At 47.4% G+C, this 72089-nt stretch overlaps 3 protein-coding genes across 3 annotated transcripts in view; all 3 read left to right on the forward strand.

Annotated features, from left to right (window-relative positions):
- Positions 1-27602: 27602 nt before the first annotated feature.
- Positions 27603-30403, forward strand: LOC147118990 (uncharacterized). The gene has a single exon (XM_085984734.1). The coding sequence runs from the start codon at positions 29393-29395 to the stop codon at positions 30224-30226; it is 834 nt and encodes a 277-aa protein (XP_085840860.1). The 5' UTR covers positions 27603-29392; the 3' UTR covers positions 30227-30403.
- A 13580-nt stretch (positions 30404-43983) lies between these two features.
- Positions 43984-53517, forward strand: LOC147118991 (uncharacterized). Its single transcript, XM_085984732.1, has one exon. The coding sequence runs from the start codon at positions 51214-51216 to the stop codon at positions 52981-52983; it is 1770 nt and encodes a 589-aa protein (XP_085840858.1). The 5' UTR covers positions 43984-51213; the 3' UTR covers positions 52984-53517.
- A 12013-nt stretch (positions 53518-65530) lies between these two features.
- The window catches only part of LOC147118992 (uncharacterized), a 32159-nt gene continuing 25600 nt past the window's right edge, over positions 65531-72089 (forward strand). Inside the window, exon 1 of the mRNA XM_085984737.1 lies at positions 65531-65789. The gene's annotated coding sequence lies outside the window, so the exon portion shown is untranslated. The remainder of the gene's footprint in view (positions 65790-72089) is intronic.

A 72089-nucleotide genomic window follows, 5' to 3' on the forward strand; every position in this document is an offset into this window, starting at 1 on the left:
TCTCTCTCTCACACTCCCAATCTCTCTCTCTCTCTCACACTCCCAATCTCTCTCTCTCACACACTCCCAATCTCTCTCTCTCACACACTCCCAATCTCTCTCTCTCTCTCACACTCCCAATCTCTCTCTCTCACACTCCCAATCTCTCTCTCTCTCACACTCCCAATCTCTCTCTCTCACACACTCCCAATCTCTCTCTCTCACACTCCCCATCTCTCTCTCTCTCTCACACTCCTAATCTCTCTCTCTCTCTCACACTCCCAATCTCTCTCTCTCTCACTCCCAATCTCTCTCTGTCTCTCACACTCCCAATCTCTCTCTCTCTCTCACACTCCCAATCTCTCTCTTTCTCACTCCCAATCTCTTTCTCTCTCACACACTCCCAATCACTCTCTCTCTCACACACTCCCAATCTCTCTCTCTCTCACACTCCCAATCTCTCTCTCTCACACTCCCAATCTCTCTCTCACACTCCCAATCTCTCTCTCTCTCTCTCACTCCCAATCTCTCTCTCACACTCCCAATCTCTCTCTCACACTCCCAATCTCTCCCTCTCACACTCCCAATCTCTCTCTCTCACACTCCCAGTCTCTCTCTCTGACACTCCCTGTCTCTCTCTCTCACACTCCCAATCTCTCTCTCTCTCACACTCCCAATCTCTCTCTCTCTCACACTCCCAATCTTTATCTCTCTCAGACTCCCAATCTCTCTCTCTCTCTCACTCCCAATCTCTCTCTCTCTCTCACACTCCCTGTCTCTCTCTCTATCTCTCTCACTCCCAGTCTCTCTCTGTCTCTCACTCCCAGTCTCTCTCTCTCACACTCCCGGTCTCTCTCTCTCTCTCACATTCCCAGTCTCTCTCTCTCTCTCTCACTCCCAATCTCTCGCGCTCTCTCTCACTCCCAGTCACTCTCTCTATCTCTCTCACTCCCAGTCTCTCTCTCTCTCTCGCACACTCCCACTCTCTCTCACACTCCCACTCTCTCTCTCTCCCACTCCCACTCTCTCTCTCTTTCACACTCCCTCTCTCTCTCACACTCCCACTCTCTCTCTCTCTCACACTCCCTCTCTCTCTCTCTCTCTCACTCCCAGTCTCTCTCTCTCACACACTCCCAGTCTCTCTCTCACACACTCCCACTCTCTCTCACAATCCCAGACTCTCTCTCTTCCCCCCAATCTCTCTCTCTCTTCTCCCCATCTCTCTCTCTCTTCTCCCCCAGTGTCTCTCTCTCTCTCCTTCCCTCTCTGTCTCTCCTTCCCTCTCTCTCTCCTTCCCTCACTCTCTCTCTCTCCTTCCCTCTCTCTCTCTCTCCTTCCCTCTCTCTTGTTCTCTCTCCTCCCCTCTCTCTCTCTCTCCTTCCATCTCTATCTCTCTCTCTCTCTCTCTCCTTCCCTCCCTCTCTCCTTCCCTCACTCTCCTTCCCTCTCTCTCCTTCCCTCTCTCTCTCTCTCTCCTTCCCTCTCTCTCTCCTTCCCTCTCTCTCTCCTCCCCAGTCGCTCCCTCTCTCTCTTCCAACAACAACATGCCCTCAAAAAAGCCTCGGCACCGCCGGGCACCCCCAGCTTGTTAGTAATAAGTAGGCGGTCTAATAAAATGTATAACTATGCTGTATTTTCACATTTTCTTTTGAGAACGACGTCTCCAGCTGAGGTTAGCTGAGATTGTTCTCCCGTGTGCACACGTAATAAAACTATTGGTCTGGGTAATGCCTGAGTCTGTTTTACCTTCCAGATTTTTCCTCGTTTACACACCCTATCCCCATATCCCTTGCTTTCCCTCGAGTCCAAAAATCTCTCTATCTCAGCCTTGAATATACTCAAAGACTCAGCATCCACAGCCCTCTGGGGCAGAGAATTCCAATGATTCACAACCCTCTGAGTGAAGAAATTCCTCCTCATCTCAGTCCTAAATGGCCGACCCCTTATCCTGAGACTATGCCCCTAGTTCTGGACTCTCCAGCCAGGGAAACAACCTCTCAGCATCTACCCTGTCAATCCCCCTCAGAATCTTGTATGTTTCAATGAGATCACCTCTCATTCTTCTAAACTCCAGAGAGTATCGGCCCATTTTACACAATCTCTCATCATAGGACAGCCCTCTCATCCCAGGAATCAATCTAGTGAACCTACGTTGCACCGCCTCCAAGGCAAGTATATCCTTCCTTAGATAAGGAGACCAAAACTGTGCACAGTACTCCAGGTGTGGTCTCACCAAGGCCCTGTACAATTGGAGCAAGACTTCCTTACTCTTATACTCCAACCCCCTTGCAATAAAGGCCAATATGCCATTTGCCTTTCTAATTGCTTGCTGTATCTGCATGCTAACTCTTGTTGGTGGGTGAACCCGCACCTCCCGTCTTATAATTCCTGAATCCGACTTGAACCCCTTCCGGGTGGAGCAAAATGGTCAAGGCTCACAAACTCAGTACAACTCAGTCTGTCTTTAACTATTTATTGTACTACCAATAACATACAAACATCAATGCACTATTCCCTTATAACTCCAAACAATACCAACATACACCGTTCCCTTTAACTATTTAATTTCAAACACCACTCACCTCGGCGATCAAGTGGGGGAGTCTGTTTCCATCTGTACGGGTGATCAAACCCTCCGCAGTTTTCCTCACAAGTTGCCCTGTTCCCTTTCTAAACACCCTTTTATAATACAAAAGATCAAAGCCCGTGACAATAGATCGACACAAACCCTTCCCCTTTTGATTGTACCATCTTAATCTCGTTTTTCTGCCATTCTGTTCGATTTCAAACCATACAATAAAAAAAGAAATGTCTTCATCCTGTTGGATGTTCGACCATTATCACACAAAGAAATGTCTTGATTAGACACTTCCTTGCTTATCATCAGTTTGAAAGGTTCTTCTTCTTCTTAGGCAGTCCCTCGGAACCGAGGATGACTTGCTTCCACACTAAAGGTTAGTGAATGGGTTTCAATCCAGCGACAATCCTGAAATTAACATTTCCAAAAGATGTTCCAGACTCGGTGGAGCCAATTGTAAGTCTGGTTAACAGCTGGAGCGAGGAGTTTCGCTGGACAGGACCGTCAGTTGAATTTACACAAACACAGGCCATTGTGTGGTTCGATTGTTCCAGCCACTTCCTTGATTAGCATATTCATGAAGAAAAAGGAGTCGTGTCTGTGGTTCTTATGCTGTTTAATCCAGAGCGTGTATTACACATTCCCTTTAAAAGTCTTGCTGGTCCCTCAGGTGATGCTGGGATACGAAGTTTGGTCAGGTTCTTATGATTGGTCAATTTCACAAAACTGCCTTTACAGACCAGCCGTTTGACCCTTTAATGTTGGTATCATTTGAGTTGAATGCGTTCTTGCTGCAGGAACTGGCTACACTCTCTGAGTATCTTGTACAAGGACACCTAAATCTCTCTAAACACCAACATTTAATACAATAGCAAAATACTGCGAATGCTGGGAATCTGAAATAACAACAGAAAATGCTGGAAAAACTCAGCAGGCCAGGCAGCATCTGTGGAGAGAGAAACAGAGTTAACGTTTCAGGTCCAACATTTAATAGTTTCTCACCTTAACAATATTCTGTTTTCCTATTCTCCCTACCAAAGTGAATAACCTCACATTTCCCTACATTACACTCCATCTGCCACCTTACTGCCCACTCACTAGTCTATCTATATCCCTTTGCAGACTTTGTGTTCTCCTCACAGCTTACTGTCCCACCTAGCTTTGTATCGTCAGCAAACTTGGATACATTACACTCGGTCCCTTCATCTAGGTCATTAATATAGATTGTAAATAGCTGAGGCCCCAACACTGATCCTTGCGGCACCCCACTAGTTACAGCCTGCCAACTGGAAAATGACCCATTTCTCCCTACTCTCAGTTTTCTGTCCGTTAGCCATTCCTCGCTCCATGATAACACATTACCCCCAACCCCATGTGTAACAACCTTTTATGTAGTACCTTACCGAATGCCTTTTGGAAATCCAACTACATCCACCGGTTCCCCTTTATCTACCCTGCTAGTTACATTCTCAAAAAACTCTAATAATTTTTTCAAATACGATTTCCCTTTCATAAAACCATGCTGACTTTGCCTAAATCATATAATCATTTTCTAAGTGCCCTGTTCCACTTCCTTAATAATGGATTGCAGCATTTTCCCCAGGAATGATGTCAGGCTAACTGGCCTGTAGATCCCTGTTTTCTCTCTCCCTCCTTTCTTGAATAGCAGTGTTACATTTGCGACCTTCCAATCCATGAGGACCTTTCCAGAATCTAGTGAATTTTGGAAGATCACGACCAATGCATCCACTATCTCCGCAGCCACATCTTTTAGAACCCGAGGATGTAGCCATCAGGTCCAGGGGATTTGTCGGCTTTTAGTCCCGTTAGTTTCTCAAGTACTTTTTCTGGTCTGATATGAATTACTTTAAGTTCCTCACTCTCATTAGCCCCTTGGTTCCCCACTATTTCTGGAATCTCAACCTTCTCCAGTGTAGCTCACGCGGCTCCAGCTCGCACAGCCTTAGCCCGGGCTGTTCGCAGTGCGGCCGCAACATGCCCGTAGACTTGCACGAGTGGTCGGGACCTCTCGCCCTGACCGAGGTGGACAAGAAGCCTGCGCAGCCCCTCCATGTCAAGTATGACAACGTGGACATAGATGTGCTGGGTAAAGGGCTGAGCCTGGCCCAGGTACTGACTGCAGCTGAGAGCTAAACACACAGGAACCGCTCCAGTGCCTGGAGCCAGCAACAAGAGGCAACAAAAGCAAGGAAGCCACAGAGTCCAAAAGCAAGGAAGTTATGATGAACATTCCTAAAACACTGCTCCGGCCTCAACTGGAGTATTGTGTCCAATTCTGGGCACCGCACTTTAGGAATGATGTGAAGGCCTTAGAGAGGGTGCAGAAAAGATTTATGAGAATGATTCCAGTGATGAGGGGCTTCAGTTACGTGGATAGACTGGAGAAGCTGGGGTGGTTCTCCTTAGAGCAGAGAAGGTTGAGAGGAGATTTGATAGAGGTGTTCAAAATCATGAGGGTTCTGGACAGAGTAGATAGAGAGAAACTGTTCCCATTGGCGGAAGGGCCGAGAACCAGAGGACACAGATTTAAGGTGATGGGCAAAAGAACCAAAGGCGACATGAGGAAAAACTTTTTTACGCAGCGAGTGGTTAGGATCTGGAATGCACTGCCTGAAGGGTGGTGGAAGCAGATTGAATCACTGCTTTCAAAAGGGAATTGGATAAGTACCTGAAGTAAAGAAATTTGCAAGTTTACGGGGAAAGGGCGGGGAGTGGGACTCACTGAAGTGATCTTGCAGAGAGCTGGCACGGGCTTGACGGGCTGAATGGCCTCCTCCTGTGCTGTAACCATTCTATGATTCTAAGCTTATATTGTGGTTAATAACAGACAAAACCTGTTCTTTCCCCTGATCTGATTACAGATTCCAACCAGTCAATTCAGTGAATGGAATGTCTTATCAGTGTTGCCATGGCGACCTGTCTGCAGTGAAATGCCTGTTTGAGTTTCTAACTCAGACTAAACTTCTCTTTCCCAAAATACACATTATATCAGACATTTGATGTCAATGTATTTTAACCATGTTATGGTAATATCTCTAAAATCTACAGGGAGATCAGATACACAAATCTGTAAAAGTTGGAGGGCAAGTTTATAAAGTGGTTTAAAAATGTTACCCGAGGTTTTTAATAAATGGGGCGTAGAAAACAAAATCATCGGTTCAGCTGCAGTTAGTATAAGTTTTGGGCATCTTACACTCGGAAGGATGTCGGGGCCACAGAGAGGCTGCAAAGTAAATTCACTGAGGTTATACCACGGATGAGAGGCTTTCGTTATCAGAGAATCAGAGAATGAAACAGCACAAAAGGCGGCCATTCGGCCCATCATGCTTGTGCCAGCTCTTTGGGAGAGCTATCCAATTAGTCCCACTCCCATGCTCTTTCCCCATATCCCAGTAAATGTTTTCCCTTCAAATATTTATCCAATTGCCTTTTGAAAGTTACTCTTGAATCTGCTTCCTCCACCCTTTCAGGCAGTGCATTTCAGGTCGTAATAACTCGCTGGGTAAAGAAATGTTTCCTCATGATGACCTGTCTGCAGTGAAGTGCCTGTTTGAGTTTCTAACTGAGGCGAACTTCTCTTTCCCAGGAGGAGAGACGAGAGAAACTGGGGCACTTCTCATTAGAACAAAGCAGGGTGAGAGATGTGAGCGAGGTGTTTAAACTTGATCAACGACACCAACCAAAATATCAGAGACACTCCCTGTCCTTCAGGACCTTTGTCCAGGGGAGAAGCTGATGGGTTTATCAGATCATCTTTGAGGTAAATGTGCTCGTGGTACTGAGCCCCGAGTGTCAGCATCAAACACTCTCCAGTCGGGTACAGCACGGGTTAGATACAGAGTAAACCCATCAGCCGCTCCCCGACACAGATACCGAGGGACAGGGAGTGTCCGGGACAATAACATTTCTCACTCAATAAGGTATAAATTGATCCTGTGCCTCTCCCCATTAATCCTGGGCTCCACACGGGGCGAATCCTGCTCCTGTTTCCCTTCCTGTAACAGCACTGAGCTAAACCCAGCCCATAATGAGCAGGGCTCAGGGAGGCTGGTTGCTAGGCACTGCAGTGATGTCATAAAGCAGGGCCATTCAGCCCAGCTGGTCGTCTCCTTGTTCCTTTAAAGGCGGAGAGCCGGGACACCCTGTCTCCAAACACATCCCACCTGTTCATACTGAGAATCCCCGGGGAAGGCCCAAGGCCCAGAGTGTGGAACACAACCAAGGGGGAAAGAGGAGGAGAGAAGGGGAGGTAAATCAGGGAGTCGGGACTGAGGGACACCAAGCTTCAGTTTTAGAGCCTGTAGACTTCAGGAGGGGAAGAGTGAGTTCAGTAGTTTTAGGATCCAGGGAGAGAACAAGGAGCAGATGAGGAGACTGGTGTGGATTCCAGCACAGTGAGGATGTAGGGGGAGGGAGATTGTGTCGGGCCGTGTATTAGGGGTGTAGGAGGGACAAGAGAGGAAAGGTCAGAGGAGCAATTACTGCAGCAGTGCCCATAAATAGTGAGAGAGAGAAGGTGGGGTTCGAGTGGACCAGGGACAGTCTGTTAAACTCTCTGTTTGCTGTGACCAGTTTTCCTTTGGTTAAAAATGGCCTCCTGTAGCCCAGTGACACAAACAGCCCATTAAACTCCACCAATGGCCTTTGGTCTGGTGAGGTCTCCCTTTGTGAAACATCGGCTGTTGTTAAAGCTTTTCATTCTGACACGCTCACACTGGGAAATGAGCTGCAGAACTGCCGACACCATCAGCTTTAAGGAGACGTTTCCTTTTGGAGATCGGATTGTCCATTGAGTTTGATTAAACTGATGTTAAAGTAACAAGGCTGCTTTGCTCCGTGACAATAACAGATTATCAGAATATTTCCCATAGGTTAAAATCCAATGTTACAGGGGCTCACTGGCCTGGAGGGTTGAAGTGGACCCTGTGATATAATAGAATTTTCTGTCCTGTCAGACTTGGACATCTTGTAGATCCATCTTTTAACAAGTTGTGGGATCTCAGTTCTCAGATGGATTCCACTCAGTTTGTAACAAGTCCTCAATCAGCTCGTCTTATTGTCGAGATATCAAGGACCTGACACACTGTGTGTGTGTGAAACAAAGCTCATTTTTTTGACATTGATACAGATTAAACTCCAGCCCAGTTATAGGGGTTACTAACATCAGCTGAAACAAACCCCAACTGTCAGAATGAACAAGGTTCAATCCTGGATGTGATTAACAGCAGCAAGAACAGTAGAATCCAACCCCTGCAGTCACTTGTGAACTCGCTGGTGTCTCAGCAGGTTGGATGAACGAGTGAATCCCTTCCCACACACGGAGCAGGTGAATGGCCTCGCCCCAGTGTGAATTCACTGGTGTGTCAGCAGGTTGGATGAATCAATGAATCCCTTCCCACACACGGGGCAGGTGAACGCCCTCTCCCCAGTGCGAGTACGTCGATGAGTTTCCAGCTGGGGTGGGTAATTGAATCCCTTCCCGCATTTCCACGGTTTCTCCATGGTGCGGGTGTCCTTGTGTCCCTCCAGGTTGGACGATCAGTTGAAGCCTTGTCCACACACTGAACACGTGTACGGTTTCTCCCCGCTGTGAATGGTGCGATGTTTTTTCAGGCTGTGTAACTGGTTAAAGCTCTTTCCACAGTCAGTGCACTGGAACACTCTCACTCGGGTGTGTGTATCTCTGTGCTTTTCCAGTCACACTGATGTTTGAAATCTTTTCCCACAGACAGAACAGACAAACATTCCTCCTTCCACATTCAAAGGCCGATGATATTCAGGTCCTGGTGAATCCAGTGACTCGCTCAGATCTTGACGTGATGTTTGGTTTGAGTTTCCCATCTGCAAATCCTCCCCTTCTAATACCCTGTAAAAGGAGTTTACAAAAGTCATCACTGTAAGTACGATAGAAATTCAGAACAGACAATTCCAGTTTCTATGGAACATTTTTTCCTCTTTTGTTCCCTGAAAGCTTTAAATCCCCATCCCACACACTCTCCCTCCTCCCTGTGCTGAAATTCAAACCCATCGCACCATCGCCATCATTTTTCCTTTCGGTCGACTTTTCTCCCTCTCCTGAAGGTGCTGACTGTGGCTGGGTTCGGTTCCACATTCACTGGATCCCCTCCCTCTCCTCCCCTGAAGGTGCTGACTCTGGCTGGGTTCAGTTCTACACCCACTGGTGTAATGACCAATAACATGTCATTCTGGAGTGGTACACTAGATGGAGCCGTAGAGCTGTATATTTAGTTGTATGTGTTTAAGACTACACTACCCACGATGCACTAGGCTACCCAGAAGGCAGTAGTCAAGATGGCTGCCTGCACACATGCTGAATCTCTACAGATGCTGTACCTAGAGAATGTGTACTGAATAAATACTAGCTAGAAGCTAGCTGTGTTCATAATAAGAATGTCTAGTTATTAATGAACATAACATGGTACCAGGATTGGTGAAGATCTGCTCAAAATTGTGAAACGCGACATGGAGAATTTGAAGCCACCGGAGTTTTTGAATCTCACGGGAAATGTCGACTACAATTGGCGGACTTTCAAACAACAATTCGAACTCTACATTGCTGCCATCGGGTTCAGTACGAAGCCAGACGCAAGGAAAATAGCGTTGCTGCTCACGGTTGCAGGCCCACAGGCGATAGAGGTATTTAATACATTTGTATTTAATCCAGAGGAGAACAGAGAAAAATTAGACGATGTGCTAAAGAAATTTGATACACATTGTTCTCCCAAAACGAACGAAACCTATGAGAGGTATGTTTTCTGTTCTCGGACACAGCAGCAAAATGAGGCTTTTGATAGCTTTTTGACTGATCTGAAACTGAAAGCACAGACATGTAATTTCTCTGAGCTGAAATCATCCATGATTCATGACCAGATTGTGTTTGGTATTCAGGATAAAAAGGTCAGGGAACGTCTGTTGAGAGAAACCGAACTGACATTGGAAAATGCTGTGAAAATATGCCAAGCCAGTGAACTAGCTCGACAGCACGCGAAGACTTTCAGTGAAATCAATAATGATGCGATTGTAGTAAGTGCTGCTGTCGGTGCTGTGTCCTATAAGGGGAAGAAACATGGGCAGAACAGAAATGAAAAGCAATCGGAGGAAGGAAATTTTAATTGTAAACGCTGTGGTTACAAACACCAGTTAAGACACAATGCCCAGCGTTTGGAAAAATGTGCACAAAATGTCATGGAAAGAATCACTTTGCCAAACAATGCTTTTCAAAAGTAACAACAAAGAAAGGGCAACAAGTCAATATGATTGAGGACACGGATTTAAGTGAGACATTTTTTGTACGAATGGTGTCATGTGACAATGTCAAAAATGATACAGAAAATGTGCAGCCCTCAGATTTGGACAATGCTGAACATAAAATTAATGCAGTAAAAGAGGACAAATGGATGATCCCACTGCAGGTAAATGGAGCATTAGTTACATTGAAACTAGACACTGGGGCAAAAGCAAACTTAATCAGTATGAGTGACATTAAAAATATGAAAGAAAAGCCCAAAATACAGAAAAAGTCAGTACTACTGAAGGACTATAATGGACAGAAAATAGATAGCTTAGGTGTATGCACATTTAAAGTGACAGTCAAAGACAAAGTGCATCATCTCATGTTTTCTGTTGTGGCTGAAGGACTTGATTCACTACTGGGTGACAAAGCTTGTGAAGACTTAGAACTGGTCAAGAGAGTATACCGTATAAACTGTGCCATAAACAGACCAGATGACTCAGTGGATTCTGTAGTAAATAATTTCCAGGATGTGTTCAAAGGATTTGGAGTTCTACCATTCACATACAAGATCCAGCTAAAGGAGGATGCTCAGCCAGTGGTACATGCTCCACGAAGAGTTCCAGCACCCCTGCGTGACCGGCTCAAGAAAGAACCGGACAGAATGACCACACTAGGAGTCATCAGGAAAGTCGAAGAGCCAACAGACTGGGTTAACTCCATGGTATGTGTAAAGAAAAAGAACAATGATCTAAGAATATGCATGGAGCCAAAGGACTTAAATGCAAACATAAAACGTGAACACTACCAGATTCCCAAGCGAGAAGAAATCACCAGTGAAATGTCAGGTGCCAGACACTTTACAAAGCTCGATGCCTCACAAGGATTTTGGCAACTAAAACTGGATGAAGAGAGCGCCAAATACTGTACCTTCATTTGGCAGGTATTGTTTCCTCAGAATGCCTTTCGGGATAATATCTGCATCTGAAATCTTTCATAGAGCGATGGAACACATAATTGAAGGAGTCCGGGTCTATGTTGATGACATCATCATCTGGGGCTCCACACTGAAAGAACACAATGAGAGACTGACTAAAGTGCTACAGAGCATATGCCAGAATGGACTGAAGCTCAACAAAGCCAAGTGTCAGTTTGGCGTCCAGGAAGTCACTTTCCTAGGAGATAATCTATCTGGTAAAGGAATAGAGCCAGATATGGAAAAAGTAAACGCCATACTCAAAATGCCCCGACCCACTGACAAAAAAGGAGTGCTACGCATCATGGGGATGATAAACTTCATTGGAAAGTTCATTCCTAACTTGTCAGCCAAGACAACCTGTCTGCGAGACCTGCTACATAAAACAAATGAGTTCGCATGGACAGAAAGACATGAACAAGAGTGGATGAACCTCAAAACAGTGCTGACAACCACACCTGTACTCACTTTCTTTGACCCAACAAAGAGAATCAAAGTGTCAACGGATGCATCAAAAGATGGCCTAGGCGCAGTCTTGCTACAAGCAGAGGGTGAAGATTGGAAGCCTGTTGCCTATGCCTCCAGGTCTATGACTGATACTGAGTGTCGATACGCCCATATTGAAAAGGAATGTCTAGGCTTGGTAGTTGGATTAGAAAAGTTCCATGGCTACATATATGGACTTCCCACCTTCACAGTTGAGACAGACCACAGCCCACTGGTTGCCATCATAAAAAAGAACCTGAATGAGATGTCTCCAAGGATTCAACGACTCATGATGAAGCTGCAAAGATATGACTTTGAACTGATCTACACACCAGGCAAATACATAGTGTTAGCAGATGCACTATCCCGAGCACCCACAATGAGTCATGTGAGCTCTACTGAAGAAGATGTGGATGTTCATGTGAGTATGGTCACTGCTGCACTGCCCGTGTCAGACACAAAATCAAAGCAAATAGCAGAAGAAACAGTAAAAGATACAGTGTTACAAACAGTAATAGAAAACATTCATCATGATTGGCCAAAAGGTTCCTGTCCAAAATACTTTCACATAAGGTCAGAATTGAGTGTCGCAAGTGGACTATTACTAAAACAGAACAGAATAGTCATTCCACAGGCTCTACGTCAAGACATGCTCAAAAGGATTCATGAGGGACACCTCAGAATTGAAAAATGCAAAAGGAGAGCAAGAGACACTGTTTAGAAACGTGGCATAAATAAGGACATTGAGAACATGATAGGCAAATGTGAGACATGTCAGAAACACCAAAACAAACAAACAAAGGAACCAATGATAGTAGCTGACTTACCAACAGCAGCATGGCAAAAGGTTGGTATGGACCTCTTTCATTTAAATGGTAAATGTAGTGTCCGCGTATCAATAACACACGGACTGCAGGAGAATGATAATAACAGGTGTTTACTGAACAGAGGTTACGCTGGAACTGAAAGTACAGAAGCCTGCCACGGCTTTATATACAGGTGTGGTCACTGCCGGTACTACAGTATAAAAGCAGTTCTCTCTTAAAGGTACATACACAACAATTCCTCCCCTTTTAGATAAACAGTACATAACATTCATTTAACAATTAAATAATAACTAATTACAATTACAATTTTCTCTGTACAGTACTATATACATCAACTGAAGTAATCATTTATAAATTCAGTCTTTGAGGAGGCTTCCTGATCCTGGCTGGATAGCGCCTTTCTCAAGTATCCTGTTCTTGCGGCGGAGTCGATTCTGGCTCATTGTCATTGGTTGGTTCGTCAGCTTACAATACTACTGATTCTGAGGTGGACGCAATCTGTACTTCGGGTTCATCACCAGGTGCGCCTGCTCGTGGTATGGGTTTGACTTGTTCCTGTGACTCTAGAATCTGGTCAGCATGGCGTCTCACGATGCTCTCTCCAACGTCCACTGTGTACATTAGTGGTCCCTGCTGTGTGCATATCGTTCCTGGCTGCCATTTTTCTGTTCGGTAGTCGCGGGCCAAGACTGGTTGCCCTATCTTGAAGCTCCTGGTTGGCTTCTCATTGATGTGCTGGAATTGCTTATCCTCAACATCTCGTCTTATGTTTAGTTTGAGCAAATCCAGGCGACATCTTAACCTTCGGTTAAAGAACATTATAGCTGGAGCTTGGTTGGTGACTGCATGTGTCGCATTCCGGTAAGCAAACAAGAAATTATCCACCTTGTGTTGTAGTGGTATGTCGTCGTTATACAACGCCTTTATTGCTTTTTTAAAGGTCTGAACAAACCTCTCAGCCAATCCATTTGTGGCTGGATGATATGGGGCAGATGTGTAATGTTTTACCCCATTATTCCTCAAAAACCTCCGGAAATCCTCGGACACAAACTGTGGTCCATTGTCGGAGCAAATCTGTTCTGGCAAGCCATTTCTGGCGAAGATGGTCCGTAGGACTGCAATAGTTTTCTCCGTGGTGGTGGAGGACATTTTGATGACCTCTGGCTATTTCGAATGTGCATCCACGGCGATTAAAAACATTGAGCCCATAAATGGACCAGCAAAATCAATGTGTACCCGTTGCCATGGAGATGAGGGCCACTCCCATGGATGTAGCGGGGCCTGTGGTGGAGTGTTTTGGACCTTCTGGCATCCTGTGCATCTCTTGGTCATACCCTCGATTTCTTTATTGATTCCTGGCCACCACACAAACGCCCTGGCTAGGCTCTTCATTTTTACCCCTCCCAGATGACCCTCATGAAGCTCATTGAGCACTCTATCTCTCAACTTGGGTGGAATTACCACTCGGGATCCACACATCAAGGTCCCCCGGCACGCTGACAGCTGTTCTCTCCTTGGCGAGAATGCTGGCAACAGTGAGTCGCCATGTGCTGGCCATCCCTTCACCGTCAAATAATAGACCCGAGAGAGTGTTGGGTCATTTCAGGTTTCCTTCTCTATACTTGAGTTTGTAACAGGTAGACATTCGACTATGGTCGAATGGAATATCTCAACAGGGTCCACTGCAGGTGCTTCCTCCACCGTAGGCAATGGTAGGCGCAAAAGCCCATCAGCGTTTCCATGCTGTTTCGTACCCTTGTACTCTATGTCGTATTGATGTGCCCCTAGAAAAAGGGACCATCTTTGCAGCCGTTGCGCCGTCATCACCGGAACGCCCTTCTTTGGGTTAAAAATGGAGACCAGAGGCTGATGATCAGTCAGTAGGGTGAATTTCTGCCCGTGCAGATAGTGATTGAACTTCTTCACCCCCCACACCAGGCTGAGGGCCTCCCTGTCAATCTGGGCGTAGTTACGCTCAGCTGAGGTTAACGAGTGCGACGCAAAGGCTATTGGCCTCTCTGAACCGTCAAGGAATTTGTGTGACAGCATCGCTCCAATGCCATAGGGAGACGCATCACATGCCAACCGAATCGGTAGTGTTGGATTGTAGTGGGCCAATACTTCTTTTGAAGTGATTAGGCATTTACATTTCTGAAAGGCACGCTTACACTCATCACTCCATTTCCATGTTACTCCAGTTTGCAGCAGGGCGTTCAGTGGGTGCAGAATTGTGGATAAATTCGGCAAGAACTTATGGTAGTAGTTCACCAACCTGAGGAACGACCTCAGTTGCGACACATTTTCTGGTGCTGGAGCCTTGACTACTGCCTCAATCTTGTCTGGGGACTTATGTAACCCCTCCTCATCAATCATGTGGCCACAATACGAGATTTGTCTCCTGAAAAACTCGCATTTGGGGCGGTTGGCTCGTAGCCCATATTTTTGTAATCTAGTGAGCACCTGCTCCAGGTTGGCAAGGTGTTCACTGTCATTTTCGCCCGTAACCAGGATGTCGTCCAAATAACACTGGGTCCCCGGGATCCCTTGCAGGACTTGTTCCATCGCCCTCTGCCAAATAGCCGGGGCTGATGCTACCCCGAATACCAGTCGGTTGTACTGGTAAAGACCTTTGTGAGTGTTTATCGTGAGGTATTTTCTAGATGCTTCTTCCACCTCCATTTGTAGATACGCTTGGGCCAGATCAATCTTCGGAAAGCGTTTCCCTCCAGATAGTGAGGCGAAAATATCTTCTCTCCGTGGAAGTGGATATTGTACTGTGTGCAGGACTGGGTTCACAGTTACCTTAAAGTCCCCACAGATGCGAACCTTCCTTGGCTCGCCGCTCAATGATTTCTTCATTACAGAAACGATGGGTGTGGCCCACTCGCTCCAGTCCACCTTGGACAGCACACCCGAACGCTCCAGACTCTCCAGCTCTGCTTCAGCGGCTGGGCGGATCGCGTACGGTGCCGGTTTGGCCTTAAAAACTTTTGGGTTTGCGTTATCTTCAATTTTTATCATTGCCGTTACTCCTTTTAGAGTCCCAAGTCCTTGTTGGAACACCTCTTTTGCGTCAGTTAGAATTTTTGACAGTCGTCCAGGTGTGACGTCGTCATCCTTTTTGTCAGCCACAGTTAGCGCCTGAATGGAATGCCAATCCAATTGTATTTTTCGGATCCATTCACGTCCCAATAATGGTGGTCCTCCATCTTGTAGTATATATAGATACAGTTTCGGTGTTTCCTTGCCGTTGTATTTAACGGGCACCCTTATTTTTCCTCTGGGGTAGACTTTTTGCGCCGTATATGTCTTCAATACAATGGACGTGTCCTTCAAGGGTATGCGTGAGAATAGCCGCTCATAGTCTTGTCGATTCATGACAGTTAGGGCTGATCCTGTGTCCAATTCCATCTTTACTTGGAACCCTGCTATCATGAGGGTGACCCAAATGGTTCGGTGATCCTCCTTTGCGATCACGTTGTGTAACTTTAGACAACTTAGTCTCCTGCTCCCGGAGTCATTATCACTCTCCTGATTTTCTGAACTACTGTCATTTTTTTTTACTTTCTTGTACTTTTCCTTAGTAGTTCTTTTAGTGTTGGTTTTCTTTCCCGACCTGCAGACTCTTACTATGTGTCCCACTTTTCCACATTGCCTGCATACTTTGTTCTTAAACCAGCAGTCACAGAATCACAGAATCACAGAAACCCCACAGTGCAGATAGAGGCCATTTCGGCCCATCGAGCCTGCACCGACACATATCCCACCCGATCCCCGTAACCCCACGTATGTAATCCCCCTAACACTAAGGGTCAATTTATCATAGCCAATCAACCTAACCCGCACATCTTTGGACTGTGGGAGGAAACCGGAGCACCCGGAGAAAACCCACGCAAACACGGGGAGAATGTGCAAACTCCACACAGACAGTCACCCGAGGCCGGATTCGAACCCGGGTCCCTGGCGCTGTGAGACAACAGTGCTAACCACTATGCCACCGTCCTTCTGATCATGGGTTGTTCTGCCGCAGCGATAGCACTTTTCTGCTCCATATGCCATTTCGTTGGTGCTATATTCTTGTGGTTTCTGTTGTATTTCCACAGCTCCCCGTGCTGCTGCTTCGTAGGATACTGCCACGCTGAAAGCCTTTTCTAGCGTCAGGTCCTTTTCCGAAAGTAGTCGTTTCTGGGTTCCTTCACTCTGGAGCCCGCAGATAAACTTATCCCTTAAGGTATCTGCCAGTCCTGCTCCGAACTGGCAGTGCTTCGATAACTTGTGTAGTTCCGTAAGATAGTCAGCATTGCTCTCATCTTTGTGCTGGTTTCTTTTATGGAACTTGAATCTTTCCACTATCAGCAGCGGTGTAGGGTTTAGATGTTCCTGTAAGATATTGACAATCTCTTCAAAGCTTTTCTCCATTGGTTTAGCTGGGGTAATTAAATTCCGCAATAGGCTGTACGTTCTTGCGCCCATCAAATTTAATAATACCGACGCCTTCTTTCCATCGGCCACCTCATTTGCCTTGCAGTACACTTCAATTCTTTCCACATACGTGGTCCAGTCTTCTATTTCGTTGTCGAAAGCAGCGATACTGCCACTCTTCGGCATCTTGGGTGGTTTAAAATGGCGCCTCCTGCGCTTTTCCTTCTTCCCCAATGGATTAAAATGGCGCCTCCCGTGCTTTTCCTTCTTCCCCAATGGAATAAAATGGCGCCTCCCGCACTTTTCCTTCTTCCCCTTGCTGCCAACGCTGCTCCTAGCGTTATAAAGAGTAATGGCGGCACCCCGCGTCTCTCTTTTCTTTCCCCTCATTTTATTTTCTCTAACGCTGCCCGGCTCTTGAGCACCGACCGCACCCTGTGCGCTCCACCCTCTCTCTCTCTTTTCCTTCCCGACGACGCTGCACGGCCCCTTTGCAGAGCCGCTCGATCAAGCTCAAGCCCGCCGCAGTCCGGAAGGGTCAGCGCACTACCTGCTACCAGCATGATTTGCTGGAACACCTTGACTGGGGAGCCAAGCCCAGCTCTCCACAGCCTCCCCTGCGATTCTCTGAACTCCGATGGATCAGTGGGCGGTTGCCCGCGGTCGACGCCTGTTGCTCTGACTTCGACCTCCAAGAAGCTTCTTTTCAGGGATGGATCCCCGTGAGGTGATGCAGTACTGCAGGTGAGTTCGAACCTGATCGTCGCCAGTGTAGTGTCCGCGTATCAATAACACACGGACTGCAGGAGAACGATAATAACAGGTGTTTACTGAACAGAGGGTATGCTGGAACTGAAAGTACAGAAGCCTGCCACGGCTTTATATACAGGTGTGGTCACTGCCGGTACTACAGTATAAAAGCAGTTCTCTCTTAAAGGAACATACACAACAGTAAAGAATATCTAATAGTGATTGACTACTATTCTAACTATCCTGAGATGGCGCTGCTCTCAAGCACATCAGCAAGCAGTGTCATAATGCATGTGAAATCCATCTTCACCAGACATGGAATTCCCAGGATTGCTGTTGGCGACAATGGTCCGTGCTTCAACTGCAAAGAGTGGCAACAGTTTGCAGCACAGTATGACTTTCAGCACATCACATCCAGTCCTTTGTATGCTCAGTCAAATGGTAAGGCAGAGAAAGGTGTTCAAGTTCTCAAGCAGCCACTGAAGAAAGCGACAGAAAGCAAGTCTGAACCTTATCTCGCCCTGCTGAGCTACCGAGCCTCACCTTTAGACTGTGGTTCTTCACCTGCTGAACTACTAATGGGTCGCAAGTTGTGCACCATGCTACCCTGCTGTGCAAAAGAACAGCACAGTAAGGAACTGAGACAGAGACTTCAACTGTTAAAGCTGAAACAGAAATCATACGATGACAAGTCATCCAAAACTCTAAAACCATTGACAAGGGATGATGTTGTCAGGAATGAGGATCCAGATGCATGGAACAGGAAAGCTACAGTTCTTGAGGAATTACGACCAAGGTCATACACTGTTAGAACTGAGGAAGGACAGATTCTCAGGAGGAAACGCTGTTCCCTCCTGAAAACACAAGAAACTATCCAAGAGCAGATTGATGACAATGCCGCAACTGAATCTTGTCATTCACCACCAGAACAATCTCATGAAAACACATCAGACTTACCCGTGCTGAGAAGACCCACACGTGTAGTAAAAAAGCCTGATAGACTTAATCTTTGAGTGCAAAGAAAAACTATATTGAAAATGTATTGACTGTTGTGAAAATGTTTATGTTTATAGAGCACTAACAAAAGTGTTACTGATATCATCTTTATCGTTTTTCTTGAAAGTTGAGTGATATTGATTTTGTTAACCTCAAAGAAAGGGGGATGTAATGATCAATAACATGTCATTCTGGAGTGGTACACTAGATGGAGCCGTAGAGCTGTATATTTAGTTGTATGTGTTTAAGACTACACTACCCATGATGCACTAGGCTACCCAGAAGGCAGTAGTCAAGATGGCTGCCTGCACACAGAAGCACACATGCTGAATCGCTACAGATGCTGTACCTAGAGAACGTGTACTGAATAAATGACTAGCTAGAAGCTAGCTGTGTTCATAATAAGAATGTCTAGTTATTAATGAACATAACAACTGGTTCCCCTCCTTCTCCTCCCCTGAAGGTGCTGACTCTGGCTGGGATCAGTTCTACACTCACTGGTTCCCCTCCCTCTCCTCCCCTGAAGGTGCTGACTCTGGCTGGGTTCAGTTCTACACACACTGGTTCCCCTCTCCTCCCCTGAAGGTGCTGACTCTGGCTGGGTTCAGTTCTACACTCACTGGTTCCCCTCCCTCGCCTCACCTGAAGGTGCTGACTCTGGCTGGGTTCAGTTCTATACTCACTGGTTCCCTTCCCTCTCCTCCCCTGAAGGTGCTGACTCTGGCTGGGTTCAGTTCTACACTCACTGATCCCCCTCTCCTCCCCTGAAGGTGCTGACTCTGGCTGGGTTCAGTTCTACATTCACTGGTTCTCCTTCCCAGAAGGTGTTGACTCTGGCTCTAACCTTCTTTCCAATACTCTGTCCTTCCTTATAAGTTTTTCTTCTGTAATATCTATTTTTGTGAAGGGCACTCCTTGACCTGTCAAAATTTCTCTTCCATTTACAGACGCTCCCTGACCAATCTCCCTTTCCCCTTCATTTACAGATGCTCCGTGAGCAATCTCCCTTTCCCCTTCATTTACAGACGCTCCCTGACCTTCTCCATTTCTCCTCCATTTACAGACGCTCCCTGACCAGTCACCATTTCTCCTCCATTTGCAGACGCTCCCTGACCCGTCTCCATTTCTCCTTTATTTACAGACGCTCCCTCACCAGTCACCATTTCTCCTCCATTTACAGACACTCCCTAACCCGTCTCCATTTCTCCTTTATTTACAGACGCTCCCGGACCAGTCACCATTTCTCCTCCATTTACAGACGTTCCCTGACCCGTCTCCATTTCTCCTTTATTTACACACGCTCCCTGATCAGTCCCCATTTCTCCTTTATTTACACACGCTCCTTGAACAGTCCCCATTTCTCATAGAGTCATACAGCACAGAAAGAAGCCATCGTGTCTGTGCTGGCCATCAAGCCCTGTCTATTCTAATCCCATTTTCCAGCACTTGGTCTGTAGCCTTGTATGTTATGGCATTTCAAGTGCTCATCTAAATGCTTCTTGAATGTTGTGAGGGTTCATAGAAACATAGTTAATAAATTTCAGAATGGGCGTGTAATTGGCAAATGAATGTCACTATAGATCAGTGTGAGGTAGTGTGTTTTGGTGCGAAGAATAAGGAGGCCACACACTACTTGGACAAGGGGGAGAAATTGGGTTACATAGAAACATAGAAGATAGGAGCAGGAGTAGGCCATTCAGCCCTTCGAGCCTGCTCCGCCATTCAATGAGATCATGGCTGATCATCCAAATTCAGTACCCTGTCCCTGCTTTCTCCCCATACCCCTTGATCCCTTTAGCCTTAAGAAATATATCCAACTCCTTCTTGAATATATTTAATGTATTGGCCTCTACTGCCTTCTGTGGTAGAGAATTCCACAGGTTCACCACTCTCTGGGTGAAGAAATTCCTCCTCATTTCAGTCCTAAGTGGCCTACCCCTTATCCTTAGACTGACCCCTGGTTCTGGACTTCCCGACCATCGGGAACATCCTTCCTGCATCTAGTCTGTCCAATCCTGTCAGAATTTTATAAGTTTCAATGAGATCCCCTCTCATTCTTCTAACTCCAGCGAGTACAAGCCCAATCGACCCAATCTCTCCTCATACGTCATTCCTGCCATCCCAGGTATCAGCCTGGTGAATCTTCGCTGAACTCCTTCCATGGCAAGAACATCCTTCCTCAGGAAAGGCGACCAAAACTGTGCACAATACTCAAGATGTGGTCTCACCAACGCCCTGTACAACTGCAGCAAGACATCCTTGTTCCTGTACTCAAACCCTCTCGCTACAAAGGCCAACATGCCATTTGCCTTCTTAACCGCCTGCTGCACCTGCATGCTTACCTTCAGTGACTGGTGCACAAGGACACCCAGGTCTCGTTGCACTTCCCCTTCTCCCAATCTATTGCCGTTCAGATAATAATCTGCCTTCCTGTTTTAGCCACCAAAGTGGACAACCTCGCATTTATCTATGTGATATTGCATCTGCTATGCTTTTGCCCAATCACCCAACCTGTCCAAATCATCCTGGAGTTTCTCGGCATCCTCCTCACAGCACACACGCCCACCCAGCTTTGTGTCGTCTGCAAATTTGGAGATATTACATCTAGTTCCCTTGTCTAGATCATTAATATATATTGTGAATAGCTGGGGCCCAAGGAGCGATCCCTGCGGTACCCCACTAGTCACTGCCTGCCACTCGGAAAATGACCCGTTTATTCCCACTCTTTGCTTTCTGTCTGCCAACCAGTTCTCTATCCAAGTCAATACCTTGCCCCCAATCCCATGTGCCTTAACTTTACACGCTAATCTCTTTTGCGGGACCTTATCAAAAGCCTTCTGAAAGTCCAAATACACCACATCCACTGGGTCTCCCTTATCTATTTTACCAGTTACATCCTCAAATAATTCCAGTAGGTTAGTCAAGCACAATTTACCTTTTGTAAATCCATGTTGACTTTGTCCGATCCTGTCACTGTTTTCCAAGTGCTCTGCTATTACATCTTTTATAATGGACTCTAGCATTTTCCCCACTACCGATGTCAGGCTTACCGGTCTGTAATTCCCTGTTTTCTCTCTACAACCTTTTTTGAGTAGTGGGGTAACATTAGCTACCCTCCAATCCATGAGTACTGTTCCAGATTCCATCGAATGCTGGAAGATGATCAGCAAAGCATCAACTATTTCTAGGGCCACTTCCTTAAGTACCCTAGGATGTAGATTATCAGGCCCTGGGGATTTATTGGCCTTCAATCCCATCAATTTCCCTAACTCCATTTCCCTACAAATACTAATTTCTTTCAGTTCCTCCCTTTCATCAGACCCTATGTTCCCCGACATCTCTGGGAGGTTATTTGTGTCCTCCTTTGTGAGGACAGAACCAAAATATGTATTTAATTGGTCTGCCATTTCTTTGTTCCCCATTACAAATTCCCCTGATTCTGACTGCAAGGGACCTACGCTTGACTTCACCAATCTTTTTGCCTCTATCACCCTTTCAGGCAGGGAGTTCCAGATTCCAACCACCCTCTGGGTGAAAAAGTTTTCCCTCAAATCACCTCTAAACCTCCTGCCCCTTACCTTGAAACTATGCCCCCTGGTTATTGACCCCTCTACTAAGGGGAACAGTTCATTTCTATCTACCCTATCTGTGCCCCTCATAATTTTGTACACCTCAATCAGGTCCCCCCTCAGCCTTCTCTGCTCTAAGGAAAACAACCCCAGCCTGTCCAGTCTCTCTTCATAGCTGAAGCGCTCCAGCCCAGGTAAACATCCTGGTGAATCTCCTCTGCACCCTCTCCAATGTAATCACATCCTTCCTACGTGTGGCGACCAGAACTGCACACAGTATTCCAGCTGTGGCCTAACTAGCGTTTTGTACAGCTCCATCATAACCTCCCTGCTCTTATATTCTATGCCTCGGCTAATGAAGGCAAGTATCCCATATGCCTTTTTGCACACCAAGGTCCCTCTGATCCTCTGTCCTTCCTAGGGTCCTACCATTCATTGTGTATTATCTTGCCTTGTTAGTCCTCCCAAAATGCATCATCTTACACTTTTCAGGGTTAAATTCCATTTGTCACTGTTCTGCCCATCTAACCAACCAATCTATATCGTCCTGTAGCCTGAGACTTCCCTCCTCGCTATTTACCACTCCACCAATTTTTGTGCCATCTGCGAACTTACTGATCATACATCCAACATTCATATCTAAATCATTAATGTACACTACAAACAGCAAAGGACCCAGCACCGATCCCTGTGGTACACCACTGGACACAGGCTTCCAGTCACAAAAACAACCTTCGACCATCACCCTCTGCCTCCTGCCACTAAGCCAATTTTGGATCCAATGTGCCAAATTGCCCTGGATCCCATGGGCTCTTACCTTCTTGACCAGTCTCCCATGCTGGACTTTGTCAAAAGCCTTACTGAAGTCCATGTAGGCTACATCAACTGCACTACCCTCATCCACACACCTAGTCACCCTCTCAAAAAATTCAATCAAATTGGTTAGACATGATCTCCCCCTGACAAAGCTATGCTGACTATCCTTGATTAATCCTTGCCTCTCCAAGTGGAGACTAATTCTGTCCCTCAGAATTTTTTACAATAATTTCCCTACCACTGATGTTAGGCTCACTGGCCTGTAATTCCCTGGTTAACCCTACTACCCTTCTTGAATAATGGTACTACGTTAGCTGTCCTCCAGTCCTCTGGCACCTCCCCTGTGGCCAGAGAGGTTCTGAAAATTTGTGTCAGAGCCCCTGCAATCTCCTCCCTTGCCTCACGCAGCAGCCTGGGTTACATCTCATCTGGGCCTGAGGATTTATCCACTTTTAAAACCGCTAGTACCTCCTCCCTCTCAATACTAACTTGTTCAAGTATATCACAATCCCCCTGCCTGATTTCTGTGCCTACATCGTCCTTCTGCATAGTGAACACAGATGCAAAATATCCATTTGAAACCTCACCCACATCTTCCGGCTCTACACACAGATTGCCACTTTTGTCCCTAATGGGCCCTACTCTTTCCCTGGTTATCTTCTTGCCCTTAATATACTTATAAAACACCTTGGGATTCTCCTTTATTTTGCTCGCCAGTGTGTTTTCATGCCCCCTCTTCGCTCCCCTAATTTCTTTTTTAAGTACTCCCCTGCACTTTCTATACTCCTGTAGGGTGTCCACTGTTTTTAGTCCTTTGTATCTGCCAAAAGCCTCCCTTTTTTTCCTAATCCATTCTTGTATATCCCTTGACATCCAGGGTTCCCTGGGCTTGTTGGTCCCACCCTTGAACTTTACGGGAACATGTTGGCAATGTACTCTCTCTATTTCCTTTCTGAAATATTCCCGCTGCTCTGCTGAGGATTTTACTACAAGTGGGGAAAATGCTAGAGTCCATTATAAAAGATGTAATAGCAGAGCACTTGGAAAACAGTGACAGGATCGGACAAAGTCAACATGGATATACAAAAGGTAAATCGTGCTTGACTAATCTACTGGAATTTTTTGAGGATGTAACTGGTAGAATAGATAAGGAAGAACCAGTGGATGTGGTGTATTTGGACTTTCAGAAGGCTTTTGATAAGGTCCCGCATAAGAGCTTAGCGTGTAAAGTTAAGGCACATGGGATTGGGGGCAACGTACCGACTTGGATAAAGAAATGGTTGGCAGACAGGAAGCAAAGAGTTGGAATAAATGGCTCTTTTTCCGAGTGGCAGGCAGTGACTAGTGGGGTACCGCAGGGATCGGTCCTGGGACCTCAGCTATTCACAATATATATAAATGATCTAGACGAGGGAACTAGATGTAATATCTCCAAGTTTGCAGACGACACAAAGCTGGGTGGGCGTGTGTGCTGTGAGGAGGATGCCAAGAAACTCCAGTATGATTTGGACAGGTTGGGTGATTGGGCAGATGTATGGCAGATGCAATATAACGTGGATAAACACGAGGTTATCCACTTTGGTGGCAAAAACAGGAAGGCAGATTATTATCTGAACGGCAATAGATCGGGAGAAGGGGAAGTGCAACGAGACCTGGGTGTCCTTGTGTACCAGTCGCTGAAGGTAAGCATGCAGGTGCAGCAGGCGGTTAAGAAGGCAAATGGCATGTTGGCCTTCGTAGCGAGTGGGTTCGAGTACAGGAACAAGGATGTCTTGCTGCAGTTGTACAGGGCCTTGGTGAGACCACATCTTGAGTTTTGTGTGCAGTTTTGGTCGCCTTATCTGAGGAAGGGTGTTCTTGCCATGGAGGGAGTGCAGCGAAGATTCACCAGACTGATACCCTGGGATGGCAGGAATGACGTATGAGGAGAGATTGGGTCGATTGGGCTTATACTCGCTGGAGTTTAGAAGAATGAGAGGGGATCTCATTGAAACTTATAAAATTCTAACAGGACTAGACAGACTCGATGCAGGAAGGATGTTCCCGATGGCCAGGGAGTCCAGAACCAGGGGTCACAGTCTAAGGATAAGTGGTAAGCCATTTAGGACAGAGATGAGGAGGAATTTCTTCACCCCGAGAGTTGTGAGCCTGTGGAATTCTCTACCACAGAATGCAATGGAGGCCAATTCATTAAATATATTGAAGAAGGAGTTAGATATATTTCTTAAGGCTAAAAGGATCTGGGGAGAAGGCAGGGACAGGGTACTGAATTTGGATGATCAGCCATGATCTCATTGAATGGCGGAGCAGGCTCGAGGGACCGAATGGCCTACACCTGCTCCTATCTTCTATATTTCTATGTTCCTAAGTAGCTGATCCCAGTCCACTTTGGCCAGATCCTGCCTTATCATATTAAAATCGGCCTTCCCCCAATTTAGAACCTTTATTTCTGGTTCATCTTCTTTTCCATGACTACCTTAAATCTCACCGAATTATGGTCACTGCCACCAAAATGCTCTCCTACGGACACTTCTACCACTTGCCCAGCTACATTCCCTAGAATTAGGTCCAGTACCGCCCCCTCTCTTGTAGGACTTTCTATATGCTGGCTCATAAAGGACGCACCCTCTAAGCCTTTCACACTCTGACTATCTCAGTTAATATTGGGGAAGTTGAAATCCCCCACTATTATTACGCTATTATTTCTACACTTCTCTGAGATTTGCCTACATATCTGTTCCTCTATCTCCCCCTGACTGTTTGGGGGCCTACAGTACACTCCCAGCAAAGTGCTTGCCCCCTTTTTTGTTTTTAAGTACTACCCATATGGCCTCATTAGAGGAACCTGCTAAGATATCATCCCTCCTTACTGCAGTAATTGACTCCTTGATTAATATTGCGACACCCCCTCCTCTTTTACATCCCCCTCTGTCTCGCCTGAAGATTCTGTACCCCAGAATATTGAGCTGCCAGTCCTCCATTTACAGACGCTCCGTGACCAGTCCCCATTTGTCCTCCATTTACAGACGCTCCCTGACCAGTTCCCATTTCTCCTCCATTTACAGATGCTCCGACCAGTCACCATTTCTCCTCCATTTACAGATGCTCCCTGACCAGTCACCATTTCTCCTCCATTTACAGATGCTCCCTGACCAGTCACCATTTCTCCTCCATTTACAGACGCTCCCTGACCAGTCACCATTTCTCCTCCATTTACAGACGCTCCCTGACCAGTCACCATTTCTCCTCCATTTACAGACGCTCCCTGACCAGTCACCATTTCTCCTCCATTTACAGACGCTCCCTGACTCGCTGGGGATTTCCCAGCACTTCCTGGTTGTCCCGGAGTTTGTGTCTTAAACTGGCGGGTAGTTGTGGGGAGGCGGATAATGTTGAGTGTTTTAATAATGGGGCCTGGGGCCGCACTCGGGGTGTGAGCAGCCCGCGTCCCCCCCTTCCCCCGGGGTTTATTTATTTATTTATCTTTGGTTTTTTTTAATATACTTAGATGAATTTTTTATTATAATCAAGGCCACTGATTACAGCTTCTATGCAAATCTGCACATGCTCATAGAATTTGAGCCCTATAATATTAACACTCCTATAATGGTGTATAATAAAATCACCATTTAACATTTTTCAATCACAGTAATCATTGACCCCCACCCCAGATTGTATTCACCCTGAGCAACGCCATGAGAGATACACTAGTTACCTGAAGATTACTCTCGATTGCATTGGGAAAATAATTTGACTTGCGAGCAGATTAAGATCCCTGTATAAACCTTCATATAAACTCAGATATATTTCACATATCCTGGAATATAGCAGTTGAAATACACGAGCATTCAGTCACCTGTTTGCCAATACAATAGTTTCAGTTGAATTTGCTGCCTGTCTGTGAGAAGGTCATTGGCGGCAGCTTGGTAAAAGGAGCCCAGGCCAGTTTCTGATTACACCTTTCATTGGGTCCGATATAAATGTTGTGATCGTTTCTATAGCAACGAAGCCTGTGTGTGGACCTTGTGGGCAGACTGTGTTTCACTCAATGTAACTTCAGGTGCTGCTTCTGTCAGGAGATTTCTGTTTCTCTCTGCCCTGCTTGAGCAGTCTGAGGGAAGGGCCGATCAAGTAGAAGAACAGAATAGCAAAGATTTCACTATTTTACCATGAGCACTGGGCAGAGCCTGTCCACAGTGCGCTCCGACACTCACGCTGCTTTCTCAGTGTAATAATTTAACCCGCTCCCTGAGCTCGGGGTGTGAGCGGCCCGCGTCCCCCCGGGGTTTATGAACCCGGTCCCCGAGCTCGGGGTGTGAGCGGCCCGCGTCCCCCCGGGGTTCATGAACCCGCTCCCTGAGCCCGGGGTGTGAGCGGGCCGCGTCCCCCCGGGGTTCATGAACCCGCTCCCTGAGCCCGGGGTGTGAGCGGGCTGCGTCCCCCCGGGGTTCATGAACCAGCTCCCTGAGCTCGGGGTGTGAGCGGCCCGCGTCCCCCCGGGGTTCATGAACCCGCTCCCCGAGCTCGGGGTGTGAGCGGCCCGCGTCCCCCCGGGGTTCATGAACCCGCTCCCTGAGCTCGGGGTGTGAGCGGCCCGCGTCCCCCCGGGGTTTATGAACCCGCTCCCTGACTTCTCACCTGATGTGTCAGCACTGCTGCCAAGGTTCGCGCATGCTCAGCTCACACTGCCAGGGTGATTGACGGGAGCTCCGGACCAATAGGAAGAGCGGGGCGTGGCTGGAGGACCGAGCGGGCGGCGGGTCCTCCAACCAATCGGAGTGTGTGAGGGGCGGGGTTCACCTTTGAACCTGAACAACAGTGCGGAAGACCCAGAGGATAGTGTCCTAGGCGGGAGGCCCAACACGGAGGACCTCAGGCGGGGGACCTAGGGCGGAGCGGCAGGTCGCCAGAAGCGGAGTCGGGAGATGCTGTGGGTGAGCATGCTGCACGGTTTCTAAAGTTGAAGAACGGTCTCGGGCCCGAATGGGTTCCAGCGGCCCCGCCTGTGCTCCATCTGGTGGCAGCTGTGAGGCTTTGTTTCGGTGACGGGGGCCGGTTTGTGCGCTGCCATTTTGTTGGAGGAAAAACAGACTGTTCCCATCGATAGTATGGCGCTTGAACAGCCATAAGATGGGAAAAGAGAACGGGATAAAAGTAAAAAAGTAAAAGGAAAATAAAAGGAAGATAAAAGGCAAAACAAAGTAATATCGGCCAGGCGTAACGAATGTCTTGATGGTTGAGTCCTGTGAGTGATAACAGCAAGAAGAAGGGAATTTGAGTAGTCGTTTTCTTCTTTTACGGGATTTGAGAAAGTGGTTGGCTTCTTTTCTGTGGAAAGGTTGAAGACTGTGGATAAGGATTATGACATTATATGGTTGGATAACATCAAGTGAAGATGAGTTATTAGAGTGCCAATAGGACTGGCGTTGAACTGGTATTACTTGTTTGTTGAAGAAGTTTCGGGCTCTGGTTAAAAGTAGTTTACTTGAAGTCTTAAGTGATTTTTTAATATGGTTGTGGGATTTTGTATATTGTGGTGTTATTTAGTGTTAAAGCCTTCCTTAATCGAACGAACGAACGAACGCTCTAGTGAACGCACGCATGCGGATACAAATATATGCACGCACGCGTACACAATGGAACTTGCGTTCGACCGAATGAAGGGCCCTCGCTCCCCAGGATGAAGGCCCGCTTGGTGAGTGTGAAGCCTGCCGGACGGATGAACGAACACATAGGCATGCACGCAGATAGAAACGGCACACATGTACGCAGTCATGCACATGGAACTTACGCTTGAGCGAACAAACGGACAAATGGAGGAATGAATGAATGATTGAACGATGCCAGTTGGACTGGCGTGTACGGATTCTTGGTTTATTAAATAGTTGCAGTTTCTACTGTAAATATTATTGAATTACCTGTAAAATTTATTGTTGTATTTATATTGTTGACCATAATTGGTCAATGAATGTAATTCATTTATTATGTAACGGATGAAAAAAAAAATGAACCCTGGGGGGACGCGGGCTGCTCACACCCTGAGTGCGGCCCCAGGCCCCATTATTAAAACACTCAACATTATCCGCTTCACACAAGCCCGGGGTGGGCCTGAGGCCCCGAACAAGAGCCTCCGGGCCGGGCGTTTGCCCCGAGCGGGGCGGCAGCTACGAGCTTTCTCCCGGTGACAGGCCCGGGGTAACGGCCGCCATCTTGAGAGGCTCAGGGAACAGCAGGGCGCATGCGCGGCCCCCTTGGCCAGGAACCAGGAGGAGAGAATCTTGTCAATTTCTATCCTGGACTCACAGTGATGGCTTTTGTAAACTCCTTTTACAGGCTGAGAGAAGGGCAGCATTTACACACAGCAAACTCAAACCAAACATCACATCAAGATCTGACAGAGTCACTCCATTCATCAGGACCTGAATATCATCGGCCTTTGAATGTGGAAGGAGAAATGTCTGCCTGTTCTGTCTGTGGGAAAAGATTTCAAACATCAGTGTGACTGGAAAAGCACTGAGACACACACACCTGAGTGAGAGTGTTCTGAGGGACTTCCTAAGAAGAAGAAGAAGCACTGACTGTGGAAAGAGCTTTAACCAGTTACACAGCCTGAAAAAACATCCCACCATTCACAGCGGAGAGAAACCGTACACGTGTTCTGTGTGTGGACAAGGCTTCAACTGATCGTCCAACCTGGAGAGACACAAGGACACCCGCACCATGGAGAAACTGTGGAAATGTGGGGATTGTGGGAAGCAATTCAATTACCCATCTGAGCTGAAAACTCATCAACGCAGTCACACCAGGGAGAGGCCGTTCACCTGCTCCGTGTGTGGGAAGGGATTCACTCTGTCGTCCAGCCTCCATTTACACCAGCGAGTCCACAATGATGAGAGACCTTTTAAATACTCTGACTGTGGGAACTGCTTTAAACTCTCTGCAGATTTTATTAAACATCAGCTTGTTCACACTGACGAGAGACCATTCAGTTGTACTCACTGCGAGAAGAGCTTCAGGCAGTCATCTCACCTCATTCAACACCAGCGAGTTCACACTGGGGAGAGGCTGTTTATCTGTTCTGTATGTGGGAAGGGATTCACTCATGCATCCAATCTTCAAACGCACCAAGGGGTTCACACTGGGGAGAGGATATTCACCTGCTCCGTGTGTGGAAAAGGATTTACACAGTCATCCCACCTGCTGACACACCAACTTGTTCACCTTGATAGAGCTTTTAAATGTGCTGACTGTGAGAAGAGCTTTAAAAGCGCAAAGGACCTGCAGACACACCAACGCAGTCACACCAGGGAGAGGCCATTCACCTGCTCCGTGTGTGGGAAAGGATTCACTCGATCATCCAGTCTCGAGGCCCGCCAACGCACTCACAGCGGAGAGAGGCTGTTCACCTGCTGTGTGTGGGCAGGGATTCACTACTTCATCCAACCTGCGGACACACCAAGTTCACACAAGGAGAATCCGTTCACCTGCTCCATGTGTGGGAAGGGATTCACTCGATCATCTTACCTGGTGAGACACCAGCAAGTTCATAAGTGACTGTAGGGGTAGGATTCTGCTGTTAATCACATCCTATGTTTGTTTCTACCAATGTTATTAACCCCTATAACTGGGCTGTGTTGTGTTTGTTATTTCTCCAAGATAAGGGACTAATTGATGTCCATCGTAGGTCCTTTTCTCCTTTTGAACTCTAGATTATTTCAGTTCTCATACCTCCGGTTACTCTCGTGGACAAGTCCCAGCTCCCCGGACCTTCCAGAGTGCCTCTCCCAGCCTTGGTATCCAGGGAAGGTATCGGTAACACGCCCGGGATCACTGAATACGAACTCAGTCTGTTAATCACTTTCAGCTACTGGACTTAGTGTGTGCCCCACAGCATTTCTCTCACCTTCAATGTGTGAATAGAGCATCACGCCTGCAAACCTGGTTTTAAATTTATTCAGCAAATCTATTTAACAGAAGCTTGCAGGGTGATGAGGCAGTGTTGAGGTGCTGCTGTATCAGCCTTGGCTCAGTTGGTAGCACTCTCGCCTGAGTCAGAAGGCTGTGGGTTCAAGTCCCACCCCAGAGAGTTGAGCACAAGAATGTAGGCTGACACTCCTGTGCAGTACTGATGGAGTGCTGCACTGTCGGAAGTGCCATCTTTTGGATGAAACATTAAACCGAGGCCCCGTCTGCTCTCTCGGGTGGAAAAGATCCCATGGCACTATTGAGAAGAAGAGCATGGGAGTGATCTCTGGTGTCCTGGCCAATATTTATCACTAAAATAAAACAGATGATCTGGTCATTATCACATTGCTGTTTGTGGGAGCTTGCTGTGCGCAAATTGGCTGCCGCATTTTCTACATTACAACAGTGACTACGATTCAAAAGTACTTGATTGGCTGTAAAGTGTTTTGGGACGTCCTGAGGTCATGAAGGAGGCTGTATAAATGCAAGTCTCATCTTTACTCTGCATTGTGCCTGTAATATAGAGACATAGAAACATAGAAGATAGGAGTAGGCCATTCGGCCCTTCGAGCCTGCTCCGCCATTCAATGAGATCATGGCTGATCATCCAAACTCGGTACCCTGTCCCTGCCTTCTCCCCATACCCCTTGATCCCTTTAGCCTTAAGAAATATATCTAACTCTTTCTTGAATATACTTAATGAACTGCCCTCCACCGCCCTCTGGCAGAGAATTCCACAGGTTCACCACTCTCTCTGGGTGAAGAAGTTCCTCCTCATTTCAGTCCTAAATGGCTTACCCCTTATCCTTAGACTATGACCCCTGGTTCTGGATAACTGAAGATTAGTCCCAGTGCAACTTTTTGCTGTCATGAAATGAGTGTGTCTTTTAATGAGCCTCACGTCCTTCCTCATGTCGGCTGCAATTGTGTAGAAAGGGGATGTGTAAAGAGATGGTCTGTGTATGGAGATGTGAAAGAAGGAAACGGTGTGTGTGTGTGATAGTGACACAGCCTTGTGGTCGCAGTCAGAACAATGCACAGATATCCTTGTGGTTATGGTTTGGGCAGGGCCAGATCAATAATGTAGTAAACAAGTTAAATATAAATATCACCAGTGTAGTCGCAGCTTGTTAGAACAGACCTGGGGAGAAGAGAGTTCTGAATCCACTGTATTATCCCTGTTCTCCGAATCAGGTAACTATACTCTGCATCTTTGCAATGCTGTTAATAAAGTCAGTGGAAAAACAATCCGTTGTGGTTTCAGACACCAGATAATCAAGCTCACAACAAGACTCAAATTTTAGAGTCAACAAGATGAACACCAAACACATCACGACCCAATACTCCAGCTCTATATTCACATGAGAGAGTCTGTTATCACACTCATCGAGTCTTTTTCCGAGTGGAAGGCAGTGACTAGTCGGGTACCGCAGGGATCGGTGCTAGGACCCCAGTTATTCACAATATATATTAATGATCTAGACGAGGGAACTAGATGTAATATCTCCAAGTTTGCAGATGACACAAAGCTGGGTGGGGATGTGTGCTGTGAGGAGAATGCAGAGAAACTCCAGTATGATTTGGACAGGTTGGGCGATATGGCAGATGCAGTATAATGTGGATAAATGTGAGGTTATCCACTTTGGTAGCAAAAACAGGAAGGCAGATTATTATCTGAACGGCAATAGATTGTGAAAAGGGGAAGTGCAACGAGACCTGGGTGTCCTTGTGCACCAGTCGCTGAAGGTAAGCATGCAGGTGCAGCAGGCGGTAAAGAAGGCAAATTGTATGTTGGCCTTCATAGAGAGAGGATTTGAGTACAGGAACAAGGATGTCTTGCTGCAGTTGTACAGGGCCTTGGTGAGACCACACCTGGAGTACTGTGTGCAGTTTTGGTCGCCTTATCTGAGGAAGGATGTTCTTTCCATGGAGGGAGTGCAGCGAAGATTCACCAGACTGATACCTGGGATGGCAGGAATGACTTATGAGGAGAGATTGGGTCGATTAGGCTTATAGTTGCTGGAGTTTAGAAGAAGGAGAGGGGATCTCATTGAAACTTATAAAATTCTAACAGGACTAGACAGACTAGATGCAGGACGGCTGTTCCCAATGGTGGGGGAGTCCAGAACCAGGGGTCACAGTCTGTGGATAAGGGGTAAGCCATTTAGGACTGAGATGAGGAGGAATTTCTTCACCCAGAGAGTGGTGAATCTGTGGAATTCTCTACCACAGAAGACAGTTGAGGCCAATTCATTAAATTATATTTAAGAAGGATTAAGATATTTTTCTTAAGGCTAATGGGACCCAGGGATATGGGGAGAAAGCAGGGACAGGGTACTGAATTTGGATGATCAGCCATGATCTCACTGAATGGTGGAGCAGGCTCGAGGGGCCGAATGGCCCACTCCTGCTCCTAACTTCTATGTTTCTATGCCATTTGCCTTATTGGTTGCTGTACCTGCATGCTAGCTTTCTGTGATTCTTTCATGAGGACACCCAAATCTCTCTGAACACCAACATCTGAAAGTTTCTCACCATTTAAAAAATATTCAGTTTTTCTATTCTTCCTACCAAAGTGAATAACCTCACATTTCCCTACATTATACTCCATCTGCCACCTTACTGCCCACTCACTTAGTCTATCTATCTCCCTTTGCAGACTCTGTGTTCTCCTCACAGCTTACTGTCCCACCTAGCTTTGTATCACCAGCAAACTTGGATACATTACACTCGGTCCCTTCATCTAGGTCATTAATATAGATTGTAAATAGCTGAGGCCCCAACACTGATCCTTGCGGCACCCCACTAGTTACAGACTGCCAACCTGAAATAGATCCGTTTATCCCTACTCTCTGTTTTCTGCCCGTTAACCAATCCTCTCTCCATAGCTAGGAGAGGCACTCTGGAATGTATGGCGAGCTGGGACTTGTCCATGAAAGTAACCAAAGGTATGAGAAGTGAAATAATCTAGAGTTAGAAAGGAGAAAAGGCCCAAAAATGGAGCAGTCGACAACAGGACATCAATTAGTCTCCTCTTCTCTTGGAGAAATCAAGGACTCGACACACTGTGTTTGAAACAAAGCTGATTTATTTGACATACCAAAATATTAAACTCCAGCCCAGTTATAGGAGTTATTAAAATTAGCAGAAACAAACGCGACCTACCATAATGAACGTGGTTCAGTCCTGGATGTGATTAACAGCAGCAATATCAGCAGAATCCAACCCCTGCAGTCGATCATGAACTCGCTGGTGTTTCAGCAGGTTAGATGACTGAGTGAATCCCTTCCCACACATGGAGCAGGTGAATGGCCTCTCCCCAGTGTGAACTCGCTGGTATACAATGAGGTTGCAAGAATGCCTGAACCTCTTCCTGCAGTGAGAGCAACTGAACGGTCTCTCATCAGTGTGAACTCGCTGATGTTGAATTAGTCCCTCAGAACTTTTAAAGCAGTTCCCACAATCAGTGCATTTAAAAGGTCTCTCATCACTGTGAACTCGCTGGTGTGATCGGAGGGCAGATGAGTGAGTGAATCCCTTCTCGCACACGGAGCCGGTGAACAGTCTCTCCCCGGTGTGACTGTGTCGGAGTTTCCAGCTGGGATGGGTAATTTGAATCCCTTCCCACAATCCCCACATTGCCACGGTTTCTCCGTGGTGCGGGTGTCCTTGTGTCTCTCCAGGTTGGATGATCAGTTGAAGCCTCGTTCACACACAGAACACGTGTACGGTTTCTCCCCTCTGTGAACGGTGTGATGTTTTTTCAGGCTGTGTAACTGGTTAAAGCTCTTTCCACAGTCAGTGCACTGGAACACTCACTTGGGTGTGTGTGTCTCGGTGCTTTTCCAGTCACACTGATGTTTGAAATCTTTTCCCACAGACAGAACAGACAAACATTCCTCCTTCCACATTCAAGGGCCGATGATATTCAGGTCCTGATGAATTGAGTGACTGTCAGATCTTGACGTGATATTTGGTTTGAGTTTCATGTCTGCAAATCCTCCCCTTCTAACAGCCTGTAAAAGGAGTTTACAAAAGTCATCACTGTAAATACAGGATAGAAATTCAGAACAGACAATTCTAGTTTCTATGGAACATTCTTTCCTCTCTTGCTCCCCCAAAGCTGTAAATCCCCGTCCCACACACTCTCCCTCCTCCCTGTGCTGAAATCCAAACCCATCGCACCATCTCCAACATTTCTTTCCTCCACTCCCAGTTTCCCCCTCCCTCTACTCTGGTTGGGTTCAATTCTACAACCGCTGTGTGCAGAGTGAGAATAGAATCAATGAGTCAATGATTGTCTCTCCTGGTCACTGGGACCCTGAAGCCCCGCCCACTCTCTGTACCAAGATGGCCACGCATGCGCCCTGCTGCAGGTGGAACCGGTCTGTCTTTCCTCCACCAAGATGGTGGCGCGTAACCCAGGCCTGTCGCCAAGAAAAAGCCTCACCGCTGCCATCCGGTTGAACACAGACCGGGCCGCTGGATCTCATTCGGGCCTGAGGCCGTTCTCCAACTTTTTAAGCCCTGTGGCGCGGCCTACCCGCAGTTTATTAATCTCCCGACCCCGCTGACCTGCAGCTCCACCCAGCGACCGCGCAGAGCCTGTCCCACACCTGCGCGCTGGGCTCCTGACATCCCCAGAAAACCTGAAAGAGGAATCTGGATTGTCCCCGTCACTCATTCTTAAAGGGACAGCACCCTGTGTCTGGGCAGCTGCCGTTAAAGGGACAGACACAGCTTCACCCTTCTCCATTATAAATAAAAACAGGAAATACTCAGCAGATCAGGCAGCATCTGTGGAGAGAGAATCAGCGTTAATAGATAGATCTTCTTTAACCAACTTCTTAGACTTTTTTGAAAGAGACGACGTCCCGAATTAAATGGGGTGTATCCCGAATTAAATGGTGTAGTGTACCTGGACATCCAAAAGGCCTTTGACAAAGTATTGCATGAGAGACTTCTTTACAAACCAAAGTCAGGACTGAAAGCCAATAAATCCCCTGGACCTGATGGCCTACATCCTAGGGTTTTGAAAGAGGTGGCCAAAGAGATAGTGGATGCATTGGTTGTCATTTTCCAAAATTCCAGATTCTAGAATGGTTCCCGCGGATTGGAAGGTACCAAATGTAACTCCACTATTTAAGAAAGACCGCCTATTTCCACCTCTGTAACATCGCCCATCTCGGCCCTTGCCTCAGCTCATCCACTGCTGAAACCCTCATCCATGCCTTTGTTACCTCTAAACTTGACTATTCCAATGCACTCCTGGCTGGCCTCCCACATTCCACCCTACGTAAACTTGAGGTCATCCAAAACTCGGCTGCCCGTGTCCTAACTCGCACCATTCCCGTTCGCCCATCTCTCCTGTGCTCGCTGACCTACATTGACTCCCAGTTAAGCAACACCTCAATTTCAAAATTCTCATCCTTATTTTCAAATCCCTCCATGGCCTCGGCCCTCCCTATCTCTGTAATTCCTTCAGCCCCGCGATATCTGCGCTCCTCTAATTCTGCCCTTTTGAGCATCCCTGATTATAATCACTCAACCATTGGTGGCCGTGCCTTCTGCTGCCTCGGCCCTAAGCTCTGGAATCCCCTGCCTCACTACCTCTCTTTCCTCCTTTAAAATGCTCCTGAAAACCTACCTCTTTGACCAAGCTTTCGGTAACCTTCCAAAATTTATCCTTATGTGGCTCGGTGTCAAATTTTCTGTCTTACAATACTCCTGTGCAGTGCCTTGGGATGCTTAAAGGTGCTATATAAATACAAGTTGTTGTTAGAACATAACATAAGAAATAGGAGCAGGAGTAGGCCAATCGGCCCCTCGAGCCTGCTCCGCCATTCAATAAGATCATGGCTGATCTGATCCTAACCTCAAATCTTCTATCACTCTGCATCCACCCGAACCCATGTGATCTCCCGGGAGAGGCGAAAAACCAGATAAAGACCCAATGGCCAATTTGGGAGAAAAAAATCTGGGAAATTCCTCTCCGACCCATCTAGGCGATCGAAATTCTTCCAGGAGATCACTCTGTCCCTTTATTTTCTACAGTACTTACCTTCTGTAAAGGCGATCTCCACCCCAGCCAGGAACAGGAATAAAACCATCTCCTGAAATCTAACAGAATTAGAACACAGTAGGAGCAGAACAAGGCTACACGGCCCCTGGGCCCACTCCACTACCCACAGGGCCATGACCATTCCGAACCTAGACTCATGTCCAATTTCCTGCCCGCTCCCCGTAACCCTTAATTCCCTTTACTTCTAGGAAACTATCTATTTCTCTTTTAAATGTATTTAATGATGTAGCTTCCACAGCTTTCTGGGGCAGCAAATTCCACAAACCTACCACCCTCTGAGTGAAGAAGTTTCTCCTCATCTCAGTTTTGAATGAGCAGCCCCTTATTTTAAGATTATGCCCCCTAGTTCTAGTTTCACCCATCATTGGGAACATCCTCACCGCATCCACCCGATCAAGCCCCTTCACAATCTTATATGTTTCAATAAGATCGCCTCTCATTCTTCTGAACTCCAATGAGTAGAGTCCCAATCTACTCAACCTCTCCTCATATGACCACCCCCTCATTCCCGGGATTAACCGAGTGAACCTTCTTTGTACTGACTCGAGAGCAAGTATGTCTTTTCTTAAGTATGGACACCAAAACTGTATGCAGTATTCCAGGTGCGGCCTCACCAAACCTTGTACAACTGCAGCAATACCTCCCTGTTTTTATATTCCAACCCCCTAGCAATAAAAGCCAACATTCCATTGGCCTTCTTAATCACTTGCTGCACCTGCATACTAACTTTTTGAGTTTCGTGCACCAGGACCCCCAGATCCCTTTGTACTACAGTACTTTCCAGTTTCTTGCCATTAAGATAATAACTTGCTCTATGATTTTTCCTGCCAAAGTGCATAACCTCACACTTTCCAGTATTGTATTCCATCTGCCAAATCTCTGCCCACTTACTTAGCCTGTCTATGTCCCTTTGCAGGTTTTTTATGTCCTCCTCACTCACTACTTTCCGTCCCATCTTTGTATCATCTGCAAACTTTGATATGTTACACTCGGTCCCCTCCTCCAAATCGTTAATATAGATTGTAAAGAGTTGGGGACCCAGCACTGACCCCTGCGGAACACCACTAGTTACTGGTTGCCAATCTGAGAACGAACCATTTATCCCAACTCTCTGCTTTCTGTTAGAGAGCCAATCCTCCACCCACGCCAGAATATTACCCCCAATCCCGTGATTTTTTATCTTGAGCAATAATCTTTTGTGTGGCACCTTGTCAAATGCCTTTTGGAAGTCTAAATACACTACGTCCACTGGTTCCCCTTTATCCACCCTGTATGTTACTTCCTCAAAAAACTCAAGCAAGTTTGTTAAACATGACTTCCCCTTCATGAAACCATGCTGAGTTTGCCCTATTAAATTATGTTTATCCAAATGTCCCGTTACTGTCTCCTTAATAATGGACTCTAACATTTTACCAACCACAGATGTTAGGCTAACCGGTCTATAGTTTCCAGCCTTCTGCCTACTACCCTTTTTAAATAAGGGTGTTACATTAGCAGTTTTCCAATCTGCCGGGACCTTTGCTGAGTCCAGTGAGTTTTGGAAAATTATTACCAATGCATCCACAATCCCTACCGCTACTTCCCTCAAGACCCTAGGATGCAAGCCATCAGGTCCAGGGGATTTATCCGCCTTGAGTCCCATTATTTTACCAAGTACCACTTCCTTAGTGATTTTAATTGTATTTAGTTCCTCCCCCCCTAGAGCCCCCTGTTTGTCCAGTGTTGGGATATTCTTAGTGTCCTCTACTGTAAAGACTGATACAAAATAATTGTTCAGTGTTTTTGCCATCTCCATGTTTCCCACCATTAATTTCCCGGTCTCATCCTCTAAGGGACCAACATTTACTTTAGCCACCCTTTTTCTTTTTATATAACTATAGAAACTTTTACTGTCTGTTTTTATATTTTTTGCTAATTTACTTTCATAATCTATCTTCCCTTTCTTAATCAATCTTTTTGTTATTTTTTGCTGTCTTTTAAAGACTTCCCAATCTTCCATCCTCCCACTAGATTTGGCTACCTTATATGCCCTTGTTTTTAGTCGAATACTATCCTTAATTACTTTACTTAGCCACGGATGGCTATCTTCTTTTACACCCTTTTTTCCTCAGTGGAATATATTTTTTTTGGAAGTTGTAAAATAACTTGTTGTTGAAAGGAGGGAGTGAGAAAACAGGGAACGACAGACCTGTTAGCCTGGCATCCGTAGTAGGGAAAATGCTAGAATCTATTGTTAAGGACATGGTAACAGGGCACTTAGAAAATAATAATAAGATTGGGCAGAGTCAACACAGATTTATGAAAGGGAAATCATGTTTGACAAATCTGTTCGTGTTTTTTTGAGGTTGCAACTAGCAGAATAGATCAGGGGGAACCAGTGGATGTGGTGTATTTAGATTTTCACAAAGCATTCGATAAGGTGTCACACAAGAGGTTATTAAATAAAAGCACTACTGGCGCGAATTCATGAACGAATTTCTCTTATCGCCTGGCATGCTCTCCTCCTTCCAGATCTCAGAGATGCCGTAATTGTGACCATCTTCAAGAAAGGTGACCAGTCCGATTGCGGTAATTACAGAGGAGTTTCCCTGCTGTCTGCCACAGGGAAAGTCATCACAAGAATCCTCCTCAATCACCTTCTCCCAGTGGCCAAAGAGCTCCTCCCAGAGTCGCAATGCGGATTCCGCCCACTAAGGGGCACAATGGACATGATCTTCACCACGCGTCAACTACAAGAAAAATGCAGGGAACAGCACCAACCGCTGTACATGGCCGCCTTTGATCTCACAAAGGCCTTCGACACTGTCAACCGTGAGGGATTATGGAGTATCCTCAAATTCGGCTGCCCTCAAAAGTTTGTCACCATCCTCCGCCTGCTTCACGACGACATGCAAGCCGTGATCCTGACCAACGGTTCCACCACAGACCCAATTCATGTACGGACCGGGGTCAAGCAAGGCTGTGTCATCGCACCAACGCTCTTCTCGATCTTCCTTGCTGCAATGCTTCATCTCGCCCTCAGTAAGCTCCCCACTGGAGTGGAGCTAATTTACAGAACAAACGGGAAACTGTTCAACCTCCGTCTCCTCCAGTCCAGATCCAAGGTTGTCCCACCCTCTGTCGTCGAATTATAGTATGCAGACGATGCTTGCGTCTGCGCTCACTCAGAGGTCAACTCCAAACCATCGTCAACACCTTCACTGGAACGTACGAAGCATGGGCCTTGCACTAAACATCCGTAAGACAAAGGTCCTCGACCAACCTGCTCCCGCCACACAGTACTGCTCCCCGATTATCAAAATCCACGACAAGGCCTTGGACAACGTGGACCACTTTCCATACCTCGGGAGCCTACTGTCAACAAGGGCAGACATCGGCGACGAAGTCCAACACCGCCTTCAGTGCGCCAGTGCAGCCTTCGGTCGCCTGAGGAAGAGAGTGTTTGAAGACTAGGACCTCAAACCTGGCACTAAGCTCATGGTCTGCAGAGCAGCTGTGATACCCACCTTGCTGTATGCCTCAGAGACATGGACCATGTACAGCAGGCACCTCAAAGCACTGGAGAGGTACCACCAACGCTGCCTCCACAAGATCCTGCAAATCCATTGGCAGGATAGGCACACCAACATCGGTGTTCTTGCTCAGGCCAACATCCCCAGCATCGAAACTTTGACCATGCTCACATCGTCCGCATGCCCGATACGAGATTCCCAAAACAAGCGCTCTATTCAGAGCTCCGGCACGGCAAGAGAGCCCCAGGTGGGCAGAGGAAACGCTTCAAGGACACCCTCAAAGCCTCCTTGAAAAAGTGTAACATCCCCACCGACACCTGGGAATCCCTGGCCCAAGACCGCACAAAGTGTAAGAGAAGCATCCGGGAAGGCGCCGAACACCTCGAGTCTCTTCGCCGGTAGCAAGCGGAAGCCAAGCGCAGGCAGCACAAGGAGCGCACGTCAACCCAAGTTCCCCACCCACCCGCCCCTTCAACCACCGTCTGCCCCACCTGTGACAGAGACTGTAGGTCCCGCATGGACTCATCAGTCACCTGAGAACTCATTTTTAATGTGGAAGCAAGTCATCCTCGGTTCTGAGGGACTGCCTAAGAAACAAAATTAGGACTTATGGGATTGGGGGTAATATACTAGCATGGATTGAGGATTGGTTAACGGACAGAAAACAGAGAGTAGGAATAAATGGGTCATTTTCAGGTTGGCAGGCTGTAACTAGTGGGATATCACAAGGATCAGTGCTTGGGCCCCAGCTATTCACAATCTACATCAATGATTTGGATGATGGGACCAAATGTAATATTTCCAAGTTTGCTGACGACTCGAAATTAGTTGGGATTGTGAGTTGTGAGGAGGATGCAAAGAGGCTTCAAGGCGATTTAGACAAGTTGAGAGAGTGGGCAAATACATGGCAGATGCAGTATGACATGGATAAATGTGAAGTTATCCACTTCGGTAGGAAAAACAGAAAGGCAGAGTATTATTTAATTAAATGGTGATAGATTGGGAAATGCTGATGTACAGAGGGACCTGGGTACAGAGGGAGGCTTCAGGGGGATATAGACAGGCCAAGTCTTTTTTGCACCTTCTCCAGTGTCTCTACTTTTTGTAATATGGAGACCAAAACTGTTCACACTATTCCAAGTGTGGTCTAACTAAGTTTCAATACCAGTTTAACATAACTTCTCTGCTGTTAAATTCTATCCCTTTAGAAATGAGCCCCAGTGCTTGGTTTGCTTATTTTATGGCCTTATTAACCTGCATTGTTACTATTAGTGATTTGTGTATCTGGACCCCGAGATCACTTTGCTCCTCTACCCCATTTAGACTCTTAATTTCCAAGTAGTATGTGGCCTCCTCATTCTTCCTACCAAAATACACCACCTCACACTTATCTATATTGATATTCATTTGTCAATTACACACCCATTCTGCAAAGGTATTAATATATTCTTGTATTTTGTCACAGTGTTCCTCAGTATTAACTTTATCCTCCAACTTGGTGCCAACAACAAATTTTGAAATTGTTCTTCTGATTCCTGAGTACAAATCGTTTATGTAAACAGTGGGCCCAGCCTGTGAAACACCACTTCCCACCTTTTGCCAGTCTGAGTAGCTACTCCTAACCCCTACTCTCTGTTTTCTGTTTTGTAACCAGCTTGCTATCCATAACAGTATGTAAGATCTAGAAGATGACCAAGGTCAGGCCGTGTGGAGTGAAGGGCCAGGCAGAAGAATGGATGGAAAGATGGCTACAAAACAGGAATCAGAGGGTTGGAGTTAAGGGAAGTTGGGAGCCATCTTTCCATCGCATTTATGTGTGTGGCTGTATACGACATAGGATGCAAGGAGGCTTCAAGGGGATATAGACAGGCTAAGTGAGTAGCAAAAATATGGCAAATGAAATATAACACGGAGAAATGTGAAGTTATCCACTTTGGTAGGAAAATAGAAAAACAGTATTTTTTAAATGGTAAGAGATTGGGAAATGTTGGTGTTCAGAGGGACCTTGGTGTCCTTGTACACGAATCACTGAAAGTTAACATGCAGGTACAACAAGCAATCAGGAAAGCAAATGGTATGTTGGCCTTTATTACAAGAGGATTTGAGTATAAGAGTAAAGATGTCTTACTGCAATTATATAGGGCCCTGGTGAGACCATACCTGGAGTATTGTGTACAGTTTTGGTCTCCTTACCTAAGGAAGGATATACTTGCCATAGAGGGAGTGCAGCAAAGGTTCACCAGACTGGTTCCTGGGATGAGAGGGTTGTCCTATGAGGAGAGGTTGAGTAGACTAGGCCTATATTCTCTAGAGTTTAGAAGAATGAGAGGTGATTTCATTGAAACGTACAAAATTCTTACAGGGCTTGACAGAGTAGATGCAGGGAGGATGTTTCCTCTGTCTGGGGAGTCTAGAACCAGGGGTCACAGTCTCAGAATAAGGGATCGGCCATTTAGAAAGAAAAAGAAAGACTTGCATTTATATAGCGACTTTCATGACCACCAGACGTCTCAAAGCGCTTTACAGCCAATGAAGTACTTTTGGAGTGTAGGCACTGTTGTAATGTAGGAAATGTGGCAGACAATTTGCGCACCGCAAGCTCCCACAAACAGCAATGTGATCATAACCAGATAATCTGTTTTTTGTGTTATGTTGATTGAGGGATAAATATTGGCCAGGACACCGGGGATAACTCCCCTGCTCGCCTTTGAAATAGTGCCATGGGATCTTTTACGTCCACCTGAGAGAGCAGACGGGGCCTCGATTTAACATCTCATCTGAAAGACGGCCACTCTGACAGTGCCGCACTCTCTCAGCACTGCACTGGAGGGTTAGCCTAGATTGATGTGCTCAAGTCCCTGGAGTGGGACGTGAACCCACAACCTTTGACCCAGAGACAAGCTGCCAACTGAGCCACAGCTGACTGATGAGAAGAAACTTCTTCACTCCGAGGGCGGTGAATCTTTGGAATTCTCCACCCCAGAGGGCTGTGGAGGCTCAGTCGTGGAGTATATTCAAGACACAGATCGATAGATTTTTGAATATTAAGGGAATCAAGGGATATGGGGATAGTTCAGGAAAGTGGAGATGAGGTAGAAGATCAGCCAGGATCTTATTGAATGGCGGAGCAGGCTGGAACGACAAAATGGCCGACTCCTGCTTAGAAACATAGAAGGCAGGAGTTGGCCATTCGGCCCCTCGAGCCTGCTCCGCCATTTAATGAGATCATGGCTGATCATCCAAATTCAGTACCCTGTCCCTGCCTTCTCCCCATATCCCTTGATCCCTTTAGCCTCAAGAAATATATCTAACTCCTTCTTGAATATATTGAATGAATTGGCCTCCACCGCCCTCTGGCAGAGAATTCCACAGGTTCACCACTCTCTGGGTGAAGAAATTCCTCCACATCTCAGTCCTAAATGGCTTACCCGTTATCTTTAGACTGTGACCCCTGGTTCTGGACTCCCCGACCATCGGCAACATCCTTCCTGCATCGAGTCTGTCTAGTCCTGTTAGAATTTTATAAGTTTCAATGAGATCCCCTCTCATTCTTCTAAACTCTAGCGAATATAAGTCTAATCGACCCAATTTCTCCTCATATGTAATTCCTGCCATCCCAGCAATCAGTCTGGTGAATCTTCGCTGCACACCCTCCATGGCAAGAACATCCTTCCTCAGATAAGGTGACCAAAACTGCACACAATACTCCAGATGTGGTCTCACCAAGGCCCTGTACAACTGCAGCAAGACATCCTTGCTCCTGTACTCAAATCCTCTCGCTACGAAGGCCAACATACCATTTGCCTTCTTAACCGCCTGCTGCACCTGCATGCTTACCTTCAGCGACTGGTGCACAAGGACACCCAGGTCTCGTTGCACTTCCCCTTCTCCCAATCTATTGCCGTTCAGATAATCTGCCTTCCTGTTTTTGCCACCAAAGTGGATAACCTCGCATTTATCCACATTATATTGCATCTGCCAAACATGTGCCCAATAACCCAACCTGTCCAAATCATACTGGAGTTTCTCAGCATCCTCCTCACAGCACACACACCCACCCAGCTTTGTGTCGTCTGCAAACTTGGAGATATTACATCTAGTTCCCTTGTCTAGATCATTAATATATATTGTGAATAGCTGGGGTCCTAGCACCGATCCCTGCGGTACCCCACTAGTCACTGCCTGCCACTCGGAAAAAGAGCCGTTTATTCCAAATCTTTGCTTCCTGTCTGCCTGCTTCCTGTCTGCCAGCCAGTTCTCTATCCAAGTCAGTACCTTGCCCCCAATCCCATGTGTTTTAACTTTACATGCTAATCTCTTATGTGGGACCTTATCGAAAGCCTTCTCAAACTCCAAATACACCACATCCACTGGTTCTCCCTTATCTATTCTACCAGTTACAGCCTCAAAAAATTCCAGTAGATTAGTCAAGCACGATTTACCTTTTGTAAATCCATGTTGACTTTGTCCGATCCTGTCACTGTTTTCCAAGTGCTCTGCTATTACATCTTTTATAATGGACTCTAGCATTTTTCCGACTACCGATGTCAGGCTTACCAGTCTGTAATTCCCCGTTTTCTCTCTATCACCTTTTTTGAATAGTGGGGTAACATTAGCTACCCTCCAATCCATGGGAACTGTTCCAGAATCTATAGAATTTTGGAAGATGACCAGCAATGCATCTACTATTTCTAGGGCCACTTCCTTAAGTACCCTAGGCTGTAGATTATCAGGCCCTGGGGATTTATCGGCCTTCAATCCCGTCAATTTCCCGAACACCATTTCCTTAAAAATACTGATTTCATTCAGTTCCTCCCTCTCATTAGACCCTATGTTCCCTGACATCTCTGGGAGGTTATTTGTGTCCTCCTTTTGTGAAGACAGAACCAAAGTATGTAATTAATTGGTCAGCCATTTCTTTGTTCCCCATTATTAATTCCCCTGATTCTGACTGCAAGGGACCTATGCTTGACTTCACCAATCTTTTTCTCTTCACATATCTATAGAAGCTTTTACAGTCAGTTTTTATGTTCCTTGCAGGCTTACACTCATACTCTATTTTCCCCCTCTTAATTAATCCCTTTGTCCTGAATCCTAAACTGCTCCCAATCCTCAGGTTTGCTGCATTTTCTGGCCAATTTATATGTCCTCTCCTTGGATCTTATGCTATCCCTAATTTCCCTTGTTATCCACGGTTGAGTCACCTTTTTTGTTTTATTTTTATGCCAAACAGGGATGAAAAAATTCTGTCGTTCATCCATGCGATCTTTAAATGTTTGCCATTGTTTATCCACCGTCAACCCTTTAAGTAACATTCCCCAATCCATCCTACCCAACTCGCGCCTCATACCGTCATAGTTTCCTTTATTTAAATTCAGGACCCTAGTCTCTGAGTCAAATACTTCACTCTTCATCTTAATGAAGAATTCTATCATATTATGATTGCTCCGCCCCAAGGGGCCTCGCACAACAAGATTGCTAATTAATCCTTTCTAATTACATAATACCTAGTCTAAGATGGCCTGATCTCTAGTTGGTTCCTCGACATATTGCTCCAGGAAACCATCCCGTATACACTCCAGGAATTCCTCCTGCACAGTATTGTTACTAAATTGGTTAGCCCAATCTATATGTAGATTAAAGTCACCCATGATAACTGCTGTGCCCTTACTGCACGCGTCTCTAATTTCCCGTCTAATGCCATCCCCAACCTCGGCATTACTGTTTGGAGGCCTATATACCACTCCCACTAACGTTTTCTGTCCCTTGGTATTTCTCAGCTCTACCCATACAGATTCCACATCATCAGATCTAATATCCTTCCTTACTATTGTGTTAATCTCCTCTTTAACCAGCAATGCTACCCCACCTCCTTTTCGCCTGTCTTTTCTGAATATTGAATACCCCTGGATGTTGAGTTCCCAGTCTTGGCCACCCTGGAGCCATGTTTCTGTAATCCCAATCATATCCTATCCGTTTACCTCTATTTGCACAGCTAATACATCCACCTTTATTATGAATGCTCCTCGCATTAAGACACACAGCCTTCAGGATTGTTTTTTTTAACACTCAGACCTTTTTAGAATTATTATTTACTGTAGCCATATTTGATTTAAACCCTTGATTCCTCTGCCACTTTTGCTTTTCTCCTTCCTGTCTTTTGCTTCTATCCTTGTTTCCCTTTCTGCTGTCTTGCTGCACAGGTTCCCAACCCCCTGCCATTTTAGTTTAAACCCTCCCCAACAGCACTAGCAAACACTCCCCCTAGGACATCAGTCCTGGTCCTGCCCAGGTGCAAACCGTCCAGTTTTTACTGGTCCCACCTCCCCCAGAACCAGTTCCAATGTCCCAGAAATTTGAATCCCTCCCACTTGCACCATTCTTCTAGCCACGTATTCATCTGAAATATCCTTCTATTTGTACTCTGACTAGCACGTGGCACTGGTAGCAATCCTGAGATTACTACCTTTTGAGGTCCTATTTTTTAATTTACCTCCTAACTCCATATATTCAGTTTTTAGGATCTCATCCTGGTTTTTACCTATATCGTTGGTACCTATATGCACCACGACAACTGTCTGTTCACCTTCCCCCTCCAGAGTGCTCTGCAGCTGCTCCGAGACATCCTTGACCCTTGCACCAGGGAGGCAACATACCATCCTGGAGTCTCGTTTGCAGCTGCAGAAATGCCTATCTATTCCCCTTACAATAGAATCCCCTATCACTATAGCTCTCCTGCTCTTTTTCCTCCCGTCCTGTGCAGCAGAACCACCCACGGTGCCAGGAAGTTGGCTGCTGCTGCCTTCCCCCGATAAGCCATCTCCCTCAACAATATCCAAATTGGTATATCTGTTTGAGAGGGGGATGGCCACAGGGGACCCCTGCACTACCTGATTCGGCCTCAACTGGAGTATTGTGCCCAATTCTGGGCATTGCACTTTATGAAGGATGTGAAGGCCTTAGAGAGGGTGCAGAAATGGTTCCAGGGATGAGGGACTTCAGTTATGTGGATAGACTGGAGAAACCTTAGAGCAGAGAAGGTTGAGACGAGATTTGATAGAGATGCTCAAAATCATGAGGGTTCTGGACAGAGTAGATAGAAGGAAACTGTTCCTATTGGCGGAAGGGTTGAGAACCAGAGGACACAGATTTAAGGTGATTGGCAGAAGAACCAAAGGCGACATGAGGAAAAACTTTTTTACGCAGCGAGTGGTTAGGATCTGGAATGCACTGCCTGAAAGGGTGGTGGAGGCAGATTCAATCACGGCTTTCAAAAGGGAATTGGATAAGTACCTGAAGTAAAGAAATTTGCAGGGTTGCGGGGAGTGGGACGAGCTGAAGTGGTCTCGTAGAGAGCCGGCACGGGCTCGACGGGCCGAATGGCCTCCTTCTGTGCTGTAACCATTCTATGATTCTATAAAATATTAAAAAGTTTGTTCCACAGAAGCACGGGGTTTATCTGCTTTTATTGATGAATTTAAAAAGTCTCTTAAAACCTGAGCCAGTGTGTTGTGAGACAAAGAGCCTTGTGTCCAATAAGGGGAATAAAGGCCCACAGCCTCCCCTGGCCCCGGGCCCTGAACAAGGGACTGGAGAAACTCGCTGCCCTGCGGATCAGACAATCAGCCGGCGCTAGTCCCGCCCCTCGGGCTCCCCAATTGGTTGGAGGACCCGCCGCCGCCTCGCTCCTCCAGCCCTGCCCCGCTTGCTCCCTATTGGTCGGAAGCTCCCGTCAATCAGGCAGTGGGCCCGGGTCACGTGTCCCCGAGGAGATCACGTGCACCGTCCAACTGACGCTGCTCGGTCCAGGGCCTCGCGGACTCTCAGGTTTTTATATTTCTCTTTGTTCTCTCCCGATCCACCCCTCCCCCCCGACCCCGCGCGATTCTCCACCCAATTGGAGCGGAGAAAACTCACTTTACGTCACCGATCGCGACTCTGGAACCGACACCAAGGCCTTTCCCCAGAATGCCCCGCGCCGACTCCATCCGACAGGAGCTGAGTGCGCAGGCGCAGCTCCGAGTGGGGGAGGGGTTTGGTGTCCTCTTGGCATGCGCAGTTATTACACTTGGCGACCGGGAGGGGTCGCTGTGCCGGACTCGGCCCAAACCGCCGACCTGCCTGCGCATGCGTGAACTCTCGGCTGTCAATCAACCGTCAGCCAGCAGAGGTCGCTGGTGTGACCAGTGAAGAAAGAAAGACTTGCATTTATTTAGCGCCTTTCACCACCACTGGACGTCCCAAAGCGCTTTACAGCCAGTGAAGTACTGTTTGAAGTGTCGTCACTGTTGTAATGTAGGAAACGCAGCAGCCAATTAGCACACAGCAAGCTCCCACAAACAGCAATCTGATAATTTATCATTTTGTTATGTTAATTGAGGGATAACCATAGAAACATAGAAGATAGGAGCAGGAGTAGGCCATTCAGCCCCTCGAGCCTGCTCCGCCATTCAATGAGATCATGGCTGATCATCCAAACTCAGTACCCTGTCCCTGCCTTCTCCCCATATCCCTTGATCCCTTTAGCCTTAAGAAATATATCTAACTCCTTCTTCAATATATTTAACGATTTGGCCTCCATCGCCTTCTGTGGTAGAGAATTCCACAGGTTCACCACTCTCTGGGTGAAGAAATTCCTCCACATTTCTGTCCTAACTGGCTTACCCCTTATCCTTAGACTGTGACCCCTGGTTCTGTACTCCCCGACCATCAGGAACATCCTGCATCTAGTCTGTCTAGTCCTGTTAGAATTTTATAAGTTTCAATGAGATCCCCTCTCATTCTTTTAAACTCCAGCGAGAATAAGCCCAGTTGACCCAATCTCTCCTCATACATCATTCCTGCCATCCCAGGTACCAGTCTGGTGAATCTTCGCTGCACTCCCTCCATGGCAAGAACATCCTTCCTCAGATAAGGTGACCAAAACTGCACACAATACTCAAGGTGTGAACTCACCAAGGCCCTGTACAACTGCAGCAAGACGTCCTTGCTCCTGTACTCGAACCCTCTCGCTACGAAGACCAACATACCATTTGCCTTCTTAACCGCCTGCTGCACCTGCATGCTTACCTTCAGCAACTAGTGCACAAGGACACCCAGGTCTCACTGCACTTCCCCTTCTCCCAATCTATTGCCGTTCAGATAATAATCTGCCTTCCTGTTTTTGCCGCCAAAGTGGATAACCTCGCATTTATCCACATTGGGCAGATGCATCTGCCCAATCACCCAACCTGTCCAAATCATCCTGGAGTTTCTCGGCATCCTCCTCACAGCACACACGCCCACCCAGCTTTCTGTCGTCTGCAAACTTGGAGATATTACATCTAGTTCCCTCGTCTAGATCATTTATATATATATATATTGTGACTAGCTGGGGTCCTAGGACCGATCCCACTAGTGACTGCCTGCCACTTGGAAAATGACCCGTTTATTCCAACTCTTTGCTTCCTGTCTGCCAATCAGTTCTCTATCTAAGTCAGTACCTTGCCCCCAATCCCATGTGCCTTAACTTTACATGCTAATCTCTTAAGCGGGACCTTATCGAAAGCCTTCTGAAAGTCCAAATGCACCACATCCACTGGTTCTCCCTTATCTATTCTACCAGTTACATCCTCAAAAAATTCCAGTAGATTAGTCAAGCACGATTTACCTTTTGTAAATCCATATTGACTTTGTCCAATCCTGTCACTGTTTCCCAAGTGTTCTGCTATTACATCTTTTATAATGGACTCTAGCATTTTCCCCACTACCGATGTCCGGCTTACTGGTCTATAATTCCCCGTTTTCTCTCTACCATTTGACAGTCCCGCCATCCCAGGAATCGATCTCGTTGAACCTTCGTTGCACTCCCTCTATGGCAAGAATATTCTTCCTTAGGTAAGGAGACCAAAATTGTACACAGTCCTCCAGGTGTCGTCTCACCAAGACCCTATATAATTGGAGTAAGACTTCTTTACTCCTGTACTCAAATCCTCTTGTAATGTCAATCAACCATTAGCTAGAAGAGGTCGCTGGTGAGACCAGTGAAGAAAGAAAGACTTGCATTTCTAAAGCGCCTTTCACCACTACCAGACATCCCAAAGTGTTTTACAGCCAATGAAGTACTTTTGAAGTGTAGTCACTGTTATAATGTAGGAAACGCAGCAGTCAATTAGCGCACAGCAAGCTCCCACAAACAGCAATGTGATAATGACCAGATAATCTATCTTTTTATGTTGATTGAGAGATAAACATTGGCTAGGAGACTGGGGATAACTGCCCTGCTCTTTCCCACATTACAACAGTGACTACTTCATTGTAGTACTTCATTGGCTGTAAAGCACTTCAAGACGTCTGGTGGTCATGAAAGGCACTATATAAATGCAAGTCTTTCTTTCTTGAAATAGTGTCATGGGATCTTTTATATCCACCTGAGAGCAGACGGGGCCTTAGTTTAACGTCTCATCCAAAAGATGGCACCTCCGACAGTGCAGCACTCCCTCAGCAGTGCACTGGAGTGTCGGCCTAGATTTTTGTGCTCAAGTCTCTGGAGTGGGACTTGAACCCACAACTTTCTGACTCCGAGGCGAGAGTGCTACCAACTGAGCCCAGGCTGACACTAAAGAACAAGCTAGGCTGACACTAAAGAACAAGCTGTTCTGACGAAGGGTTATCGACCTGAAACGTTAACTCTGTTTCTCTCTCCACAGATGCTGCCTGACCTGCTGAGTATTTCCAGCATTTTCTGTTTTTATTAAAGAAACGAGGGAGTGATTGCTGACAGGAAGAATGTTGGGTCGTCCTGCGCATGCGCACCTCCCTGGCGGCTGAGGTGAAACACCGACTCGCCCCCACCTGAGCCGCGCTCGCATACCAGATGTTGCGGTTCCGCATGCGCACCCGATGTTCCAACCGTAGGGTTTTATGCGCTGAGCGTGCGCATTGCAGACCGATTGGGACAGGCGATTGTGGAGCAGGAGGGAGAGCGCGGGGCCCATGAGCACATGCGCGGGACTCAGTCAACAGAGCGCTTTCTGGAGCGCGGGGGCTTGTGGGTATTACAGCCGCCATTACTGCTGATCCTTTCAACCAACCTGTGCAGCAGCTGGAGCCTGAAAATCAGCTTCACTGCCCCTGGGTTCGGAAAGAGGAAAATTAAACAACAGTTTGCCTCTGATCCTTTTCTGATCTCAATTTACAGGGTTATAGAAGTGGAGCAGTTACAGGCGGGAAGCTCACACCAAACATCACGTCAAGATCTGACAGAGTTGCTCGATTCATCTGGACCTGAATATCATCGGCCTTTGCACATGGAAGGAGAAAGCAGCGATCGCAGCGATGACAAACCGCACACGTGTTCAATGTGTGGACGCGGATTCAGCCAATCGCCTGACCTGACGAGACACATGCACCGTCACATCGGGGAGAAACCGGGTAAAGGTGGGGACGGCGGGAAGGGATTCAGTTCCCCGTCTGCATTGGAGGTTCAACGACGCAGTCACACCAGGGACCGTCCGTTCACCTGCTCCGTGTGTGGAAAGGGATTTGTTTGTTCATCCCACCTGCAAACACACCAGCGATTTCACACTGGGGAGAGACCATTTAACTGTCCTGACTGTTGGAAGAGTTTTATAAGCCCTGCGGCTCTGGTGCGACACCAGCTTGCTCACACTGATGAGAGACCATTTCAATGTCCTGACTGTGGGAAGAGCTTTAAAAGCCCTGGGGAGCTGAAGCAACACCAGCTTGTTCACACTGATGACAGGCCATTTAAATGTTCTGACTGTGGGAAGAGCTTTAAAAGGTCCGGGGATCTGAAGGGACACCAGCGAGTTCACACTGGAGAGAGACCATTCACCTGCTCCGTGTGTGGGAAGGGATTCGCTCTGTCATACCACCTGCTGATACACCAGCGAGTTCACACTGACGAGAGACCCTTTAAATGTTCTGACTGTGGGAAGAGCTTTAAAAGCTCCGGGGCGCTGAAGACACACCAGCACCTACACACTGGGGAGAGACCGTTCACCTGCTCCGAATGTGGGAAGGGATTCACTGAATCATCCACCCTGCAGACACACCAGCTTGTTCACACTGACGAGAGACCCTTTAAATGTTCTGAGTGTGGGAAGAGTTTTAAAAGCCGCCGGATGCTCTCACAACACCAGCGAGTTCACACTGGGGAGAGGCCGTTCACCTGCTCCGAATGTGGGAAAGGATTCACTCAGTCATCCCACCTGCTGGTACATCAGCGAGTTCACACTGACGAGAGACCATTCACCTGCTCTGAATGTGGGAAGGGATTCACTGAGTCATCCCACCTGCTGTCACACCAGCTTGTTCACACTGACGAGAGACCCTTTACATGTTCTGACTGTGGGAAGAGCTTTAAAAGCTCCGGGGAGCTGAAGCGACACCTGCACACTGGGGAGAGGCCATTCACCTGCTCAGAGTGTGGGAAGGGATTCGCTCGGTCATCCACCCTGCTGGTACACCAGCGAGTTCACACTGACGAGAGACCGTTTAAATGTTCTGACTGTGGGAAGAGATTTAAAAGCTCCGAGAAGCTGAAGAGACATCGGCTCCTCCACACTGGGGAGAGACCGTTCATCTGCTCCGTGTGTGAGAAGGGATTCAATCAGTCATCCACCCTGCTGGAACACCAGCTTGTTCACACTGACGAGAGACCGTTTAAATGTTCTGACTGTGGGAAGAGCTTTAAAAGCTCTAAGAACCTTAAGGGACACCAGCGTGTTCACACTGATCATCGAATCTAACAGCACAGAAGGTGGTGATTCAGCCCATCGTGTCTGTGCCGGCTCTTTGAAAGAGCTGTCCAATTTAGTCCCAAACCCCAGCTTTATCCCCAGAACTCTGCAAACTAGTCCTCTTCAAGGACATGTCCAATTACCGTTTGAAAGTTCCTGTGGAACCTGATTCCAGCATCCTTTCAGATGGTGCGTTCCAGATCTTAACAACCCTCTGTGTGAAAACAATTCTCCTCATTCCCCTCTAGTTCTTTTAGCAACTATTTTAAATCTGTGACCTTCGGTTACCGACCCACTTGCCAGAGTGAACAGTTTCTCCCTACTTGCTCGATCAAGACCCCTCATCGTTTTGAACACCTCTATTCGGTCTCCTCTTAACCTTCTCTGCTCTAAGGGGAACAATCCCAGCTTCTCCAATCTCCACATAACTGAAGTCCCTCATCCCTGGTACCATCCTGGTCAACCTCCTCTGCACCCTCTCCAAGGCCTTGACATCCTTCCTAAAGTGTGGTGCCCAGAACTGTACACAAGACTCCAGCTGAGGCCAAACCCCTGGTTAGACCACACCTGGAGTACTGTGAGCAGTTCTGGGCACCACACCTTAGGAAGGATATATTGACCTTGGAGGGAGTGCAGCGTAGGTTTACCAGAATGATACCCAGACTCCAAGGGTTAAGTTACGGGGAGAGATTACACAAATTAGGGTTGTATTCCCTGGAATTTAGAAGGTTAAGGTGTGATCTGATCGAAGTTTTCAGGATATTAAGGGGAACAGATAGGGTAGATAGAGAGAAACTATTTCCGCTGGTTGGGGATTCTAGGACTAGGGGCATAGTCTAAAAATTAGAGCCAGACCTTTCAGGAGTGAAATTAGGAAACACTTCTACACACAAAGCGTGGTAGAAGTTTGGAACTCTCTTCCGCAAACGGCAATTGATGCGAGATCAATTGTTAATTTTAAATCTGAGATTGATAGGTTTTTGTTACCCAAAGGTATTAAGGGATATGGGCCAAAGGCGGGTGTATGGAGTTAGGTCGCAGATCAGCCGTGATCTCATTGAATGGCGGAACAGGCTCGAGGGGCTGAATGGCCTCCTCCTGTCCTATGTTCCTAACTAGTGATTTGTAAAGGTTTAGTGTAACTTCCTTGTTTTTGTATTCAATGGCCCTATTTACAAAGCCAAGTATCCCATACACTTTCTGAACCGCCTCACCAACTTGCCGCGGCACTTTCAAAGATTTGTGAATATGGACCCCCAGGTCCCTCTGCTCTTGCACCCCCTCAAAATAGTCCCATTTAGATTATACGGCCTCTCCCTGTTGTTTCTCCCAAAGTGCATCACTTCACACTTATCCTCATTTAATTTCATCTGCCTTGTGTCTGCTCATTTCACAGTCTGTCTCTGTCCTCCTGAAGTCTGCTACTACTATGCTCACTATTTACTACGTTGCCAAGTTTTGTATCATCCGTAAACTTCAAACTTGTACACCTATACCCAAGTCCAGGTCAGTTATATATAACAAGAAAAGCAATGGTCCTAATCCCAACCCCTGGGGGAGCCCACTGCATACTTCCCTCCAGTCAGGAAAAACATCCCTCAGCACTGCTCACTGTCTCCTCTCCCTTAGCCAATTATATACCCAAATTACCATCATCCCTTTAATTCCCTGTGCTTCTATTTTCCGAGTATGTCTCTTGTGTGGTATTTTATCAAATGCCTTTTAAAAGTCCATATATACAACATCAACTGCACTACCTTCATCAACCCTCTGTTACTTCATCAAAGAACTCAGTCGGGTTAGTCAGACACGATTTACCTTTAACAAATCCACACTGGCTGCCCCTTATTAACCAATGCTTCTCCAAGTGAGAATTAATTTTGTCCTTGACAGTGGTCTCTAGTCGTTCACCCACCACTGACATTAGACTGATTGGCCTGTAGTTACCAGGTTTATCCCTCTCCCCTTTTTTAAACAGGGTGTAACATTTGCAATCCTCCAGTCTTCTGGCACCACTCCCATATATCTGAGGGAGATTGAAAGATTGTGGTCAGAGCTTCTGCTGTCTCCATCCTAGCTTCCCTCAGCAATCTAGGATGCATCCCATCTGGACCGGGTGACTTGTTAACTTTGAGTGATGACAACCTATTTAGCACCTCCTTTCTATCCATTTTTATCCAATTTCTCTACTCCCCCCTCCTCTACTGCGACATTAACTTCATCCTCTTCTTTTGTGAAGACAGATGCTAAGTACTCATTCAGTACCTCAGTCAGGCCCTCTGCCTCCGTATGATGAGCTCCTATTTGGTCCCTAATCGGCCCCACCATTCCTTTAACTATCCTTTTACTTTTCATATGTTTATAGAAGATTTTTGGATTCTCTTTTATGTTACCCCCTAATCTTTTCTCATATTGTCTCTTTGCCCTTCTTATATCCTGTTTCAATTTCCCCCGCACTCTCTGTATTCTGCCTGGTTTTTGACTGTATTCTGCACCTGACATTTGTCGTAAACCTCCCTTTTTCTGTTTTATTCTAACCTCAATATCCTTTCTCATCCAGGGAGATCTATCTTTGGATGCCCCATCTTTCCTCCATATGGGAATATGCTTGGATTGAACACCATCGGATGTTCCCGATGGTTGGGGAGTCCAGAACCAGGGGTCACAGTCTAAGGATAAGGGGTAAGCCATTTAGGACAGAGATGAGGAGGAATTTCTTCACCCAGAGAGTGGTGAACCTGTGGAATTCTTTACCACAGAAGGCAGTTGAGGCCAATTCGTTAAATATATTCAAGAAGGAGTTGGATATATTTCTTAAGGCTAAAGGGATATGGGGAGAAAGCAGGGAGAGGGTACTGAATTTGGATGATCAGCCATGATCTCATTTAATGGCGGAGCAGGCTCGACGGGCCGAATGGCCTACTCCTGCTCCTATCTTTGTTTCTATGTTTACCTGAACTATCTCAGCCTTGAAGGCCTGCCATTGGTCATTCACTGTTTTCCTGGACAATCTTTGTTTCCAGTCCACCTGAGCTCAATCACTTCTCAAATCACTGAAACTGGCTCTCTTCCAGCTGGGTATTTTCACCGTTGATTTTTCTTTGTCCCTTTCCATAACAACTTTAAACCTAATGATATTGTGATCACTGTTAACCAGATCCCTCCTGCCCCAGAACCGATGAGAGACCCTTTAAATGTTCTGACTGTGTAAAGAGGTTTCAGAGTTCATCCAACCTGCTGAGTCACCAGCGAGTTCACACAGATCCTCAAAGAAAGGAAGATGTTTTAGAAAGGCTGGCGACACTAAAAGTTCGCAGCCATCTCAGAGTAGTGACCCTTTAATTACAATCTCACAGAACAAGGAGAATCACTGTCCCTTTAACTACCACAAATCCCTGTGTGGAGTAGAGGGGGAGATACAGTCTGTCCCAGTAACTGTCGCAGAACAGAATTAGCGACCCTGTCCCATAAGGGCTTGACCCTCCCCCACTCCCTGCTTTTCAAGTGTCGCATCCTTAAAATTCTCATCCTTGTTTACAAATCCCTCTGTGGCCTCGCCCCTCCCTATCTTTGTAATCTCTTCCAGCCCCACAACACCCCGAGGTCCCTGCGCTCCTCTAATTCCGGCCTCTTGAGCATCCCCGATTTTAATCGCTCCACCATTGGTGGCCGTGCCTTCAGTTGCCTGGGCCCTAAGCTCTGGAATTCCTTCCCTAAACATCTCCATCTCTCTCCCTCTCTCTCCTTCTTTAAGATGCTCCTTAAAACCTACTTCTTTGACCAGGCTTTTGGTCATGTGCCCGAATATCTCCTTATGTGGCTCGGTGTCAAATTTTGTTTTATAACGATCCTGTGAACAGCCTTGGGATGTTTTACTACATTAAAGGCGCTTTATAAATACAAGTGGTTGTTGTTGTTTCCTGAAACTAATAATAAATTCCCCAGAGGGAAAAAAACTTGTACTTTTACTCCCAAATATTAAAAAGTTTGTTCTACAGAAGCACGAGGTTTATCTGCTTTTATTCATGAATTTTAAAAGCTTATAGTAAAACCTGAGCCAGTGTGTTGTGAGACAAAGAGCCTTGTGTCCAATAAGGGGAATAAAGGCCCACAGCCTCCCCTGGCCCCGGGCCCTGAACAAGGGATTGGAGAAACAACAGAAAATGCTGGAAAAACTCAGCAGGCCAGGCAACATCCGTGGAGAGAGAAATAGAGTCAACATTTCAGGTCGAAACCCTTTGTCAGGACTGAAAAAACAAAGGAAATGAAACCGATTAAAAGGCCAGTTTGGGGGCTGGGAAATGGGGATGAAAGAACAAAAGAGAAGTGAAGAGACATCAAGAGGTATTCAAACCGAGACGAGATGGTGATCGGACTAGTGGAGACAAAATACGGCTCTAGATTAGGTGTGAGATGTGCTGGCAGAATGAGGGACAGCTGCCATGTGGGAGAGAGAACAAGGCGGAAGGGCACAAAACAAAGGAAGGTTAAAAAATATATGTAAATGTAATAGGGGCCGAGGTTATGATCTGAAATTGTTGAACTCGATATTGAGTCCGGAAGGCTGTAAAGTGCCTAATCGGAAGATGAGGTGCTGTTCCTCGAGCTTACGGTGAGCTTCTGTGGAACAATACAAGAGCCCGAGTGCGGTGAGGTTTGAGTGGGAATGGGGCGGTGAATTAAAATGACAGGCGACCGGAAGCTCGGGGTTACCCTTACGGACTGAACGGAGGTGTTCCGCAAAACGGTCACTCAATCTGCATTTGGTCTCCTCAATGCAGAGGAGACCACATCGTGAGCAGCGAATACAGTATACTAGATTGCAAGAAGTACAAGTAAATCGCTGTGTCACCTGGAAGGGGTGTTTGGGGCCCTGGACAGTGGGAAGGGGGGAGGTATAAGGGCAGGTGTTGCATCTCCTGCGCTTGCACGGGAAGGTGCCAGGGGAAGGGGTGCTGGGGGTGATAGAGGAGTGGACTAGGGTGTCTCGGAGGGAGCGGTCCCTACAGAATGCTGAAAGGGGAGGGGAGGATGCGTTTGGTGGTGGGACCACGTTGGAGGTGGTGGAAATGGTGGAGGATGATCAGTTGAATGTGGAGGCTGGTGGGGTGAAAGGTGAGGACAAGGGGCACCCTATCATGGTTCCGGGAGGGAGGGGCAGGGGTGAGGGCAGAAGTGTGGGAGATAGAACGGACCTGGTTGAGGGCCATGTCAACCACGGTAGAGGGGAATCCACGGTTGAGGAAAAAGGAAGACGTGGATAAATGTGAGGTTATCCACTTTGGTGGCAAAAACAGGAAGGCAGATTATTATTTGAATGGCAATAGATTGGGAGAAGGGGAAGTGCAAAGAGACCTGGGTGTTATTGTGCACCAGTCGCTGAAGGTAAGCATGCAGGTGCAGCAGGTGGTTAAGAAGGCAAATGGTATGTTGGCCTTCGTAGCAAGAGGGTTCGAGTACAGGAACAAGGATGTCTTGCTACAGTTGTCCAGGGCCTTGGTGAGACCGCATCTTGAGTATTGTGTGCAGTTTTGGTCGCCTTACCTGAGGAAGGACATTCTTGCCATGGAAGGAGTGCAGCGAAGATTCACCAGGCTGATACCTGGGATGGCAGGAATGACATATGAGGAGAGATTGTGTCAATTGGGATTATACTTGCTGGAGTTTAGAAGATTGAGAGGGGATCTCATCGAAACCTATAAAATTCTGTCAGGCCTGGACAGACTAGATGCAGGAAGGATGTTTATGATGGCCGGGGAGTCCAGAACCAGGGGTCATAGTCTAAGGATAAGGGGTAAGCCATTTAGGACTGAAATGAGGAATTTCTTCACCCAGAGAGTGGTGAACCTGTGGAATTCTCTGCCACAGAGGGCGGTGGAGGCCAGTTCATTAAATATATTCAAAAAAGAGTTGGATATATTTCTTCAGGCTAAAGGGATCAAGGGATATGGGGAGAAGGCAGGGACAGGGTACTGAATTTGGATGACCAGCCATGATCTTATTGAATGGCGGAGCAGGCTCGAAGGGCCGAATGGCCTGCTCCTGCTCCTATCTTCTATGTTTCTATGTCGGAAGCACTGGCGTGGAAGGTGGCATCATTGGAGCAGATGCGGCGGAGAGGAAGAAACTGGGAGAATGGAATAGAGTCCTTACAGGAGGCAGCGTGGGAGGAAGTGTAGTCCTCCAGGTAGCTGTGGGAGTCAGTGGGCTTGTAGTGAATGTGGGTCAATAACCTATTCCCAGAGATGGAGACGGAGAAGTCGAGGAAGGGAAGGGAAGAGTCGGAGATGGACCATGTGAAGGTGAGGGAAGGGTGGAAATTGGAGGCAAATTGAATGAAATTGTCTAGTTCAGGGCGAGAGCAGGAACCGACACCGATACAGTCATCAATGTACCGGAAAAAGAGGTGAGGGAGGGGACCTGAGTAGGATTGGAACAGTGTTCCACATATCCCACGAAAAGGCAGGCATAGCTAGGACCCATGCGAGTACCCATAGCAACACCTTTGATTTGGAGGAAATAAGTGGAGTCAAAGGAGAAGTTGTTCAATGTGAGAACAAGTTCAGCCAGGCGGAGGAGGAGGGTGGTGGTGGATGGGGACTGGTCGGGCCTCTGTTCAAGGAAGAAGTGGAGTGCCCCCAGGCCATCCTGGTGGGGGATGGAGGTGTAGAGGGATTGTACGTCCATGGTGAAAAGGAAGTGGTTGGGGCCAGGAAACTGGAAATTGTTAAAGTGATGGAGGGCGTCAGAAGAGTCGCAGATGTAGTTGGGAAGAGACTGGACAAGGGGAGGAAAAAATAGAGTCGAGATGGGAAGAGATAAGTTCCGTGGGGCAAGAACAGGCTGAAACAATGGGTCTACCAGGGCAGTCCTGTTTGTGGATCTTGGGAAGGAGGTAGAAGCGGGCTGTGCGGGGTTGGGGAACTATGAGGTTGGTGGCCGTGGGGGGAAGATCTCCAGAGGAGATGAGGTCAGTGACCGTCTTGGAAACTGTGGCTTGATGTTCGGTAGTGGGGTCATGGTCCAGGTGAAGGTAGGAGGAGGTGTCGGAGAGTTGGCGTTCAGCTTCCGCTAGGTAGAGGTTGTTTCGCCAAACAACAACAGCACCACCCTTGTCAGCGGGTTTAATGACAATGTCGGGTTGGATCTAAGAGAATGGAGTGCTGCAAGTTCAGAGGGAGGTAGGTTGCAGTGAGTGAGGGCAGCAGAGAAATGGAGACGGCCGATGTCGCGGCGGCAGTTAGCAATGAAAAGATCTAGAGAGGGTAAGAGGCCAGGGGGAGGGGTCCAGGTAGAACGGGAATTCTGAAAGCAGGAGAAAGGGTCAGCCGTGTGGGGGGAAGACTCCTGGCCAAAGAAGTGGGCATGGAGGTGAAGGCGGCGGAAAAAGAGTTCAGCATCATGCCGAGCTCGAAATTCATTGAGGTAGGGACGTAAGGGGATGAAGTTCAGGCCTTTGCTGAGGACTGATCGTTCGGGGTCAGAGAGGGGAAGGTCAGAGGGGATAGTGAAAACACAGCAGGGGGTGAGATTGGGAGACGGGGAGCGTCAGAAGAACGTGAAGGGGAAGAAGGTTCCGGAGGGGCGTTGTTGTTCAAGAGTTGATGAAGCTTGCGATCCTTGACATCAACAAAAAACATTTTTTCTTCCTTTCTGAAGTGTCAGATGAGTCGAAGGATGAAATGGAACTGTGGACCCGGACAGCTTTGAGATAGAGTGTGAGGGTGCTGCTGAAGAGAGAGGTCGAGAGTGTTCATGTGGCGCCGCATGGCGTTGAGGGTGGATCTTAAGATGCGGCGAGAGCAGTAGTTCGAGGAACGATGAATATCTTGGAGATATTTGTAATCCTGGGTGGATCCGAAACACGAAGGGTGGAAGTTTAGTTGGAATCCATGTTGAATAAGTCGGAACCGGAGACAGTTGCTGAGGAAAGAGATGTGGCTGTGAAACCGAGTCTTGGCAGATACCTGATCAAACACGAGAAGGGAAACTGAAAGCAATGAAGATGAACAAGGTTGAAGAGACAAACGGAAATCCCATCGAAGAGAAGAGCAGAACTTCTTCAAGGTGGGCATTCCTGGAAGAGAAGTGGCAGTGAACCAAACACTGGACACAGTCCTTCAGGGCCACACTGAGAGGGGCAAACGGCACTTTGGTCTTTCTCGTCTCTCTTCACTGACAGCAAAGTCTCCATGCGGGTTAATCTTGAGGTATGTAAGAAATGTGTCCCAGCCGCTCTCTTCCATGGTCCAGAGCTCCAAGGCACGGAACTGAAGGCTCCTTTACAACTGTGTTTAGAGTCAGGAAGAACAACGGTGAATGCTGGAAACGTGCTGTCAAATCAGAGATTGGTGTAAAACTGCGGTCTGCTCCTGACTGAAAGACAAACAGCAGGTTTAAGTTTCCAGTCTAAATATGGAATTATTCTGTGAAGGTTTAAAGTGTTTATCTGACAGTCCTGAGTCTACCATTTTAAGGCAGGCATCAACTCGATTAAAGTAAGTAGGTTAAAGTCTGTATTGAAATAGCAGATGGAGGAGTTCACAGGAGCCTGTTAATTGCTGGTACAATCATACAACAGGCATTTGAACTCCAGATAAACCTGCAGCGTGTTTCCAGGAATTCCCGGTTTTATTGATGTGTGTGTGTGTTAGACACCAGGATAACTAAAAATACACGACCTGGAACATCCACGGGGGTGCGATCCCGACAGTTACTCTGGGATCACTCCAACTTCGGAACTCCACCACTGACCCTGCTGAAGGGTGTTTAAAGAGATGGGACGGTGCTCTCTGAGCCCCTTGCCCGTATCATCAACAGCTCCATAGAGTCCGGGATTGCTCCCTGAGATTGGAAGGTAGCTCACCTCGCTCCCATTTTCCAAATCGGGGAGAGATCAGAGCCGGGGAACTACAGGCCCATCAGTGCGACCTCGATTACAGGGAAGATGCTTGAAGGGATCCTGAGAGATGCTGTTTATGATCACTGGGGAAAGGGAAGGGGCCATTAGAGAGATTCAACATGGCTTCCGGAAAACAAGGTTACGTCTACAAACTAGCTGGAGTTTTGTGAAGAAGTTGCTAGGTTGGTGAATGAGGGGAATCCGGTTGACATTGTCGACCTCAGGGGTGTCGGTCATTTTCTATGGTGGGTCTGATCCGATATCCTGGCACTTGTTGTGGGCCACATTCAGCAAAAGTTATTAAAATAGGAATAAATGAAGATAAACTATATCGGTGATTATTTACAGTTAGATTTTATTTACAGCTGCTGCTGCTCCCGATCCCTGGCACCTCTCCGCTTGAACCATTGCATCAACATTTGGAGCAAGTGACTGGGCTGAGGCCTGTCCTGGATAAAAACACGAGGACCACTTGTCACCACAGAACCTTGTTACCCAACCACTGACCCTGGGAGTGAATTCCACAGCCTCACAACTCTGTGTGAAGAAGGTTCTCTCGATCATTGTTCTAAATCTCCTACATTTAATCTTGTATCTCTGGCTCCTTGTCTTGATCTCAACCACTGGAAACAGCCTGATTCTATCAACCCCATCCCACCTTTCATCATTTTAAACATTTCTATCATATCGCCCTGGAATATGTGTTGAATATGAGAAGGACGAGTCCGAACAGAAAGGACACAAAGTCAGACTGGGCCAGAGACTGAGCCACCAGCCATTCTGGTCAGGAATGCACCTGTCTTGTTGGACCTCCTGTAGTCCTGATCTGTTTACAACCACAACTGGCTGCCTCAGTGATTATTAGATAAACCACAAGCACACAACACTCTCTGCTGCACACACCTTGTAAACATTATCTCTGGGCCTCCACAGTGAGGAGGTAAACTGCAAGAAGAGGGGAAAAGAGGAACCCTTCTTTCCCATGACAATCTGCGTGCTTTACTCTGTAACCTTTACTCTTCAAATAAAGTCACTCCCTGCGGCTCATTTCAAGGTTTCTTTGGTGACCTTTTCCTGCAGTTTGGAATATTGACAACACGCCCGACCTGCATCATTGCTGACATCACAATGACTGTTGGCAACACGCCCGACCTGCATCATCGCTGACATCACAATGACTATTGACGCTGAATAATTTAGGGTACGTGGTCGGGGTCTTGGGGTTCAGGGCAGGTGTTACACTTTGGGGTTTGTGGTTATGGTTACGGGTTAGTGGTTGTGGTTAGGACTAAGGGATAATAGTTAGGATTAGAGGTTCATGGTTATGTTAATGGGTTAAGATTAGAGGGTTAGTTATAGAAACAACTATTGACGATGCCAGTGTCACTGGACACGTCCTTCTTCATTTGGTGTCACACTGTAAGTGGTCCCTGGATTTGGTGGCTCAGTGTAAGTGATCGCCACAGAGAGCTGGTTCCCGAGGCCCCGCCCCACATAGAGTGGGTTCCTGCGAGAGGCCTGTTGGTCAGGTTATAAAGAGACCGCACACTGTTCCTCCTCCCACTGCCTGGGGGAATGGGGCATATATTTAAAGGGACAGTGATCCCTTTTCTTTGCATATTTATAGTTAAAGGGACAGTCTCGTTTATCTTGGAGTATTGGTGGACTTCACTGACAGAGCTCCTGTTAAGAGTCACTCCCTTCTGTGCTCGTGAAGTGATTGTAAATCTGTCTATTTTAGTGACTTCAGCCTTTCTAAAATATCTCTCTATTTTTGAAGATCCATTTGACTTGCTTGTGTAATTTTGAAAGACTTTAGAATTTTGCAGTTTGACGAAGGTTTTGTTTAAAGGTGCAGTGACATTTGTTTCAAAATATTCTATTCCAACCCCCCGCCCCACTTTAAAACACTCTGCACTGTTGTGTCGGTATCTTTCTACCTAGACACAATTTAGGACTCAGAACTCAGAGATTCAAACATGAAGTGCTTTATTGGAAGGAAAGGAAGTTCTGGAAAGTTCCGAACAAAGAGAGCTAAACTTAACCGAGAACATCCAACCATTTATCTCCTGTGACAGTGCCACCACAGGTGGGAGGAGAACACACAATACATAACATGCACTACTGACTGGGAAGGTCCCAACTTCAATCCTTGATCTGTGCTGTTTGTTGATCTCAGCCGAGGCAGCAGTTCAGGGCCCTCAGTACCACTAATCTAAATAAAAGTAAAACTGAGCCAGTGCCCCTGCTCTTGATGCTGATCCGGTAACCTCAGCTGGGAAGTGTATGGATGTCAATTGAGGGCAGGATTGGACTCGGCTGTGATGCCGATCACAGTGGAAATCCTGCTGACACTCACTGTGCCGGATGATGGTGAGGCACCAGAGGTTAACTAATGTCTGTGGACTTGCACCCAGCCAGATTCAGCAACTTCTGGAGAGAAGGGGAAAAACAAAGTCCCAGACGGTGTTATGAACATTGTTTTCAGACAGTGAGGATGGAGAGAGAATGTGTAGAATGGGGAATTTACAGCTTAGGAGGGACAGGAGTCATAATGTTCCGTAGAAACTAGATTTGTCTGTTCTGAATTTCAATCCAATTGTAAACACCATTTGCAGGACAGGATCTGCAGATGGGAAACTCAAACCGAACATTGCGTCAAGATCTGACAGATTCACCAGATTCATCAGGACCAGAATATCATCGGGAATTGGATATAGAAGGAAAACAACAGCAATCACAGTGGGGAGAAACAGAACACATGTTCTGTGTGTGATCGCACCTTCAACCAATCGTCCAGCCTGTGAGACTCGTGCGCCCACCTGAATCAACAGTGTAAATGTGGGGACTGTGGGAATGCATTCAGTTGCCCGTCTGAGGTGGGAACTCATGGATAGTCACACCGGGGAGAGGCCGTTATCCAGCTGAGCGTGGAAAGAGATTCACTCGCTCATCTCACCTACTACCACACTCACATGTTTGTAATGTGGTGAATACATTCACTGCTCTGTATGTGGAAAGGGATTCAACCGATCACGGTGGCATAGTGGTTAGCACTGTTGCCTCACAGCGCCAGGGACCCGGGTTCAAATCTGGCCTCGGGCGACTGTGCGGAGTTTGCACATTCTCCCCGTCTTTGCGTGGGTTTCCTCCGGGTGCTCCGGTTTCCTCCCACAATCCAAAGATGTGCGGGGTAGGTTGATTGGCTATGATAAAAAATTGGCCCTTAGTGTTAGGCAGGTTAAATACGTGGGGTTACGGGATCGGGCGTGGGTCGGATGGCTGTCAGTGTAGGGACCGGGTGCTAGGGTTTGGATGATCAGCCATGATCTCGTTGACACACCAACACAGACACACCAAAGAGAGACCGTTTAGAAACTTCACATGTGGGCAGGGATTCATTCCATTATCTCAACTGTTGATACTCCAGAGTGTCCACATTGAGAACTGCTACTTTAAATACTCCTACTGTGAGTAAAGCTTTCAAAGTTGAAAGCAACTGATGCACGATCAGCGCATTCATACTGGAGAGAGGCAGTTTCAATATTTTGTGTGGGAAGAAATGCACCCAGCAGGCTGAGACACCAGTGAGTTCACATGTGACTTGAGCTTGGATTCTGCACGACTGAACGATGGCAGAGGGTCTGTGCACTTGGGTTTCTGTATGAAGTATTTATTAATTTTATCTCAATCGGTTCACAGAAAATTATTCTCCAGTCACTGTTTGGGGCTTTCAATGGCAGCTCTATTACCCAACATTCCCCGCGGGGCAGAATGTGCCCTATTCACACTGCAGGAATCCAGAGCGCAGGCGCGGTGCGGGACATTGTTTGGAGCATGCGCAGTATGACTTCGATGAGAGTTGGGCGAGAGCTGGAAGCGGACACAGGCCGGAGACACAGTTTCGCAGCAGGTGAGAGGTGGTGGTCGCAGGGGAGTAATGGATCCGCGGGGTGGGCTTCATAAGCACCTGGTGTAGGCCGCAAGAATAAGGACATGTAGGTTCCGCGTTTGCAGATCCGGGGCTTTTTCCCGGTAACAGGCCCCAGTTAACGTCGCCATATTTGTAAAGGAAAACTGGAAGTTTCACTGCGCCGCCATTTTGATTCATGGAGCGTCTGCGCGGCCATCTTTGTAAAGGAACATTGTGATCGGGGCTTCAGGGTCCCAGTGACCAGGGGAGAAAATTATTGACTCATTTATTCTCGCTCTGCAGGCAGAGGGTTTCTCCCCATCTCAACACAAAAGCAAAATACAGCGGATGCTGGAAATCTGAAATAAAAACAAAATGCTGGAAATACTCAGCAGGTCAAGCAGCGTCTATGGAGAGAGAAAAGAAGAAAGACTTACATTTATATAGCGCCTTTCAAGAGCACCAGAGGTGCCAAAATGCTTTACAGCCAATGTGTTGGATCTGCTGTGCTTGCATGGGAAGGCTGTTGTTTTTTTATTATTCGTTCTTGTCGCTAGCAAGGCCAGCGTTTATTGCCCATCCCTAGGATTTTGACCCAGCAACTATGAAGGAATGGCGTTACATTTCCAAGTCAGGATGGTGTGTGACTTGGAGGGGAACTTGCAGCTGGTGGTGTTCCCCTGTGCCTGCTGCTTTTAGAAACATAGAAAACTAGGAGCAGGAGTAGCCCATTCGGCCCTTCGAGCCTGCATCCACTATTTCCATGGCTGCCTCTTTTAGTACTCTGGGATGCAGACTGTCAGGCCCTATGGATTTATCGGCTTTTAGTCCCACTAATTTCTCCTGCACTATTTTTTTTACTAATACTAATTTCCTTTAATTCCTCCTGCTCACTAGACCCTTGGTTTCCTAGCATTTCTGGGAAGTTATTTGTGTCCTCTTCCGTGAAGACAGAACCAAAGTATTTGTTTAATTGCTCTGCCATTTCCTTGTTGCCCATTATAAATTCTCCCATTTCTGACTGTAAGGGACCTACATTTGTCTTCACTAATCCTTTCCTTTTTACATACTTGTAGAAGCTTTTACAGTCCGCTTTTATGTTCCTTGCAAGTTTACTCTCATACTCTATTTCTCCCCTCTTAATCAAAATCTTGGTCCTTTTTTGCTGAACTCTAAACTGCTCCCAATCCTCAGGCTTGCTACTTTTTCTGGCAACTTTATATGACTCCTCTTTGTATCTGATACTGTCCTTAATTTCTGTATTTAGCTATGGTTGGGCCGTTTTCCTTTTGTGTTTTTGCGCCAGAAAGGAATGTATAACTGTTGCAATTCAAGCATTTGTTTCTTAAATGTTAGCCATTGCCTATCCACCGTCATGCCTTTTAATGAAGCTCCCCAATCTATCATAGCCAACTCACCCCTCATACCTTCGTAGTTTCCTTTGTTTAGATTTAGGACCCTAGTTTAGGATTGTCCTTCTAGGTGGTAGAAGTCGCGGGTTTGGGAGGTGCTGCCGAAGAAGTCTTGGTGAGTTGCTGCAGTGCATCTTGTAGATGGTACACACTGCAGCCACGGTACGCCGGTGGTGGAGGGAGTGAATGTTTAAGGTGGTGGATGGGGTGCCAATCAAGCGGGCTGCTTTGTCCTGGATTGTGTCGAACGTCTTGAGTGTTGTTGGAGCAGCACTCATCCAGGCAAGTGGAGAGTATTCCATCACACTCCTGACTTGTGCCTTGGAAAGGCTTTGGGGAGTCAGGAGGTGAGACACTAGCTGCAGAATACCCAGCCTCTGACCTGCTCTTGTTGCCACAGTATTTATGTGGCTGGTCCAGTTAAGTTTTTGGTCAATGGTGACCCCCAGGATGTTGATGGTGGGGGATTCGGCGAAGGTAATGCCGTTGCATGTCAAGGGGTGGTGGTTAGATTCTCGCTTGTTGGAGATAGTCATTGTCTGGCACTTGTGTAGCGCGAATGTTTCTTGCCACTTATCAGCCCAAACCTGATTGTCGTCCCGGTCTTGCTGCATGCGGGCATGGACTGCTTCATTATCTGAGGAGTTGCAAATGGAACTGAACAGTGTGCAATCATCAGCAAACTTCCCCACTTCTGAGCCTACAGTGGAGGGAAGGCCATTGATAAAGCAGCTGAAGATGGCTGGGAATAGGACACTGCCCTGAGGAACTCCTGTGTTGGAGATGATTGAAGAGTGGACCAGGGTGTAAGCGCCCTCCGCCACTTTAACATTTACCAGTTTCCTGGCCCCTTTCACTCCTCCTCCTTTTCACCATGGACGTCCAATCCCTCTACACCTCCATCCCCCACCAGGATGGCCTGAGGGCCCTCCGCTTCTCCCTTGAACAGAGGCCCAACCAGTCCCCATCCACCACCACCCTCCTCCGCCTGGCTGAACTTGTTCTTGTAGTGTATGTACCTTTAAGAGAGAACTACTTTTACAGCTCCTGTATACTGTAGTACCGGTAGTGACCACACCTGTATATAAGCCTTGAGCATGCCTCTGTACCCCAGTCTTGAGACTACCCTACTCCAGTAAATACCTGTTGATTGTTAAGTTACAGCATCCGTGTGGTTATTGAAAAACATCATACTCTCAGAATCACGGATCGAACAGTTCTCACATTGAACAACTTCTCCTTTGACTCCACTCACTTCCTCCAAATAAAGGCGTTGCTATGGGAACCCGCATGGGTCCTAGCTATGCCTGCCTTTTCATGGGATATGTGGAACACTCTTTGTTCCAGTCCTCGTCAGGTCCCCTCCCTCACCTCTTTTTCCAGTACATTGATAACTGTATTGGTGTCGGTTCCTGCTCTCATCCTGAACTGGAAAACTTCATCAACTTTACTTCCAATTTCCATCCTTCCCTCGTCTACGAGGTCCATCTTAAAACCTGTTACATTGCTAAAATTTTACACTTATGATGAAACATCATTGACGTGAAACGTTACCTCTGTTTCTCTCTCCGCAGATGCTGCCCTGAGTATTTCCAGTATTACCTGTTTTATTTCAGATTTCCAGCAGCCGCAGTATTTTACTTTTGTACAAGTGTAGAACCGAACCCAGCCAGAGTCAGCACCTTCAGGGGAGGAGAGGGAGCGGAACCAGTGAGTGCAGAACTGAACCCAGCCAGAGTGAGCACCTTCAGGGGAGGCGAGGGGGGGCGGGGGGGAACCAGTGAGTGTAGAACTGAACCCAGCCAGCGTCAGCAGCTTCAGGGGAGGAGAGGGAGGGGAACCAGTGAGTGTAGAACTTAACCCAGCCAGAGTCAGCACATTCAGGAGAGGAGAGGGAAAGGAACCAGTGAGTTTAGAACTGAACCCAGCCAGAGTCAGCACCTTCAGGGGAGGAGAGGGAGGGGAACCAGTGAGTGTAGAACTGAACCCAGCCAGAGTCAGCACCTTCAGGGGAGGAGAGGGAGGGGAACCAGTGAGTGTAGAACTGAACCCAGCCAGAGTCAGCACCCTAAGGAGAGGAGAGGGAGGGGAACCAGTGAGTGTAGAACTGAACCCAGCCAGAGTCAGCACATTCAGGAGAGGAGAGGGAAAGGAACCAGTGAGTTTAGAACTGAACCCAGCCAGAGTCAGCTCCTTCAGGGGAGGAGAGGGAGGGGAACCAGTGAGTGTAGAACTGAACCCAGCCAGAGTCAGCACCTTCAGGGGAGGAGAGGGAGGGGAACCAGTGAGTGTAGAACTGAACCCAGCCAGAGTCAGCACCCTAAGGAGAGGAGAGGGAGGGGAACCAGTGAGTGTAGAACTGAACCCAGCCAGAGTCAGCACCTTCAGGGGAGGAGAGGGAGCGGAACCAGTGAGTGTAGAACTGAACCCAGCCAGAGTCAGCACCTTCAGGGGAGGAGAGAGAGGGGAACCAGTGAATGTAGACCTGAACCCAGCCAGAGTCAGCACCTTCAGGAGAGGAGAGGGAGGAGAACCAGTGAGTGTAGAACTGAACCCAGCCAGAGTCAGCACCTTCAGGGGAGGAGAGGGAGGGGAACCAGTGAATGTAGACCTGAACCCAGCCAGAGTCAGCACCTTCAGGAGAGGAGAGGGAGGAGAACCAGTGAGTGTAGAACTGAATCCAGCCAGAGTCCGCACCTTCAGGGCAGGAGAGGGAGGGGAAGCAGTGAGCGTAGAACTGAACCCAGCCAGAGTCAGCACCTTCAGGGGAGGAGAGGGAGGGGAACGAGTGAGTGTAGAACTGAACCCAGCCAGAGTCAGCACCTTCAGGGGAGGAGAGGGAGGGGAACCAGTGAGTGTAGAACTGAACCCAGCCAGAGTCAGCATCTTCAGGGGAGGAGAGGGAGAGGAACCAGTGAGTGCAGAACTGATCCCAGCCAGAGTCAGCACCTTCAGGGGAGAAGAGGGAGGGGAACCTGCGAGTGTAGAACTGAACCCAGCCAGAGTCAGCACCTTCAGGGGAGGAGAGGGAGAGGAACCAGTGAGTGTAGAACTGAACCCAGCCAGAGTCAGCACCTTCAGGGGGGCAGAGGGAGCGGAACCAGTGAGTGTAGAACTGTACCCAGCCAGAGTCAGCACCCTAAGGAGAGGAGAGGGAGGGGACCCAGTGAGTGTAGATCTGAACCCAGTATAGTCAGCAACATCAGGAGAGGAGAGGGAGGGGAAGCAGTGAGCGCAGAACTGAACCCAGCCAGCGTCAGCAGCTTCAAGGGAGGAGAGGGAGGGGAACCAGTGAGTGTAAAATTGAACCCAGCCAGAGTCAGCACCTTCACGGGAGGAGAGGGAGGGGAACCAGTGAGTGTAGAACTGAACCCAGCCAGAGTCAGCACCTTCAGGGGAGGAGAGGGAGAGGAACCAGTGAGTGTAAAACTAACCCCAGCCAGAGTCAGCACCTTCAGGGGAGGAGAGGGAGGGGATCCAGTGAGTGCAGAACTGAACCCAGCCAAAGTCAGCACCTTCAGGGCAGGAGAGGGAGGGGAACCCGTGAGTGTAGAACTGAACCCAGCTCGAGTCAGCATCTTCAGGGCAGGAGAGGGAGGGGAACCAGTGAGTGCAGAACTGAACCCAGCCAGAGTCAGCACCTTCGGGGGAGGAGAGGGAGAGGAACCAGTGAGTGTAGAACTGAACCCAGCCAGAATCAGCACCTTCAGGGGAGGAGAGGGAGGGGAACTAGTGAGTGTAGAACTGAACCTAGCCAGAGTCAGCACCTTCAGGGGAGGAGAGAGAGGGGATCCAGTGAGTGCAGAACTGAACCCAGCCAGAGTCAGCACCTTCAGGGGAGGGGATGGAGGGGAACCAGTGAGTGTAGAACTGAACCCAGCCAGAGTCAGCACCTTCAGGGGAGGAGAGAGAGGGGATCCAGTGAGTGCAGAACTGAACCCAGCCAGAGTCAGCATCTTCAGGGGAGGAGAGGAGAGGGAGAGGAACCAGTGAGTGTAGAACTGAATCCAGCCAGAGTCAGCACCTTCAGGGGAGGAGAGGGAGGGGAACCAGCGAGTGTAGAACTGAACCCAGCCAGAGTCAGCACCTTCAGGGGAGGGGATGGAGGGTAACCAGTGAGTGTAGAACTGAACCCAGCCAGAGTCAGCTCCTTCGGGAGGAGAGAGAGGGGAACCAGTGAGTGTAGAACTGAACCCAGCCAGAGTCAGCACCTTCAGGGGAGGAGAGAGAGGGGAACCAGTGAGTGTAGAACTGAACCCAGCCAGAGTCAGCACCTTCCGGGGAGGAGAGGGAGGAGAACCAGTGAGTGTAGAACTCAACCCAGCCAGAGTCAGCAGCTTCAGGGGAGGAGAGGGAGGGGAACCAGTGAGTGCAGAACTGAACCCAGCCAGAGTCAGCACCTTCAGGGGAGGAGAGAGAGGGGAACCAGTGAGTGTAGAACTGAACCCAGCCAGAGTCAGCACCTTCCGGGGAGGAGAGGGAGGAGAACCAGTGAGTGTAGAACTGAACCCAGCCAGCGTCAGCAGCTTCAGGGGAGGAGAGGGAGGGAACCAGTGAGTGTAGAACTTAACCCAGCCAGAGTCAGCACATTCAGGAGAGGAGAGGGAGGGGATCCAGTGAGTTTAGAACTGAACCCAGCCAGAGTCAGCACCTTCAGGGGAGGAGAGGGAGGGGAACCAGTGAGTGTAGACCTGAACCCAGCCAGAGTCAGCACCTTCAGGAGAGGAGAGGGCGGAGAACCAGTGAGTGTAGAACTGAACCCAGCCAGAGTCCGCACCTTCAGGGCAGGAGAGGGAGGGGAAGCAGTGAGCGTAGAACTGAACCCAGCCAGAGTCAGCACCTTCAGGGGAGGAGAGGGAGGGGAACGAGTGAGTGTAGAACTGAACCC

Source organism: Somniosus microcephalus, chromosome 4 (assembly GCF_052327205.1).
Source record: "Somniosus microcephalus isolate GS21.2 chromosome 4, FLI_Smic_1.0, whole genome shotgun sequence".
Lineage (NCBI taxonomy): Eukaryota > Metazoa > Chordata > Chondrichthyes > Squaliformes > Somniosidae > Somniosus > Somniosus microcephalus.

Bases quoted from the DNA above. Each gene is read 5' to 3' on its own strand.
- LOC147118990 (XM_085984734.1), top strand. From the start codon at position 29,393: ATGGAGAAACTGTGGAAATGTGGGGATTGTGGGAAGCAATTCAATTAC.
- LOC147118991 (XM_085984732.1), top strand. From the start codon at position 51,214: ATGCGCGGGACTCAGTCAACAGAGCGCTTTCTGGAGCGCGGGGGCTTG.